We start from the raw sequence: 72,089 nt of genomic DNA on the forward strand, positions 1-72,089 counted from the left end.
CAACAGAACCGACGAAACTCCATTCCGGAGTCATCTTCATACAGTCCCGACTACGGTCAAAGTCCTAAGACTTAAGCTTCCGTTTAGGGAATAAGTGTCCCAATTTACTCCGAAACCACAACAACAACCTCCCGATAAGTCACATAAGTAGAAAAAGATACGGGGAACGCAGTAAATAGGGGATCGGGGCTAATACACTCAAAACGACCGGTCGGGATCGTTCGTACATACCTGAAGTGGTGAAAAGATGAGGATAGCGGCTGCGCATATCATGCTCGCTCTCCCAAGTCGCCTCCTCGACTGGCTGACCCCTCCACTGAACCTTCACGGAAGCAATGTTCTTTGACCTCAGGTTTCGAACCAGCCTGTCCAAAATAGCCACTGGCTCCTCAACATAAGATAGATCCTTCTCTAACTGGACTGAGCTGAAATCTAGCACATGAGACGGATCACCGTGATACTTCTGGAGCATAGAAACATGGGATACCGGATGAACTCCTGCTAGGCTGGGAGGTAAGGCAAGCTCATAAGCAACCTCCCCAACACGCCGCAACACCTCAAAGGGACCAATGAACCTTAGGCTCAACTTTCCCTTCTTCCCGAACCTTATAAAGCCCTTCATAGGTAAAACCCGGAGCAAGACCCGTTCTCCAACCATGGATGTAACATCGTGAACCTTCCGATCAGCATAACTCTTATGTTTGGATTGGGCTATGCGAAGTCGATCCTGAATCACCTTCACCTTATCCAGGGCATCCTGAACCAAGTCTGTACCCAATAATCTAGCCTCGCTCGGCTCGAACCAACCCACTAGAGACCGACACTGCCTACTATACAGAGCCTCATACGGTGCCATCTGGATGCTCGCCTGATAACTGTTGTTGTAGGCAAACTCCGCAAGTGGCAAGAACTGATCTCACGAACCTCCAAACTCCATCACACACGTACGGAGCACATCCTCTAATATGTAAATAGTGCGTTCGAACTGTCCGTCCGTCTGAGGGTGAAATGTTGTGCTCAGCTCCACTCGAGTACCCAACTCATTTGTACGGCCCTCCAGAACCATGATGTAAAATGCGTACCACGGTCAGAGATGATAGATACCGGTACGCCATGAAGCCTGATGATCTCACGGATATAAATTTGAGCCAGTTGCTCGGAAGAATAAGTAGTCATCACAGGAATGAAATGAGCTGACTTGGTCAGCCTATCCACCATCACCCTAACTGCATCAAACTTCAGCTGGGTCCGTGGAAGTCCAACCACGAAATCCAAAGTGATCCGCTCCCATTTCCACTCCGAAAACTCTAACTTCTGAAGCAATCCGCCTAGTCGTTGATGCTCATACTTTACCTGTTGGAAATTTAGACACCGAGCTACATACTCCACCATGTCATTATTTATCCTCCTCTACCAGTAATGCTGCCTCAAATCCTGGTACATCTTCGCGGCACCCGGATGAATGGAGTACCATGAGTGTGAGCCTCCTAGAGAATCAACTCATGCAAACCATCTACATTGGGCACACATAGCCTGCCCTACATCCTCAATGCACAATCATCCCCAATAGTGACCTCCTTAGCATCACCATGTCCTTAAGGACAAGAAGATGGGGTCATCATATTGACGCTCCCTGATACAATCATAAAGAAAAGACCGAGAGACCATACAGGCTAATACTAGACTTGGCTCAAAAATATCAAATCTCACAAATGGGCTGGCTAAGGCCTGAACATCCAACGCCAATGGCCTCTCTACTGGTGGTAGATATGTTAAACTCCCCAAACTCTCTGTGCGGTGACTCAAAGCATCGACCACCACATTGGCCTTTCCCGGATAGTATAAAATGGTGATATCATAGTCCTTAAGTAGCTCTAACCACCTCCGCTGATGCAAGTTAAGATCCTTTCGCTTGAACAGATGCTGCAAACTCTGATTATCGGTGTAAATCTCACAAGGGACACTGTTCAAATAGTGCCGCCAAATCTTCAAGGCATGAACAATAGCTGCTAACTCAAAGTCGTGGACATGATAGTTCTTCTCATGCACCATCAGCTGTCTGGATGCGTAGGCAATCACCCTACCATCCTGCATTAACACCGCGGTGAGACCAATCCATGACGCATCACAATATACAGTATAAGACCCCGAACCTGTAGGCAATACCAATATTGGGGCTGTAGTCAAAGTTGTCTTGGGCTTCTGAAAGCTCTCCTCACACTCCTCTGTCCACTTGAACGGAGCACCTTTCTGGGTCAGCCTGGTCATATGTGCTGCAATAGATGAGAATCCCTCTACAAAACGATGTAATACCCCGCCAATCCCTCTCTGTAGTTGATGACGGTCTAGGCCAACTCTGCACTGCTTCCACCTTCTTCGGATCCGCATTGATCCCATCACTCAATACTACATGGCCCAAGAATGCCACTGAGTCTAGCCAAAACTCACACTTTGAAAATTTTACATATAACTTCTTTTCTCTCAAGGTCTGAAGCACAGTCCTCAGGTGTTGCTCATGATCCTCCCCAGTCCGGGAGTACACCAGAATGTCATCAATAAACACAATGATGAATGAGTCAAGATAGGACCGGAACACACTGTGCATCAAGTGCATAAAGCTGTTGGGGCATTGGTCAGCCTAAATGACATCACAAGGAACTCGTAGTGACTATACTGAGTCCTGAAAGCAGTCTTCGAGATATCTGGCTCCCGAATATTCAACTGATGATAGCCGGAACGTAAATCAATCTTGGAAAACACCCTGGCACCCTGTAGCTGATCAAATAAGTCATCAATATGAGGCAATATATACATGTTCTTCACTGTAACTTTCTTCAGCTGGCGATAATCAATGCACATATGCAAAGAACCAACCTTTTTCTTCACAAACAAGACAGGAGCACCCCAAGGTGACACACTGGGCCGAATGAAGCCCTTATCAAGCAACTCCTGTAACTGCTCCTTCAACTCCTTCAACTCGGGAGGAGCCATACGATATGGAGGAATAGAGATGGGTTGAGTGTCCGACAACAAATCAATGCCAAAATCAATATCGCTGTCAGGCGGCATGCCCGGAAGATCAGCTGGAAAAACATCTGGAAAATCTCTCACTACTGGGACTGACTCAACTGTAAGGGTATCAATACTGACATCTCTCGCATAAGCTAGATACGCATCACACCCCTTCTCAACCATTTGTTGAGCTTTAAGAAATAAAATAACTCTGCTGGGAGTATACTCTAAGGTACCTCTCCACGCTAATCGTGATAATCCTGGCATAACCAGCGTCACGGTCTTAGAGTGATAATCAAGAATAGCATAATGGGGCAATAACAAATCCATGCCCAAGATAACATCAAAGTCTACCATACTAAGCAATAATAAATCGGCTCTAGTCTCAAAACCACTTAGAGGAATCAAACACGACCGATACACACGGTCTACAACAAGAGAATCTCCAACAGGAGTAGACACGTAAATAGGGGAACTCAAGGAATCCCTAGATACGCCCAAATCCAGGGCAAAATAAAAGGACGCATAGGAATATGTAGAGTCTGGATCAAATAAGACTGACGCGTCTCTATGACAGACCTGAACAATAACTGTAATGACAGAGTCGGAAGCAACTGCCTTAGTACGAGCCGAAAGAGCATAATATCTGGCATGACCTCCCCCTCTAGGGCAACCTCGACCTCCCCAAGCTCCACCTCGAGCTGGCTAAGCAGGTGGGGCGGTAGCTGGACCTGGAATCATAGCCTGAGGACCCGGTGGAGCATGCGGTGGATGAGAAATCTGTGAGGTGCACCTCTCCTAAGTCTGGGGAAATTTCTCACCATATGGCGAGTGTCGCAATACTCAAAACAAGCTCTCGGAGAGCGTGGCTGCTGTGACAAGCTCGGGCTAGGTCTGCTGGACTGACTGCTAAAAGCACCCCGTAAAGGAGGCACACTAGACACTGGCGGTGTATAATAAGGCTCCTGGGGCCTAGAAGGGGCCGGCTAGAAGAGCTGAATGAACTGGGGCGACTCACATAACCCCTACCATGGCGAACTGTAGCTGGGGCACGAGTACCATTGTAAGTGCCAGACTCTCGAGTCCTCTTGGCCTCCCTCTCCTCTCTATCCCTAGCGAGCTAGAAATACTCACAACCTGTTGGTAAGAAAAATCCATTCCAAGCTCCCTGACCATACTAATCCTGATATGGGGGTAGAGTCCCTCAATAAACCGACGAACCCTCTCTCGAACTGTGGCAACCAAGGTCGGTGCATGTCGAGCCAAATCACTAAAACGAACTGCATACTCTTACACAATCATAGCACATTGGCGCAGCTGCTCAAACTCCGCGCGCCATGCGTCCTTGAGGCTTTGAGGGACATATTCTCTCAAAAACATGTCCGAGAACTGAGTCGACGTAAGTGAAGCTGCCTTAGCTGGACTACTCAACTCAAAAGCACGCCACTACTGATAGGTTGTTCCTCTAAGCTGGAATGTAGTAAAACAAACCCCACTCGACTCCACTACACCCACAGTACGAAGAATACGGTGACAATCCTCCAAAAAATGCTAGGCATCCTTTGACGCCAATCCACTGAAGGTAGGAGGGTGGTACTTCTTGTACCTCTCAAGTCTGAGCTGCTCCGCCTCAGAAACTGCTACCCTAACCTCGGGCTGAACTGGAGCTACCAGTTGCACTGGTATGATCTTTGGATCCTGGTCTATCTAAACTCTCTGCTCTGGGTACCAGCGACGAAAGTCTATGCTCCTCCCCTGGCCTGAGATGTGGCAGGAGCAAGTGGAATCAATCCAGCCTGAGCTAAGGTGATGAACATGCTCATGAACTGGGCTAGAGTCTCCTAGAGGGATGGTGCAACAACAGGTATCTCCAGTGTCTGCCCTCCAGCTGGAGCTACTGGGGGCTCCTCTATAGCAACTCGTGCTGGTGCTCTAGCTGCACCGCGTGGACGTCCTCGGCCTCTACCCCAGCCCTGGCTTCTCGCGGCTCTAGCAGGGGCCGCGGGTGCCTTGTCATCAGATCCGCTTGTACGTGTCCTCACCATCTATGAGAGAATAGAATACAGAAGTTTAGAACTTTGAAGTCAACAATTTCGCACGACAAGGAATCAAAGAAGTGTAATTTTTCCTTACAGTTCCATAGCCTCCCGAAGATAAGTACAAACGTCTCCGTAGTGATCCACGAGACTCTAATAAAATGGCTTGTGACTCACGACACCTATAAACCTAAAGCTCTGATACCAACGTGTCACGACCCAAACTCCCTCTGTATAACATCGTGACGGCACCTAGTCCGTACGACTAGGTAAGCCTGACAAATTGCGGAAAATAACAAAACAAAAGTAAAACTTGGCAACTAATAGCAGTGGATAACTGAATAACAAGTAACAATGCCGCTCGTCATGTACAATAACCAATACTCTATAAATACACAGTCTTCCCAAAACCCGGAACATCGTAAGTCACAAGCTACAAGAGGAAACTAGTATCTTTATACATTAGAGTCTAATAAAAAAAATACATAAGGTAATTGACATAGGGGAGAATAGAAGGGACCTCTGAGGTCTGCGGATGCGGCAGATGTACCTTGAAATCTCCGTACAACAATAAGCACTCTCAGCTAATAGCGGGGCTGATAAGAAGCACCTGGATCTGCACATAAAATATGTGCAGAAGAGTAGCATGAGTACACCACAATGGTACCCAATAAGTGCCAAGCCTAACCTCGGTCGAGTAGTGACGAGGTCAGGTCAGGCCCTTTGGTAAATGATAAATAAGGCAGGAGAATATACAATATAATAAGAGACTAGAATTTAACAAAAGGGAACACAGCAAGGAAACAGTGCAACACACAGACGTAAACAACAGAGGATCTCCCGAGATACCGTCTCGTAGTCCCAAAATAAATATATAGGGAGAACTCTCGAGGTACCGCCTCGTAGTCTCAAAAGTAAAAATATATATGGAGAACTTATGAGGTACCGCCTCGTAGTCTCAAAAGTAAATGTGTAGGGAGAACTCCCGAGAACCGCCTTGTAGTCTCAAAAGTAAATATACAGGGAGAACTCCCGAGGAACTGCCTCGTAGTTTCAAAAGTAAAAAATAAATATACAGGGAGAACTCCCGAGGAATCGCCTCGTAGTCTTAAAAGTAAATGTACAGGGAGAACGAGGAACCGCCTCGTAATCTCAAAAGTAAATGTGCAGGGAGAACTCACAAGGAACCACCTCGTAGTCTCAAAAATAAACACACAGCTCAAACCGATAAATACAACAGTTAACAGCAAGATTTCTACAGTTATACTTATAAAGAATAAGGAAAAGTAGGAAAAATCAACTAGGAATGCTTCAAAAGGTTCAAACAAGCAATTAAAGCACGTAGACATGCGATATTAGACTAAACAGGATAACTACCCATATTGGAATAGGTCAATTAAGAATGAAAACAGACTAATACTCATTTAAACGGTATAACTAAAATTAAAGAAATAACAGGTTGCTACTCAGTAAAATAAATCGGGTTTTACAACAATAGCCCGTGTATGTACTCATCACCTCACGTACACAGCACTCGCATATCACAACAGTACCAAATCCTAAGGGGATTTCCCCCCACACAAGGTTAAGCAAGCCACTTACCTCGAACCAAGCTTAATCAATCGGTCACAATGCCTTTTCCACGAATATCCGACTCCGAATGGCCCAAATCTAGCCAAAATCAATTACATACCATAAATACAACTAAAAGAAACTAATATAATTAATGAAATCAAAGCTAAAGCAAGAAATTAGAAAATCGCCCCAAAAAATCTCCCCGGGCCAACGTCTCGGAATTGGGTAAAAGTCACAAAATATGAACACACATTCACTCACGAGTCTAACCATATCAAATTTATTAAAATCCAACACCAAATGGCCCTTCGAAACCCCAAAATTCACTCTCCAAATCCCTATCCTCAAACCCCCAAATTTCACCTCATAAACACACCAACTAGGTGGGAAATCAATGGCGAAACATCATTATTGAAGAAAAATGAATACAAGGAGCTTACCTCAGTAATCTCTTCAAAAACCCTCTCAAGAACCTCCAAAGTCCGATCTCAAAATGATGAAAATGGCCAAAATCTCAAAGTCTCGCTTAAGTATGTTCTGTCCAGGCATTTCCGCAACTTCGGAGCCTGGGCTCGCACCTGCGCGTCCGCTTGGGCGGAAAAATGAGCGATTTTGCGCAAACCACTTACTCCCATCTGTCTCCGCACCTGCGACCTATGATCTGCATCTGCGCTATCACAGGTGCGGGAAATTAATCACACATGCGGACTTTGCTGATCCGTTAAGCATCCGAAACTCACCCGAGGCCCCCGGGACCTCAACCAAACATACCAACCAGTCCTAAAACATCATACGAACTTAGTATAGCCCTCGAATAATATCAAACAATGCTAAAAACACGAATGTCGAAACCTATCAAACCACGTCCGATGGACCTCAAATTTTGCACACAAGTCATAATTGACATTAAGGACCTACTCCAACTTCCGAAATCGAAATCCGACCACGATATCAAAAAGTTCACTACCAGTCAAAATCTCCCAATATTCAACTTTTGCCAATTCAAGCCAAAATCATGCTCGGTCTCCCAAGTCGCCTTCTCGACTGGCTGACCCCTCCACTGAACCTTCACGAAAGCAATGTTCTTTGACCTCAGGTTTCGAACCAGCCTGTCCAAAATAGCCACTGGCTCCTCAACATAAGATAGATCCTTGTCCAACTGGACTGAGCTGAAATCCAGCACATGAGACGGATCACCGTGATACTTCCGGAGCATAGAAACATGGAACACCGAATGAACTTCTGCTAGGCTGGGAGGTAAGGCAAGCTCATAAGAAACCTCCCCAACACGCCGCAACACCTCAAAGGGACCAATGAACCTAGGGCTCAACTTGCCCTTCTTCCCGAACCTCATAAAGCCCTTCATAGGCAAAACCTGGACCAAGACCCACTCTCCAACCATGAATGCAACATCGCGAATCTTCCGATCTGCATAACTCTTCTGTCTGGACTGGGCTGTGCGAAGTCGATCCTGAATTACCTTCACCTTATCCAGGGCATCCTGAACCAAGTTTGTACCCAATAATCTAGCCTTGCCCGGCTCGAACCAACCCACTGGAGACCGACACCGCCTACCATATAGAGCCTCATACTGTGCCATCTGGATGCTCGACTGATAATTGTTGTTGTAGGCAAACTCCGCAAGTGGAAAGAACTGATCTCACGAACCTCCAAACTCCATCACACACGCACAGAGCATATCCTCTAATATCTGAATAGTGCGTTTGGACTGTCCGTCCATCTGAGGGTGAAATGTTGTGCTCAGCTCCACTCAAGTACCCAACTCATGTTGTACGGCCCTCCAGAACCATGATGTAAACTGCGTACCCCGGTCAGAGATGATAGATACCGGTACGCCATGAAGCCTGATGATCTCGCGGATATAAATACGAGCCATCTACTCGGAAGAATAAGTAGTCATCACAGGAATGAAATGAGCTGACTTGGTCAACCTATACACCATCACCCAAACTGCATCAAACTTTCGTTGGTCCGTGGAAGTCCAACCACGAAATCCATAGTGATCCGCTCCCATTTCCACTCCGGAATCTCTAACTTCTGAAGTACTCCGCCTGGCCGCTGATGCTCATACTTTACCTGTTGGCAATTTAGACACCGAGCTACATACTCCACTATGTCCTTCTTCATCCTCCTCTACTAGTAATGCTGCCTCAAGTCCCGGTACATCTTTGCGGCACCCGGATGAATGAAGTACCGCGAGTTGTGTGCCTCCTAGAAAATCAACTCATGCAAACCATCTACATTGGGCACACATAGCCTGCTCTGCATCCTCAATGCACCATCATCCCCAATAGTGACCTCCTTAGCATCACCGTGTCCTTAAGGACAAGCAGATGTGGGTCATCATACTGACGCTCCCTGATACAATCATAAAGAGAAGACCGAGAGACCACAGAGGCCAATACTCGACTCGGCTCAGAAATATCCAATCTCACAAAATGGCTGGCTAAGGCCCGAACATCCAACGCCAATGGCCTCTCTGCTGCTGGTAGATATGCTAAACTCCCCAAACTCTCTGTCCGATGACTCAAAGCATCGGCCACCACATTGGCCTTCCCCGGATGGTACAAAATGGTGATATCATAGTCCTTAAGTAACTTCAACCACCTCCGCTAACGCAAGTTAAGATCCTTTTGCTTGAACAGATGTTACAAACTCTGATGATCGGTGTAAATCTCACAAGGGACACCGTACAAATAGTGCTGCCAAATCTTTAAGGCATGAATAATAGCTGCTAACTCAAGGTCGTGGACAAGATAGTTCTTCTCATGCACCTTCAGTTGTCTGGATGCGTAGGCAATCACCCTATCTTCCTGCATCAACACCGCGTTGAGACCAATCCGTGACGCATCACAATATACAGTATAAGACCCCGAACCTATAGGCAATACCAGTACTGGGGCTGTAGTCTTGAGCTTCTAAAAGCTCTCTTCTCACTCATTTGTCCACCTGAACAGAGCACCCTTCCGGGTCAGCCTGGTCATAGGTGCTACAATAGATGAGAATCTCTCTACAAAGCGACGGTAATACCCCGCCAAACCAAGAAAACTTCGGATCTCCGTAGCTGATGACAGTCTAGGCCAACTCTGCACTGCTTCCACCTTCTTCGGATCCGCATGGAAAACACCCTGGCACCCTGTAGCTGATCAAATAAGTCATCAATACGAGGCAATGGATACATGTTCTTCACTGTAACTTTGTTCAGCTTGCAATAATCAATGCACATACACATAAAACCATCTTTTTTCTTCACAAATAAGACAGGAGTACCCCAAGGTGACACACTGGGCCGAGTGAAGCCATTATCAAGCAACTCCTGTAACTGCTCCTTCAACTCGGGAGGAGCCATATGATATGGAGGAATAGAGATAGGCTGAGTGCCCGACAAAACATCAATGCCAAAATCAATATACTGAGCAATAATAAATCGGCTCTGGTCTCAAAACCACTAAGAGCAATCAAACATGACCGATACACGCGATCCACAACAAGAGAATCTCCCACAGGAGTAGACACATAAATAGGGGAACTCAAGGAATCCCTAGATACGCCCAAATACGGGGCAAAATAAGAGGACACATACTAATATGTAGAGCCTGGATCAAATAAGACTGACGCGTCTCTATGACAGACCTGAACAAAACCTGTAGTGATAGAGTCGGAAGCAACTGCCTCAGTACGAGCCGGAAGAGCATAATATCTGGCCTGGCCTCCCCCTCTAGGGAGACCTCGACCTCCCAAACCTCCACCTCGAGCTGGCTGAGCAAGTGGGGCGGTAGCTGGTGCTGGAATCATAGCTTGATGACTCGGTGAAGCATGCGGTGGTTAAGAAGTCTATGGAGGTGCACCCCTCCTAAGTCTAGGGCAATCCCTCACCCTATGACGAGTGTCGCAACACTCAAAACAAGCTCTCGGAGAGCGTGGCTGCTGTGACAGGCTCGGGCCAGGTCTGCTGGACTGACCGCTAAAAGGACCCGATACTGACGGTGCATAATAAGGCTCCTTAAGTAGGTTCTGCCCAGGCATTTTCGCAACTGCGGAGCTTGGGCTCTCAACTACGCATCCGTTTGTTCAGAAAAATGAGTGATTCTGCGCAAACCACTTACTCCCACCTGCCTCCGCACCTGCGACCTATGATCCGCATCTACGCTATCGCAGGTGCGGGAAGAATATCGCACCTACAGACTCTGCTGATCCTCCTCACTTCCGCACCTGCGCTCCTCCTTCCACACATGCAGATCTGCACCTGCGGACACCCCACCGCAGGTGCGATTAGACCAGAAGCTTGAAAGCTTCAACAACTCACACAAGTCCAACTTCGATCCGTTAAGCATTTGAAACTCACCCGAGGCCCCCGGGACCTCAACCAAATATACCAACCAGTCCTAAAACACCATACGAACTTAATCGAGCCCTCGAATAACATCAAACAATGCTAAAAACACGAATCACCCTCCGATTCAAACTTAATGAACTTGAAACTTCAAACTTCTACAACCAATGCCGAAACCTATCAAACCACGTCCGATGGACCTCAAATTTTGCACACAAGTCATAATTGACATTACGGACCTACCCCAACTTCCAGAATCGGAATCCAACCCCGATATCAAAATTTCCACTACCGGTCAAAATCTTCAAAAATTTAACTTTCGCCAATTCAAGCCAAAATCACCTACAGACCTCCAAAACACAATCCGGACATGCCCCTAAGTCCAAAATCACCTAACGGGGCTAACAGAACAGACGAAACTCCATTCTGGAGTCTTCTTCACAAAATCTCAACTACGGTCAAATCCGTTTAGGGACTAAGTGTCCCAATTCACTCTGAAACCACAACAACAACCTCCCGGCAAGTCATATAAGCAGAAAAAGATACAGGGGAAGTAGTAAACAGGGATCGGGGCTAATACACTTAAAACGACCGACCGGGTCATTACAAGCTGTTTCATACAATCCATGCTTAAGTATAATATCAGTATTTATTGTTAGCGCGTTGGAGTCGACCCCTCGTCACTACTTCTTCGAGGTTAGACTAGATACTTACTAGGTACGCGTTAATTTACGTACTCATACTACACTTGCTGCACATTTTTATGCAGGTACATATATGTCTAGTGGCTTTGTGAGCGCAGAGACGCGATTATTGCGGGGTCTTAGGTGAGCTGCATCCCATGTTACGATCCGCAGCCAGCAGAGTCTCCTTCAGAGTTACTTATATATTTTTCCTGTCCAATTTGTATTCCGGATAAATACTGTATTTTATTTTACTTCCTACTTAATGCTCATGCACTTGTGTCACCGGATTTTGGGGATACTTATGGGTTGTTCAGTATGGTAGTTGTGGAGACATTTCCATTTACTCTGTAAATTTTATCTCCTATTATTTAATTGAGGGAAATTATGATTTCAACAATACTAAAATGAGTAATTAAGTTAATCAATTATTGTTGGTTTGCCTGACAGCGGTGTTAGGCTCCATCACGATCTTTAACGGATTTTGGGTCGTGACATGTAAAGGCAGGGTATTCTTAATGTGAGCTTCCCAACTCTTGCACACTTATCTTTTTTCCTTCTCCTCTCTCTTAAAATTGACATTTTTTTAAAACATGTATTCATCTTCAAGTCGATGTAAGGCATTTTTGATAAAAGCGTGCGAGTTGGATTAAGTCAGACAACACCACACCATCTCAAATGTCTTTGGACCAAGCACTGATTACTCGAAGTAACTTTGTTTCCTTCACCTCCTCCCCTTCTTCCTCCTCCTTCACTCGTTTCCAACTCCTTTTTCCTAGTAATCACGCAATTCATATTTTAACTTTCTCGTAAATAAATTTTAATATGATTTTGTAAAAAATAAATACATTAGGGGGTAAAAGAAAATAAAAACAGAAGAATTTGTAAGAATAACATACATTAGTCAAAGTATAAAGAACTATTTTATGCACTATAATAATTTATGCGTTGTAAATTGACATAACTAATCGTAAACTAACCTGTTACAAGGAATGCAGTCCAAATGTTAGCAAGAATCTTGAGGTACCAGACTACTAGTAATGTTTGTGGAGAGATTTGAATAGGTGCGGGCATAAGTTGGTTCACTCATGCAAGAAATCATATATTTTCCGCTTGACTTGTAAATGAAAATGAGGTTTATTCAACGTTTGTACATATGATTGAATTACTTATAGGAATAGAAAAATCTATATCTATCTATCTATCTATTTCAAGCAAAATTCTATTACGGACCTCCAAATCACAATCTGGATGTGCTCCTAAGTCCAAAATCACCCAACGGCCTATCGGAACTATCAAAACTCCGTTCCGGGTTCAAATTTACAAAAAGTCAAACTTGGCCAACTCTCCCAATTTAAAGCTTCAACAATGAAATCAATTCTTCCAATTCGATTCCGAATAACCTGAAAACCAAAACCGACGATTAACACAAGTCAAAATATATCATACGGAGCTACTCACGCCCGTAAACTACCGAGCGAAGTGCAAATGCTCAAAATGATCGGTCGGGTCATTACATCCTCCCCCACTTAAACATACGTTTGTCCTCGAACGTGCCCAGAGTTGTTCTCAAAGCCATCAAACCATCGTATAACCTTACCATGCATATACCCGGGGATGACCCCACGTCACCCTATCCCAAATAGGTCTGATAACACCGCATAACTGAAATTTCTTAATTCAACCTAGCCCACAAGCCTTAGAATCCAATTTTCAACATTCGAAATTTCTTATAGATCTGAATCCCGCAACCTACACACTGAATAAGTTTGAACAAGCTGTACCAAAAATCGTAACCATGACTCAAACACTCAAAACTCAAATACCACATAGCTCAGATGCTCGAAGCAATGATTTCTAATCACAGTAGCTGCTCAAAACCTCCCAATGTCGGCAACAACCTCATATCAAACAAAGCCTCGTTCTAAACCTTCGCACACTGCCAATGATGAAAGAAACATGTAGAACTCATCACCATTCATCAAATCCACCAGTTGTAGGGCTCCCTCTCATTCGACAAGAACCATAGCAAATTTCTAAGCCGACTTTCGATATTATCCTTCCAAATATACCCAAATCATGGAAAACTGATTCAGACGGGAGAACTGTCCCGCAAGCTCCACAAGTACCACCACAACTCAATGCTAAGAAACTATCCCACACTGTAGAACCAAAACACACGAATCTAACACAAAGGATCAGATCATAACATAACTCCGCTGTAATGCGTAACCCTATGCAAATACTGGTCCATATGAAATACCTCAAGCCACCCTGCTAAAAATCAATAACCATGCGCAACTTGACATCAAGTACTCCAAGTGCATTACCATAATCACGGAGAAGCAAATGACACAATGCCACACAAAACCCGAAAGAACATAACCAATACTCCATCAACCAAGCAATACCCAATACTCTTCTCGCTCAAATTTCGATATAAGGCCCTAATAGAACCGCACCATATGTGCATATAACCAACGAATCACAACTCCTTGTAGCAAAGAAGAGTAACTCACATATCATCTTAGAACACAAATAAGCTCAACACCAACCGAATGGCACATCCCTCAACAATAGCAGTATGGAGCCAACCAATCCGGCTCGGTGTAGAATACACATCCTAATTGGGCCTACCAATGGACCCCCAAATCAGCTCTAGTCACCCACAAATAGATAAATAACCTCCGAAAGTATACAATGACTGAATCATAACACATACTATCATCTAGCTAGCTTCGGCCACAACTTCATAGTCCACAACCATGAAATAATTTGCTCCTGAGAACTCCCAATCTCAAAATCCATAAAACACACGAATCACAATATTTGATCCCAACTCCACCGCCCAAATGTCTAACACATCTCTCATACACGATCATCCCACAAGGAATATTTCTAAAATTCTTCCATGCCACATAGCAAAATTTGAATATCAGCAGTCGATCAACCAGGAGAGTGACGCAATACCAATAAAGTATCCATAAATCAAAACACATTATCCCTTCTGAAATGTATACTCTCATCAAGGCACACCGATTAGTAATGTCAGTTACCTAGTCATCTGAAACCATCCATGCTGCCTACGAATCTATGCCCTTCCCTTCCAAACTTACTCGTGACCTTGCACATGCAAATCTCAATCCCACACTACACCGCATCTACCATGCCATCCTGTGAAGAGTACAAGAATCTCATAATCAACTCTGAGTCCCAAGCAGAATACATACCCGATCAGTCAGAAACCTTCCATTTGATCTTATCTCGGAGAAAATCCCAATACGCAACATATCCCTCACGCCGGTAGGAAATATACTCCTCGAACCGTGGTAAAAACCATTGAGAACTCTTTGAAACCCATTTGCACATAACCAAGCTATCATATCTGAATTTCTCTAACTCAACCCAGCCATGCAGGTCGCCAAAACCCAAGAGCATTGCCACGAAACACCTGTGGAGACTAACCACATCATAGGTACCTAAAGAACCGATTATATCCATTACTGTGCTGATCCAACCTACTACCACGCTGTCCTATTTCTCTAAGTCCCTTCCAAATTGCCTTCAAATTGATACTTCTCCTTGCTGGAACACCTCGATTCTTAACCAAAATTCACCACACAAGAGACCCTAGTATAAAACCACAACGCCCTAAGGCCCATAAGCTGCTAACTTCCCTCTTAAGCAACCCAAAACACCACAACCGCGACACCCACTCTAAGGAGACCTTATGTCAACCTAAAACTGTGTCATTCACCTTCTTGATGCTGAAATACATAATCCACAACGGTATAGAATTCCACAAGTCTCGACACCATCCAATGTAACTCTTAGTTTCTAGCCATATACAAATCTCGAAAATTCCAAATCGCTACATATAAATCTTGAATCCATTAGAACCATTTTCGAGAGTCATCCACTCTGCTCAAATCTCAATTGCACTGCCCAAACGGGCCAAACGACTGGTGCCCCATTGGCATGATGACACCCAAAGGAGTAACCCCACCTTAACGCGACCAAGCAAATTCCTACTCCATACACACTACATCTTTCATGACTAACCACTCAATCATTCCATAATTCCCATATACCCATAGAGTGTAATACAACTCATATCCAGAAATTCCTTTACTTGAGTTATCCTAAATCTCAACCCCTGCAGTCATAGTTGATTCACCAGTATACCTCAAACTGAACCCAATACAACACATAATCGTGCAATCAGCTTGTCGATAGCAGACTCCCCCACTTGGCTCAAAGCCATAGATCAAAACACATAACTCACAATGCCCATACTCTATTACTGCTATAATACCGCAGTGAGATTCAACCAAATCCTTCCTGAGCTCCTGTAACGCAAACCATCTAATACTTCACATTATCTGCAAATCTCACATTCACCCTTGTAATAGTCAAGCCAACCTCCATAAGAGATACAAACTCAAATTGCAACATATATCATTTACTGGTAAAAGAGAACTCTCTACAAAACATCATAAGGACCACACCACCTCAGGACACCTCGCAGGAGATATCCCACCTGCTCTGCCTCAAACTCACATCTCTTTATACCCTTCCACAGTCACGACTACTACGCAATCACTTAATTTTCTTGATTCTGAACTCATCAACAAGATATGAGAATTTACTTCACTCCATAACTAAACAACATGAGAGATCTCTCAACACACCCATAACTTGAGACCATACGCCATATCAAGACAGAAATCAATCACCCAATAGTCCTTGCTACCTCTCAAGTAAACACTTCTCGTCACAGTCGAACAATCTGAACACATCTCGCAGTCACATCTTACTCACCACATAGCCATTTCACTGCTCATCGAGCCACAAATTCCTCTCGTAGGGAAATTACCGGACATATGAGTCCAAATGTACAAGTTACCACTGAAGCTACCAAGCTTAAGTTGCGGTCTAACCATGGCCTCAAGTCCTCCAGACTGGCCCATCACCAAAACACCGAATACACATCTCGAACCTCATTCATAGAATCACAAGCCACCAGCACACAACCGATACCGAGCGCTCACATGCGCATATGAATGCGTGGAAGGAATTCAAAGAGTTATGCTTCAAGCTGAATCAATGCTGCACAATAAGGAAAGAAAGATGGGACGTATATCCTAAATGTCCTATAACCTCTCGAAGATAGGTATGGACGTCATCATACCGATCCGCAAGACTCTACTAGACACTTGCTCATGACTTGTAGAACCTATGAACCTAGAGCTTTGATACCAACTTGTCACAACCCAAAATCTGACTAGTCGTGATGGCACCTAACCCAATCCGCTAGGTAAGTCAATTAACCACTAACCAGTCCAATAACAATCTATAAAGCAATTATCTGAATCTGATACATTCCCCAAGAACTGGTAGCACAAATCATGAGCTTCTAAGAATAGAGTTTACAAAAAGGAAATGAAATAAATACATCGTATGTTTGAAAAGTACATAAATAGAGTTTTATAGATCTAAGGCTACAAAGAACAAGAGGCAACTACAACCGGGATGCAGATACATCTTCAAATCCAGCTCCCATCGAACACAACATTAACAGCATCCAACATATGCATGCAAGGTGCAGAAGTGTAGTATGAGTACAACCGACCCCATGCACTTAATAAGTAACAAACCTAACCTTAGGTTGAAAGTAGTGACGAGCTAACAAAAAGGTTGGGTCCAATACCAATATTCCACAACAGTTCATAACAGCATAGTACAAGTAACAAAAGAGTATCTCAAATAAAAGGCTCAATTTGTTCACAATTCCAGAAAAGTAGGCATTTCTTTTCAAGTATCTTAGTGAAAACCCAAATCTTTTACCGAAAGAGACAAAATACGAGTAAGTTTGAAAACTGTGATTTTTCCCAAAATCCTTTCAACAATAAGTAAGATGTTTCATTTTCTGATAGCATGAGGAAAGTACTTCTCTATGCCTACATGTCAAGATACAAGTAAAATCATAAATGTCCCCACAACTGGGTAGAAGAAGGAAATGCACCTCTATATATGTATTTCAAGTACGCATGTCAAATGCAATGCATCTCGATGATGAGCTCATGTACTCACACTCTCAGAGTACTCAATCTCACTGTATCGCATTCTCTCTCACTATGCTCAGCATACTTAATCATTTAGCGTTATACAATACCCGTTGCGGCATGCAGGGTGGTCCATATTTATAGTCGACTTCGCTCACTGGGGTGTGCAGACTCCGGAGGGGCTCCTTTTAGCCCAAGCGCTATAATCTGCACGGACAACTCACGTGCCATAATATCAATATTTGGAATCTCACGGACAACTCACATGTCGTACGGACAAATCATGTGCTATAGTATCAATATCTGGAATCGCATGGACAACTCACGTGCTATAGTGACATTTCCTCACAAACAGGCCCCTGGCCTCACTCAGTCATCAATTTCTCCAATCTCACTCATGGGCTCACAATATCATGAAACTAGCCCGACAATAATGATGTAATGTATCAATAAATAACTGAGACTGAGATATGATATGAATGCATGAATATGACTGAGTACGAAATATCAATGAAATCAGTGAGATGACAGTAAGAAACGACCACTATGGGTCCAAACAATATCAGCATAATGCCTAAACATGATATCTAGCTTGATTGACAGCTTAACTACCTTATCACATGGTGAAAACACGGATATCAAAAAAGTAGGACCACTGTACAGTGCCATGGAGATAACAAAGTCCCAATTCACATGGTGCACGCCCACACGCCCGTCACCTAACATGTCCATCACCTCAATACTAATCCCATAACACGTATTTTGGGGTTTCATACCCTCAGCACTAAGATTAGAAGAGTTACTTACCTCGAATAAGCTAATACCAATGTCGAGCAAGCCAAGCGATGCTCCAAAGATGCCACCCGCGCGTTCTGACCTCCAAACGGCTCAAAACTAACCAAAAATAACTCAAATGCATCAAACAATGCTAAAGGAACCAATCCCGATCGAAAAAGATCAATCTTGAATCAAAAGCCCAAAATCAGCCAAAAGCCCAAACCGGGCCCACACCTCGAAACCCGACAAAGTTTATAAAACCCGAAATCCCATTCACTCATGAGTCTAACCATACCAAATTTATCAAAATCCGACACCATTTGGTCATCTAAATCCCCAAAATCTACTCTCAAATTCTCAAGCCCTAAACCCCCAAATTTCACTTCAAAATCTCACTAATTAGGTGGGGAAATCAGTGGGGAAATAAGTTTTATGATCCAAAACGAGTATAAAAATCTTACCTCAATAATCACCTCTAAAATCTTCTCCAAAATCGCCTAAGTCTGAGTCCAAAGTGTTGAAATAAGACAAAAATCGCGAACCCTTACTTATAAACCTTCTGCCCAGACTTTTCGCATCTGCGGACCTATTGTCGCACCTGCGACGCCGCATCTGCGGTGAAACTGCCGCTTCTGCGGAAGTCACTTGCACCTTCAGGGCCCGCACCTGCGCTCCAGGCTCCGCACCTGCAAACGCACATCTGCGGCCCTGGCCTCGCTTTTGCGGAGTCAATCTCTCCTAGCTGCCCCCGCACTTGCGGGAAATTCTTCGCACCTGCGACCCCTGTCTTTCATGGCCTTTCCCGCATATGCGATTCATGACACGCTTCTGCGTGCTTGCACCTGCAGTTCCCACTCCGCAGGTGCGGTTACACCAGTAGCAGCAGCTCTTCAGCTGCTTCATCAACTCAAAAATCAAGTCCATTAACCACCCGAAATCTACCTGAGGCCCCCGGGACCTCAACCAAATATGCCAACAAGTCATATAACCCAATACGAACTTAGTCGAACCTTCAAATCACTCAAAACAACACCAAAATACCGATTACACCCGGATTCAAGCCTAAAGAACTTCTAAACTTCCGAATTCTACAAACGATGCCGAATCATACCAAACCACGCCCGATTAACCTCAAATTTTACACACAAGTCATATTCAACATACGGACCTACTTCAACTTTCAGAATCGGAATCCGACCCAGATATCAAATAGTCAACTCCTCGGTCAAACTTCCGAAAATTCAACTTTCGCCATTTCAAGCCTAAATCAGCTACAGACCTCACATTCGCAGTCCGGACATGCTCCTAAGTCCAAAATCACCCAATGGAACTAACGTAACCATCAAAACTCTGTTCCGAGTTCAAATTCACAAAATGTCTAACTTGGTCAACTCTCCCACTTTAAAGCTTCAACAATAAAATTCATTCTTTCAAATCGATTCCGAATAACCTGAAAATCAAAACTGACAATTCACATAAGTCATAATACATCATATAGAGCTACTCATGCCTGTAAACTACCGAGCGAAGTGCAAATGCTCAAAACGACTGATCGGGTCGTTACAAATTATCAAATCAGCAAACACGCGGAATTCACATAAAAATCCAAGTGACAATAATACCAAATTATCATATAAAATATAAACTCAACAAATAAGGAATGGGGCATGACAATTCAAGGATTTACTAAATGCCAACAATTATCCAATTTAATATATAAAAATACATAAAACTTTAAACCAATAAAATTTGCACATATAAGCCCGAGTATGTACTCGTCACCTCGCGTACACAGCTTCTAATCACACAATTTCCACATACGATTCAATGCCTAAGGGGTAATTCCCCCACTCAAGTTTAGGCAAGATACTTACCTTTTTGAAGTTATGCCGATATTCCAAAATAGCTGTCTTGGTTGAATTAATCCTCCGTACAGCTCAAATCTATTCAAATTAATTGTATAATTTCATTAAAATTCATCGGAACCAATTTCGGATAATATAACGTCGATTTAAAATTTTATTCTAAAAACTCAACCAAAGTCAACTCAAGGCTCGCCTCTTGGAACTCGACAGAATTTTTACGAAATCCAAACACCCATTCCGATACGAGTTCAACTATACCAATTTTATCAAATTCCGATAACAACTCAACCTCCAAATCTTAATTTTTCGTTCTTGAAAAGTTTTGCAAAAATCTTGATTTTTTCCGTTTAAATCCGAAATAAATGATGAATATAATCATTAATTTATGAAATATAATCACTTTTGGATATATGACACTTACCCAAGTCAAAGTCATGAAAAATTCCTCCAAAACCGAGCTCCAAAATCCCAATCGAAAATGACTAATTTTTGGTCCTTAAATGTTTCTGTCCAGTTCGCTTCTGCGGACAGAAATGTCGCATCTGCGGCCTCGATTTTGCGGGCCAAAATTCGCATTTGCAATCCTCACTAGCAATCCAATTTTTGCACCTGCGGACAGAAGCATCGCATCTGCGATGAAGGATCACTTCTGCGAGCATCATGCCCAGCTTTTGCCTCAGTCCGCTTCTGCGTCTTCAAGACATCGCACCGGCGATTATGCAGGTGCGCAAGACTGTCCGCATCTGCGACCTCCCTCCAGCTCTACCCAGGTCGCTTCTGCGGTGATTTCCTCGCTTCTGCAAGGTCGCTTCTGCGACCAGAACATCGCAGAAGCGATGCACCAGCAGTTCAGAAATTTCCAGCAACTTTCTTCAAGTCCAAATCGATCTGTTAACCACCCGGAATCCACCCGAGGCCCTCGGGACCTTAACCAAATATACCAACATGTCCTGAAATACAATACGAACTTAGTCGAGGCTTCAAACCAAGTCAAACAACACTAAAATTACGAATCGCGCCTCGAATCGAATTATGAGTTTTCAAATCTTCCAACTTCTATATTTTGCGCCGAAATGTATCAAATCAATCCGGAATGACTTCAAATTTTGCACACAAGTCATAAATGACATAATGGAGTTGTTACAATTTCCAAAATTGAAATCCGATCTCGTTATCAAAAATTCAACCTTCGGTCGAACTCTCCAACAATCTTCTATTTTCAACTTTCGCCAAAATGCGTCGAATTGTCCTACGGACTTCCAAATCCAAATCCGGACATACACATAAGTCTGAAATCCCCATACGAAGCTATTGACATCATCAAAATTCCATTTCGGGTTTGTTTGCTCAAAAGTCAACTCTCTGGTCAACTCTTTCCATTTAAGCTTCAAAAATGAGAATTGTTCTTTAAATTAAATTTTGAATCTTCCAAAAACAAAACTCGACCACACACGCGGGTCATAATATGTATTACGAAACTTCTAGAGACCTTAAGTCACTAAACGGGGCATAAAATCTTAAAACGACAAGTCGGGTCGTTACATTCTCCCCCTCTTAAAACATACATTCGTCCTCGAACGTGCCAAAAATTATTCTGAGGACATTAAATTACTGAGTGTTCCTTACACACATACTCGCAGGTGATTTTACGTCCCCGCAATTTAACATGGGTCCGACAATACTCTCTCAGCTGAGATTATTCCTTTTTACCCTCATTTATACACTTTAAAGCCAATTTCTTATACTCCAATTAATTTCAAAAAGCCTGATTTTCCATATTAACAGACTATGTTAGTCTCAACTGGTGGTAGCAATTTCGTGCCTACACACACATTATACATATGCCCATAATTATATCTCTGGTCATAATAACTATTCATAATTGGTTCCAGCATCATCAATTAATCTTATATTAACAAAATCTCATTTCAAATTTTTCACAACACTGACAACAACACGCGAGGCATGAAGACCTCATAATTATTTACCCGAATTAACGAGTCACATTTAACGCCACATGGGCACTCATCTCGTAGGCTAAAACTCAATATTTACAATACGAATATGGCTACATATGCACACAAAATACATACAAAATTATCAAATAAGCCTAACAGGCATGACTCCCAATTAATACTATAGTACAAATTTTAATTTTACAGAGAGAGAATTTAAACTCATAAATGTTCACCACTACAAGGACCTCGTCCTTATATAACTTCCACCGCCATTTGTAGCCTGGTTTAAATATTTCATACCATATAAAAATGAAAGGATCTCGTCCTCAACTCTGAATCACAAGTATTTTACACATTGTGCCAACTGAAATTTTCCATTCCCTTTCTTTATTCTTTCTAATAAATTCCGTAAACAGTTTTCACAACACATAATGAACCCCCATACCGGTATGGCATATAATTCATAAAATTGTAATCAATTATCACGAAATCACCTTTTGGACTCATAGCCCACAATAATGTACAAAACAAAAATGATAAACACGGCTAACACCATCAAGTCTCCCAACAGGGATAAACACGAAAGTGGAGTACAAATTCACAAATCCACCATATAAGGAGCATGAAAGGAGTTCCCACCTCGATAATCGAATCAAAATAAGAATAGTGCTCCTTTTAATATAAATTAATTCATACCTATAACGACATCATTTGGTGTATCGGCCTCAGCCAATTCATAGCACCTATATCAACGGGTCGGGCCTCCCCCTCTTGGGCGCCCTCTACCCGCCTGTCCTCCACCCCTAACTGGTTGTACACGTGGGGTATTAACTGGAATAAAGCATGTAGCCCGAGTGTTTTGATGAAATTCGCCTCTCCCAAGTCCGGGACAATCTCTCATGATGTGCCTGGTATCACCACACTCATAATATCCCCTCCGAGGTCGCGGCTTCTCGTACTGAGTTTGTGCCCATGTGGTGCACTAAAAGTATGAACTAGAGCAGTACGAGTACTCTGAATTGCAGACTAGGATGAACGACTGCCCGAGCTTCCGTCATAATGAGTCATAGCTGCAAAGTAGAATCCACTGAATCCTCCAAAGTTTCGAGACCTTTTGGCCTCCTTAGACTCCTTTTCCTCACTTCGAACACATTCTAACATTCTGATAGTCTCTACTACTTGCTGAAATGGAATGTCAGTCTGCAACTCTTGAGCCATACATATTTTAAAATCATAATCGAGCCCTTTAATGAATCTGCGGACTCGCTCTCTAACCGTAGTAACCAAGATAGGTGCATGGCGGGATAACTCACTGAACCTGATAGCATATTCTGACATCGTCATAGTGCCCTGGCGCAACCGTTCAAACTCTGTGCGCCACGCATCCCGGAGAGTCTAGGGAACAAACTCTTTCAAAGACATCTCCGAAAATTGAGCCCAAGTTGGTGGCATTGCACCGGCTGGTCTACCTTCTTCATAAACTTGCCACCACTGATACGTGCTCATGACAACTGAAATGTAGTAAAGGCAACTATACTCACTTCTATAATACCCATGGTGCGGAGAATATGGTGACATTTGTTTTTCCTGAAAATCCTTGGGCATCCTTGGTAGCTGTGCCACTGGAGGTAGGTGAACTATACCTCTTAAAACGTCGACTTAAAATTTTATTCTAAAAAGTCAACCAAAGTTAACGCGGGGCCCGTCTCTCGGAACCCGACATAATTTTCACAAAATCCAAACACCCATTCCGATACGAGTTCAACTATACCAATTTTATCAAATTCCGATAACAACTCGATCTCTAAATCTTAAACTTTCGTTCTTGAAAAGTTTTTCAAAAATATTGATTTCTTCCATTTAAATCCGAATTAAACCATGAATATAACCATGGATTTATGAAATATAATAATTTTCGTATATATGACACTTACTCAAGTCAAAGTCATGAAAAACTCCTCCAAAATCGCCCAAAACCCGAGCTCCAAAATCTCAATCGAAAAAGGCAAAATGACCATTTTTGGTCCTTAATGTTTCTGCCCAGTTTCGCATCTGTGGGCAGATTTGTCGCACCTGCGTGCTCGCTTCTGCGAGCACTGTTCACGCTTCTGCGCTGCCTCCACACTTTTGCGAGAAAACCAGCAAGCTACCAGCTTCGCTTCTGCGTTCTTACTTGCGCTTCTACGATCGCACAGGTGCGTAGAAATGTCCGCTTATGCGAGTTCAAGCCAGCCTTTGCCCATCTCCCTTTCCAGTAGCTCCTGCGATGAAGCTTCCGCAGAAGCGAAAGCATCAGCTGGTGCCCAAAAATTCCAACATCTTTTCTTCAAGTCCGAATTGATCCGTTAACCTTCCGAAATCTACCCGAGGCCCTCGGGACCTTAACCAAATATTCTAACATGTCCCAAAATACAATACGAACTTAGTCGAGGCTTCAAACCATGCCAAACAACGCCGAAATTACGAAACGCGCATCGAATCGAATTATGAGTTTTTCAAATCTTCCAACTTCTATATTTTGCGCCAAAACATATCAAATCAATCTGTAATGACTTCAAATTTTGCACACAAGTCATAAATGATGTAATGAAATTGTTTCAATTTTCGGAATCGAAATCCGACCTCGTTATCAAAAATTCAACCTTCGGTCGAACTTTTCAAAAATCTTCTATTTTCCAACTTTTGCCAAAATGCGTTGAATTGTCCTACGGACTTCCAAATCCAAATTCGGACACACGCCTAAGTTCAAAATCACCATACGAATCTATTGACGTCATCAAAATTTCTATTCCGGGGTCGTTTGCTCAAAAGTCAACTCTCCGGTCAACTATTTTCATTTAAGCTTCAAAATGAGAATTGTTCTTTCAAATTAAATTCTGAATCTTCCGAAAATCAAACTCGACTACACACGCGGGTTATAATACATATTACGAAACTGCTCGAGACCTTAAGTCGTTGAACGGAGCGTTAATTCTTAAAACGACAAGTTGGGTTGTTACATGTATAACTACAAAAATAATGTATAACTAAATTCAATTGAATACAATTACTATGTTAGTGTGAGAAAAAAATATTTTCAATGTTTAAACAAATATTACATTTTATTTTAACGTCAATGTATATACTTTTAATTGATAGACATTATACACACGTGCAACACACATATCCTAAAACTAGTTTATACTAATAGAAAATATTTCCGTTTTTATTAGGCTCTATACACGAAGGTAAGTATCGAAATTGAATAGTAGTACAAAAAAGAAGCTTTTACAATGTGGGTTGCTCTGATGGTAAGCACCCTCCACTTCCAACCAAGAGGTTGTGAGTTCGAGTTACCCCAAGAGCAAGGTGGGGAGTTCTTGGAGGGAAAGATGCCGATGGTCATTTGGAAATAGCTCTCTACTCTAGGGTAAGGGTAAGGTCTGCGTACACACTACCCTCCCTAGACCCCACTAGTGGGATTATATTAGATTGTTGTTTTTGTTGTTGTTACATGACTACTTAGGTGGGTTAAAAAAGTTACCTATATGTATTTATTTACAAAATTCATCCTATTTAACATTTTTTTCAAAAAAGGAAGAAAAAGTTTGAATCCCTTCAGTAAATTCACAGAATCCAGGCCCAGAAGCATCTAGACATTTCCAGTAGCGCCTCCTTTTTCCCCCTCCATTATAGATATATATATATACCAAACCAACTGCCATTTGTCTTTCTTAACGCAGTTATCTCTATCAGTCGCTTAATTTTCCCCTCTGTAAAAGACTCTAAACATGAGGTATGTTCTTCAATCTTCCTTTTCCTTTGCGTTTTACTACATGTATTTATCTTCCTTTGTGTACTGGGCTATAATCTCTGTTTCTACAGTTTTTTTTCACCCATTGCATAAGAGTCGTACATACTAGAAGGTTTTTGGGTGTTTTCAAGTTTTCACTCGAAATGCTTAAATCAAACCCTAGGATTTAGAGTTTTGTATTTGAACTTTAACGAAAAGAAATTTGTATTTGAATATTTTTATGTTGCTCCTCAACCCCCCCCCCCCCCCCCCCCGGAATCATATTTCATTTATTTCTAGTCTGTTAGAAACTAATCTACTCACATTGCTTTTTGTAATTAGTCTGTTTTTGTCATTTTTTGAATTTAAATGATATACGTGCAGCAATTTATCTATCTCTTTTTTTTTCTTTTTCTTTTTTCGTTTTGGGGATGGCCGGGATAAAGGAAGGGGAAAGGAAGGTCTCTGGTGAGCGGTGAGTACTAAATATAGATATGGTATATCTACTCTTGTTTTTGGAGACCAATTTCTGTCTTACTGATTGCAGTAAGACGAGATTATTTAGGAAATAGGAACCATAAATGCCATACGGAATTTTCTTGAGATGTAATCATGCAGGCGTCCAACTGATTGTTGTAGAGATATAATGATGACACATGCTCTGTGCGTCTCCTCCCGTGAACGTGAACGTGAAAAGTCAAATATTCTGCTTAAATAGTAGACACATGTAATAAATAAGAAAATACTATAAGATCCGAACCTACAGAGTTTTTGGGTGCTTGCAGACATTCTTGCTCAATAATGTCTCCACTAAACAAATAAGCATTGATGCTTTGGCATCTGCACTATACCCAAGCACAATGTATCTCAAATCAACTACATTTCCTGGCCATTAGTGCTTTGGAAAATGCCTTCAAAATTTATTTAGGTTCCGGTCAATGGCTTTATAATGAGGTTGCAAAGGAATACTTGCTTAGCTTTTCTCTGTTTTCTTTTTGTTCCCTATCATAGGACGTGTAGCTTTATTGTTAGTTGTGTTCTTTTATGATGTTTATCCAAGTTTTTTTTTAGTTATGAACTAAAAGTGACCAACTTATGTGTCAAAATAAATCTAATCAAGGCACTATTTTGGTATTTATGTCTTATTCCTTTAGATACAAACTTCTGGAGTAGAAGCAAACCTTTTGTTGTTCTTTTTTTAAAAATTTAAATAAGGTTAATATCTTTATATATTTTGAGAAACGGCCATCTGTGAGCGGTATACCAAAAAGTATGAAATACATTCCCAAAGGTACCTAATAATCTCATGGGTGCTCCAAAAGTTGACCAAAAACAAGAATTCATTCCTCAAATGTTCATGCTAGTCTCTATTCCTTCAAAAGCACCCTTATTTCTGTCCTTCCATAGGATCACACTGAAGATCAGGGCAGAAATATTCCGTTCTTTGTGTTTCTCTTCTCCAACTGCGTATAGTACATAATTCACTTTGTACGATATTGTCTGCTATGCTCCAAATACCACTTATCAATTGCCAACTAATAACGCAACCTCAGGAAGATGGCCTTTCTGTTGGCAGTATAAGTGGTGTAGTTGATTTTGGGTCAACTTTGTTTAGACCTTCATACAAGGGAAGTGCCAAAAGGTTGAGGATGTTAAATTTGGGGTGAGCATCAGGTTCGTTCTGCTTTACAGTTTTGGTGCCTAACTTTGTACATCTCATCTCGTTACCTTTGGATGTTGGAGACATCAGTGGTTTGACATGCAAGGGGGTGTAAGTGGAAGAAATTTTTTAGTTGATAAAGTTTCAATATCAAGCTGCAGTTTCTCTATGGACTATGGAGTGTTTCAGTTTGTATTCCACAATAATCTATCATGGTGCTCTTGTGCACCCATCACTATGCTCATCACCAGCTGTTCAAACATGAAATATGGTGGAGTCTCCACCTTCATCTCATATTGTTGGCCCTATGTCAAGTTGGGCTCTTATTGAACCGTTGCACCTCATTTATTCGTAATTGCATATGGAGAGCTTCATCTGGTGCTTGCTTGAATTTTTTATTTTTTTATTTTTTTTTAACTTCTGCATGTAATTAATATAGCAATTCGGGATCTACCGTTACGTATCATGCTCCAAGTTCTTATTCCCCGCATATAGTGGGATAATCAGACGCAGGTAAAAATGACAAAGGAGACAATTATACACGGGATAATTTGTTCACTTACCTTCCTCAAAATTCCTCTTCTTGAAATATCATTTATGAGTTCTCCGACTGATTATACAAATCTCAAGTTGCCTGGAAGTCTGGAATTTTTTGTAATTGGAGACATCCAATTGTTTGCTTTTCCTGATTTTGTCTTGAATGGTTGTTATTGTGTGACTTGGTTGAGATCCATTTGTTTTCTGCTTCTCTATCTTAGCCGACACCCTGCTGTCAAGTGGGCCCAGAGGTCCGACAAGCTGTTTATCACGGTGGAGTTGCCGGATGCCAAGAATGTGAAGCTGAAACTGGAACCAGAAGGAAAATTCTTCTTTTCTGCAATTGCAGGAGCTGATAATGTACCGTATGAAGTGGATCTCGATCTCTTTGATAAAATTAATGTTGATGTAAGTGAAGCTCCCTCAGTTCACATCTGCATGTGAGAATTAATGTAAATTTTACTGTAACAACTAAAAAAATAATGTTACTTTTACTGTAAAATGTTCATTCAGGAGAGCAAAACTAGTACTACTTCCAGAAGTATCGTGTATCTTGTGAAGAAGGCAGAAGACAAGTGGTGGAGCAGACTGATAAAGCAGGAAGGTGTACGTCCAGTATTTTTGAAAGTTGACTGGGACAAATGGGTTGATGAAGATGAAGAGGACACTAAACGTAAGTATAATGTCACTAGGAATATGCTATACTGTTGATATTAACCACTTGGTATGTATATTTGCTAACCATGATACTAATATTTCAGCTGGGACAGATATGGATTTTGGTGACATTGACTTTTCGGTAAGCAGCTCTAGAGATATTATAGCCAGCAAAGTTTATTTTCGTCTATATTTATGCCGAAGTTTTAACTTGACCCCTTTATTATTATTCTCTCAGAAACTCAACATGGGAGGAGGTCCTAGTGATTTTGATGCTGATGTGCCCGAGGGTAAGTCAGCTTTGGTTACCCAGCAACAGTCCATCCCGTATTTTCAGCTTCAAATCTTCTGCTCTCCGTTTGATTTGTCAGTTGTAAATTGTGTTCTGTTCTTGTCTTTTGTAAGTTCACATTGTTTCTGCAGGAGACGATGACAGTGACACCGAGGAAGAAGAAGTCAAGGAGGAAGAAGATAGTGCACATAATGAACCTAAGGCAGCAGTGCCTCCAAGCACAGAACCCGAAGCAAAAGCTTGATGCGTTGTAATATCTGAAAAGCGTTTTAACCGCATGAGTTTTACTGTAGTACTGTTAGTTGTGGTTAGAGCAGTTGTGTAGGAATTGATGTTAGTTTATGTTATATTTGAAGGATTAGACGTTCCATGTGATTGAATTTTGTTATCATATAGCTCTTGTTATTTGGCAACGTATGATGTGTTCAATCCTGTTGTCTGTGTGTTTTCTGAAGGATTTCGTTTCAAAAAGAAAATCATTCGAGGCTGAGATGCCCTAGTTGAATGAATCTTTGTGCACGTATGGCCTTAAGTATTTGCTTATTCCAGATGATTCGCAGGTCATTTGGCAACTTTAATCCGACTCCAAGCTGCGAGTGTTTGTACCCAAATGGTGACATAGAATACTTTTAGCAAACTCATCACATTTCAGTAGATTACTTGGGGTTCTTACGTTTTCAATTTCTACTAGTTAGCACGGTGTATCCTTTTTTTGTCTTATTTCGTTTTCTTCTCTTTTAAAATAGTACGAAAAAGCTTGTTTTGGTTACAAGTTGGACTATACCTCCAAGGTTTATGCTGTTACGCTTGTTTCTTTTTCTTTAAAAAGATCTTATGAGGATGTGAAAAGAGAAATAGAGTGTTCTGCTCACAATTGGACGCATAAGAAAATACAATTTCAACAATATTTTATGACAGGTACGCATAGAATGAAGCTGCAGTCTGTATTTCTATTATGTTGCATCCAGTAATAGGGGATCTTTTTGTTAGTACCTCAGCTGATGCACTGGAGAACTTTAACATTACGTTAACCTATATGAAGAGAAGTCCTCTTCACACAGCGAACAATACTACTGCACCAGAATGAGGCCTATCTTTACAATTTTAACGTTTCATAAGCTATTCTGGAAAACTAGTAACTTTCCCATACAAGAAACTGTAGCATTTTGTAGGCAAGGACAACGAAATCTGTTGTCGGTCTATTATGATGAGGGCAAAAGTGGTTCAGAAGTACTGCATTAGGAATAATTTTTATCCCATCCTATCTTATATACTTCCCAGGACAAATAAAGTTGGTGCCTATGGCAGTCGGCAGAGAGAGATCTCAATATGAAGTAGTTAGTTCAAGATCAACTGGCACTGAAACTCACACTTGGCTTGGACATGACTGGGGAGAACTGTTGGAGGCTAAGCCTCTTTTAAGTCTTCTGCCTGCAAATGGGAAAAAAGTGGGAAGGGGTGAGAGAACGAAGAAGTACAAAACCATTAGCCAAAGGGTTCTAATAATCACCAAGAAATACAAGTAGACAGAGATCCATAAGAAAGTTTATAGGTCATCCAATTAGTGAGATCAAAGATCTCCACCAAGAAAAGTTGATCTATAGCAGATGCCAAAAATCCTTGTACAATGACATTTTAATTTATAGGGTTTTGTGGTAATAGTCCTTTGTCAAAAATGCTCTCAGGCACAGGTTCCTAGGTATCCAATCTTCAAATCTGTACTTAGTCTTTCCGACGACTTTTGCCACCGGAAAAACTGAGTTTTTTCCCAATCACAGATGATTGAGTAAAAACTAGTTTATAAATTATAATAGCATTATGGAGAACAGAATCTATTTCAGGGCGGGGGACAAAACATACGACATCACAGAGAATCAAACAGCACCAGAAGCTTGGTTTGAATGGGTGGAGAGAAGAAACCAGCTGCTTAGAAGAATGACCTTAAGTGGGAAGGCACTTTCATGGGTTAGTGAAGTACTGCAGAAAGCGTCAAGGAGAAGGGGAAACACGTACAACAGATGGAACATCAGAGACAATATCATCACCTTTTATTGCACACAAAAATACAACGTATATGGCAGATTTATCAGCCTTATAGCAGTGCATGGAACTAACCGATCAGTCATTATTATCCCAGAAAAGGCCTTTAATGTGGGATGGGGAGAGCTAGCTATTAAAATAAAGAATTTCATGAATAGAAGAGCAGTTATTACAGATCCACAGATGCCTTTATTACAAAACACCTATGCTCATACAACTCGTGAATGCAAATGGTCCAAAATGAATGGGGCCCAGATAATCAATCAAACTGAGGAGGGCATTATTAAAATACAGGGGACAAAAATCTCGGATGATAAACTCTTGAGCAGGTGTTTGGTTGGCAGATTCTCCAAGGAGCTTGACGAAATTCCCACTAGAAACGAAGTCCGAAAATGGATCAGCAACAAGTGGAGCAATGCTATTGGGGTATACGAGTTGAATGGATGTCAGTTCTTGTTCGAGTTTCCAACCAGACGAATGGCGGAAGAAGTATTAGAAGGCACGTGGAGATGGGGGAAAGCAATATTGAATCTGAAATGGTGGACTCCAACGACGGCTTGTGTTCCAGCAGAAATTAAACCTGCTTGGGTTTGGGTCAGAATATTCGGCCTTTCTCTATATCTCTGGTCTGCTGACATCATGAAAGCCATTGGTGATAAATGCGGAGGTTGGATTGAGACAGAAGAGGAAACATAACTTAAAAACCACCTCCGTTGGGCTCGTATCAAAGTCAAAGGGCCACCAGCAATTATTCCGGAGGAAGTAGAGGTGGAGAACGACAGTTTAATCTTCCAATTGCCGCTGTGGAGCGAACATCCGGTGGCAGTTAAAACCCAGCGAATATCGATGAATGATGTTAATAGCACAAAGACCTTAAAAAGTCACTCTAGGTCTGCGGTAGCTGGGACTGACAAGGCAGAGCACATGGAAGCCAATAAGTTTCATATAATTCAAAAAAAAGGACAGCTGTATCACACCATCTTTTGAAGTGGGGCAAACTTCTGGTCTTGGAGGAAATAAGGAAAAGGAAAGCACACTATTGGGCCTCCCTCAAGGGGCCCAAATTTTAAAAGAAGTTGATAGCCCAATAGGTCTTGATATTATTCCTCTTGCTTCTGTGGAAGACCCAAAATGTTTTGATAACATTTTATATGCATCAGATGAAGGCCCATATCCAGTTGGACCAAGACCCGATCCAATAGGTCTTGAAATTGAAGCGAACTCATCGCTCTTATCAATATGTTCGATGACTTCAAAGTTAACACCTGCTGAATACATATCTAAGAGGGAAAGCTCATCAAGACCTGTCCAAATTCAGAGCTCTATGCATGAGACACAACACGATGATTATGTTACTAACTAGGAAGAGGAATTATGTTTGGAGAATCAACCGGTACAAGTACAAAATAAATACCAACCTCTACTGTACGATGGCACACAATGTTGGGAGGAAGAAGAGGTCATACCTTTAGACATAAAAAATCAGATGGCTGAAGAAGATGCACCCTTATGGGTACATAAGAACGTTATCAAGATGAGCAAACAATAAGGGGTTGATTTCCACGGCTGCGAATGGGAGGCTCTTTCTTTATTCTTGAAAATTGACAAAAGAAGACTGCAGAACAGAGTAGAGGAGACACTTGCAATCTGTGATACACCAAAGCCAAAAATCAATAGAGAAGTTAACAACCTGAAAATTAGGATGAAGTTCAAGGAGAGTGGATCGAGGAGCGGGGGGAAAAACATCATCACTGTTATCCAATGAAGGTCAAAATTATATCGTGGAATGTTAGGGGATTGAATAAGAGGAGAAAAAGAAGGGTTGTGAAAGCACTTGTTCATAAATGGAATGTTGATGTCTATTGCTTACAAGAGACAAAGCTGGAAGGGGACATGACAAGGGAAGTTAAACAATTATGGGGGAGAAGATGGGTTGATTGGGCTTGTCTAGAGTCTAACGGGAGAAGTGGGAGGATTTTACTACTGTGAGACAAGAGGGTTTGGGAAGGGCCAGTAGAAGGTTACGGGACACAGAGCATATCTTGCAAACTATGCTCTGTTTCTCAAAACTTTACATGGTTTATCACAGGGGTGTACGGATCAAATAGCAGAAAAGAAAGGCAGGATCTTTGGTGGGAATTAGCAGCTTACAGGGGGGTATGCGAGGGTCCATGGGTGGTTTGTGGCGATTTTAACACCACCAGATACACACAAGAAAGAAGAAGTAGGGGGAGATACAATAGTGCTATGCAGGAGTTCTCAGACATGATAGGGGAACTAGAACTGATTGATCTTCCACCGGCAGGAGGTATTTATACATGGTACAAAGGAAATAATCATATTGCAGCGTCAAGAATAGATAGATTTTTGATAACGACTGAATAGGATGAAGAATTTAGCAACATCAAGCAGTCCTTATTGCCTAGGCTAGACTCTGATCATCTACCTGTCGTGCTGCAATGTGGAGAATGGGAGTAGAAAAAATCTTACTTCAAATTCAAAAACTGGTGGCCGGAAGTAGAAGGTTTCTCTGAGATGGTTAATGGATGGTGGAGCTCATTTGACGTCACAGATGCACCAGACTACATTTTAGCAGTTAAGCTAAAAATGTTGAAAGGGAAACTAAAAGAGTAGAATCTTAACAACTATGACAGTTTGGAGAACCGAAAAATAGAAAATTTGAATGAAGTTCAAAGCCTAGACAGGTTACAGGAGCAGAGGAACTTGACTGAAGATGAACTTGTTCTCAAGACAAGCTTAGAGATGGAATTTGAGGAGATGTCAGTTTGAGGAGACTGCTCGGAGGAAAAGGTCCAGAATACTATGGCTAAAAGAGGGAGATAAGAACACAAGATTCTTCCACAGAATGGCAAATTCACATAAGAGAGCCAACAACTTGGACAAACTCGAGATCAATGGAGAGCAGGTTTCTGACCCAGAGGTTATCAAAGATGAAATTCTGCAGTATTATACCAACCTCTACACTGAAACTAAGACATGGAGACCAGATTTCAACTATCTTGACTGCCCAAAATTGACTGATGAGGAGGCTATATGTCTACAAAAACCTTTTGAGGAAGAGGAAGTTCTGGCTGCTATTAGAATTTGTGCCTCTGACAAGGCACCAGGGCCTGATGGCTACTCTATGGGATTCTTTCAAAAATGCTGGGCAGTAGTGAAGGAAGACATCATGAAAACTATTGAGAATTTTCATTCAAAGGAATTCTTTGAAAAAAGCATTAATGCAACCTACATTGCATGAATTCCAAAGAAGAAAGGAGCCAAGGAGTTGAGGGACTTCAAACCTATCAGCCTAATTGGGAGTGTGTACAAAATTATTTCTAAGATGTTAACAGAAAGGCTCAAGTGTGTAATGTACAAGCTAGTGGATAAACAACAGATGGCATTTATCAAGGGAAGACAGATTGTAGATGCAGCTCTAATAGTAAATGAATGTGTGAATTCTAGACAGAAGGGGAAAAAACCCGGAATCCTATGTAAACTTGATTTAGAGAAAGCTTTTGATCATGTCAATTGAAACTTTCTAATCAAAATAATGAAGGACATGGGATTCGAGAGCAAATGGCTGAAATGGATATTGTTCTGCATTAGCTTTGTCAGGTTTTCTATTTTGATTAATGGCTCACCTGAAGGTTTCTTTCCCTCGCAGAGAGGCCTTAGGCAAGGCGACCCTCTCTCCCTTTTTTTGTTTATCTTAGTCATGGAAGGTCTAAATTGTATGATAAAAAGGGCAAAGGTAAATGGTCGGATTAAGGGATTCAAGGTATCCAACAAACCTGACTCTGTGATGGATATTTGCCATTTGCCACACGCAAATGACTCTTTGATTTTGTGTGACGCTGAGGTTGATCAACTGAGGCACATCAGACTGATTTTAATTGTGTTTGAAGCAACTTCTGGGCTCCATGTCAATTGGACGAAAAGTCAGCTCTTCGTCATTAATGTGGTGTCTCATATGCACATATTAGCTGGAACTCTGGCTTGTGAAATTGGCAGCCTACCAACTACCTACCTGGGTATGACTTTGGGGGCTAAAAATAAAGCATTGGAAATATGGGATGGGGTAATTGAAAGAAGTGAAAAGAGAATGGTAAAGTGGAAAACTCAATATCTTTCGCTTGGTGGCAGAGTGGTGCTAGTAAACAGTGTGTTAGACTCTATACCAACATATGTGATGTCTCTGTTCCCTTTACCAACTAAGGTGGAAAAGAGAATGGATACTATCGGAAGAAAATTTATCTGGCAAGGTAACAAGGAAACAAAAGCTTTTCACCTAGTGAAGTGGAAGAATGTCATCTCAAGCAAAGTTAATGGTGGCTTGGGTATCAGAAATCTGAGACTACATAATAGAAGCTTACTATTTAAGTGGCTCTGGAGATACAACCATGAGCAGCAGGCTTTATGGAGAAAAGTAATAGAAGCAAAATATGGTCAAGACTCCCAATGGTGTACTAAGAGAGTTACTTCCTCTTATGGGGTTAGTAACTGGAAGGCAATTAGGAATCTGTGGCCTATTTTCCTCCAGAACACTGAAGTCAAGCTAGGAAATGGTAGGAAGGCTGCTTTTTGGAATGACAACTGGACAGGACATGGTCCTCTAAAAGACCAATATCCTGATCTAAATTTGTTAGCTTCAAATCCTCATGCCAAGGTGGAAGAAATAAGGGGACAACAGGGATGTAATTTGAACTTTCGAAGACTGCTGAATGATTGGGAAGTGGATAGAGTTGCTACACTGATAAACTAAATTGACCAACTGCAAGGCCTCTCAAATTGCGAGGACTCTTTGGTATGGAAGGGGTCAAGCACCAGATATTTCTCGGTGAATTCTGCTTACAAAAGCCTAATAGGCAATGTTCATTCTGACAGGAGTTGGCCTTGGAAACAAATTTGGAAGGTACATGCACCCACAAAGGTGCTATGATTTGTATGGTTGGTGGCTAGAAAAGCTTGCTTGACTGATGAAAAACTTAAGAGAAGGGGATATCAACTGACCTCCAGATGCTATCTCTGTGGAAAGAAAGCAGAAGACAACTCCCACCTTTTTCTTCATTGCATTGTTACCTCTCAACTGTGGCACATGTTTCTAAGTATTGTCAGAATGAACTGGGTCATGCCAAAAGATACATCCGACCTCTTGAGATGCTGGGCTGGTGTGACGGGTGGGGTCAGACAGAAGAAATGGTGGCAGAAGATCCCAGCCTGCATTTGGTGGTCAGTCTAGAACGAGAGGAACTCCGGATGTTTTGAGGATGTTAGCAACTTCATTCAGAAAATCAAAATGAACTGTTTAGTACTTTTTCTTTTTTGGTGTAAAGAATGCCCTTTAAATGATAGTGACTCCATACTTGATATCATAGAATCCTTGTAAGTTTTTGTAGCGGGGGATTCTTTTACTTTTTTGGGGATGTATTCTGTCACTTTTAGCAGCACAAACTTTGTGCTGTTTTATATTTATAAAATGTTATCATTCTCAAAAAAGGAGATGCCAAAAATTTAGCCATTTCCATTCTAATCCAACAGAATAAAGTTATTAAGTGCAGTATACTAAAACATAGATGACATCTATTAGTAAAGTTCCCAAGCGCACTGAGATCCCTTCTTCCATCACTATAATGAAGATGTATCCCAACAAGTGCTCTTCGATCATTTATTGTAATTATGACCACAATGATGGATCAAGGACATCAAATTCAAAAACAGCAACTGTCATATGGCCAGCCACCTATTTTGCAGATAAGGAACTAGGAAAACTGAATATTAGCTAAACATACAAATATCTGAATATAGCAATGAGAATGTACAGATAGAGGCAGGTAGTTCTGGCTAACATACCCAGTGGTTCAGATATCTCCGTTGCAACTTCTTTTAGCTCCTCAACACCTAGCTACAGGCTTGGATTAGACATTGGAGCTATGAAAAATCTCCAATTTCAAAGCATATAGGAGTATCTGTTTGGGCTCAAACAACTACTCAAGACTGGCAAGGGGCATATTGATTGATATACATAATTTACCATAAAATACTGACCCCCAACCTAAAGGCACTACACTTCTCAGGTAATGGAGAGAAGCCTGAATGTACCCCACCTCATGGGGTTAGAGTTGCATTGTCAATTATGTATTTCAATCAAAGTCCTTTCCTGGAAGCATTGACCTATTAGATACAATATGCCAATGGTTCAAGTAAAAAGAAAGATGTCCTTTCCTGGAAGCATTTTGACTTCGATTGAAATACATAATTTACAATGCAACTCTGACCCCATGGGGTAGGGTACATCACTTCTCAGGTAGACGAAATGGAGAGAAGCCTGCCAAATTTTGGCAAAGGATAACTCAATATTTTCTCGGCTCTTTTTTGTTCCCCAACATGCAAGAAGAATATTATTTGATACCTAAAGCAATTTAATCCAAGCCAACCCGTTTCCTAAATTGCCTCACATGCTCAATCCTCTGAATTTGTACGTCATTTGTAGCATCAGATACTTTCATCCTTCGGTAAAGACCCTTGTGATACTTCAAGAACTCACGTCTATACATCCACTTGTCCAAATACATACCATTCTCCTTCATAAAATCAATAACCTCCATCACCCTATGAAAATAACCACCTCGAAGAAAATTCAACAACAAGAACTCGTGTAAATCCCTGGTATTCAGCTTATTACGACTTTCCATGTTCCTTTTAATATCTCCCCATAAGATTGTAATTTCACGATACATCCCTAAAGAAGAATACCCATTAAGTAGATTCATGAAAGTTGACTCTGTAGGATGGATCTTCATTGCCTGCATTTTTCGGTATGCCCTTATGGCATCTTCGACCATGTGAGCCTTCATAAAGAAGTAGATAGAAGAATTTAATTCGTGCATCATAAAAGAAGCCTCGTTTTCTTCTCCCCTCATTTCTTCAACAATATGGTAAGCCAACTCCCCTTTTGCCATAGAGCCTAATTCTTTCAACTTAGCGATGCTTTTATCTTCCAGTTGACACAATGCAGGAGTTAACAACGGATCAGATGCATTTATGACAACACCTGATTTTCTTAATTGCTTTAGTAGTGCCTCTGCCTCCCTTAGCTTATTTTTATTGCGATATGCAGTCAACAGAGACATGTATGAACTAGTGCCTAGCTGACTTCCTTCAGAATCCAAATCATCCAAAATATCATGAGCAGTTTCAAGCCACTCCATGCAAATGCAAGCAGCAACCACATCAGAGCACATTCTGCTGGATTCAAATGAGCCTTTCCTCTGGATATTGCAGAGAAGCTTTGACAGCTCATTAATTCTCCCACCCCTCTTGTACCATACAATAAGCCGGGCCAACGCTTTGTTGCTAAGGACAAGTTTCCCATTCTTATACATAACCAGCACCTGATTATGTCCCACATTGAAAACAGACTCCCTTGATAATGAATGAGGAAAAATTCGTAGTTTCAATCCCATCCTTAGATGATCAGAGCCGATAGAGACAAGGCACGGTTTAGGTGGTGGTGTCTCATCTCCATGCATGTTATGAGACTCTTGAAGTTTATAAATATCCAGTACAAGATCAGAAGCAGCATTTATATCATTAAACTTGAAATGCAAACTCAGAAGACTTTCATAGAATTGCCGATAGTGGGGGACCAATGTTGTTGAAACCTGATCTATATGCTCCTTAAATTTCTTCAATTCATCTCGCATACCATTCATCTCTTGAATCAAACAAATAATTGAAATAGTATGAGCATCGGCTGCCACTCCAACTTGAGCCATTAACTCAATAATCTGATGGCCTTTAATGGATGATCTAAATCTTGCACAAGCATCAAGAACAAGATTAAAAACAAGTGTATCATGCTTATTAATCTTGGCGTAAGCTGACTTCTTTGTGGTTAATTGTTGAGAGCTACCATAAATCTCGATCAAAATATTCGATGACAGAATCATTCCACTCTCAGTCTTCACCATGTGAAATATTATCATCCCTAGCATGTCAATTGGTGGGAGAATTCTTTTATCCAACATCAGCCTGAGAATTGATGATGCTTGAACGGGCATTTGAGCTCTAGCCAACGATAGGCAGAGCTTGGTCATTAACTCTGAACGTAGTAACTCCCTTTTCTCTTTCAGAATAGAATCTACCATATTGTATGCCTTTCGGAGCCACCTAGAATCAGATGAGTACGACAACTCAGTGAGCAGCCTACCTACAAGAGAGGGGTCAGGAAAACCATAAAGACGTTTGAAATCCTTGTAGGTTTCCCAAGCCTCCTCCAAGTTGTGATTCTTCAATGCGCTTTCAAGCTTTCCCAGCAAAACAATGTTAGATGACACACCCCAAGATAACGTCTCTGGCTCTCTACTTGAACAGAACTGTCGAGGAAACAGCTCACTTCCAGGTTTAGCGTTTTCATATGAAATCGAGGACTCTGTTCTCGGGAAGACAGTACACCTTCTGTTGCAGGTCCCTCTACTGGCCTTTGAAGCCACATCAACAATGGAAGAGTAGCTTTTCCTGAAGATGGAGCAAACTGCGATAGCTTTTCTCAAGGGGCATGCCATGAAGGAACACCATCCAGAAAATCACGAATAAAAGAATTATAGCACTGTATCCTGGAAATATGCCAATCAAAATAGAGCACTCTATACCACAATCTGCCAAGATAAACCCAGAGATACCATAAAATGAATAAGGAATAGAGTGTGATAGCCTCAAAACCTAAATTCGCCACTAAAATATACAACAGAAACCAGAAACTACTCCAATTCCACAATTCTATCCAAAAAATAAATAAAGAATCTTGTTCAAACTAGCATTGATCACAGGTAGCGCAACGATTTTAACATTAAACTCATCCTGTTGACCTTACAAACATTTGAAATATGTGACAAAAAAAAACATAATCCGCATAGAAATGTGCAAAGATCTATGTTTTCAAATACTGCAATTCATTCGTAATGTAAATTAAGATTTTGGCTTAGTAATAATCTAGTTTTCTAACTTACTGCTAGTACAACAGCAACTAAACCTCAGTCAGTAACAAGTTGCGGACAGCTATATAAATACTCACTAATTTCTAACATACTACTATGCAACCAAACAAAATCGAAGTTTCCTTACATACTAACCTTTAACTCAAAAACTGTACTGATGGAGGAAGTTGGATTTTATGGATATTATTATGATAAGTTTCTTTGACAAATTAACCTCAATTATATGAACTGAGTAGAATTTAAAAGGTATTTAATATTAATTGATTTGAGATGATTGGAAATTGAAATAGGCTGTTCATAAGAATAAAGGAACACATTTGCAAACTCAAAACATTATAACAAGTGCTGAAAATGCTTTTTTCCCTCCTTTTTTTTGTTGATAAGTCCAAGTGCTGACAATGCTGTAGGCGAGGTTTTCAGAAAATTGACTGATATAGCAGCAAATAATAATGAAAAACTTACAGAAAACAATTACACAGTGCATTGCAGAACAGTTCACAACTATTATTTCAGCTTAAAAATGATTGCGAAAAGGGATTAGGATTTAAATCTACAGAAAATAGAGAGGGATAAACTAACAACTCAAGTTCGCCGGAGAATGTTCGAACGCAGGTGCCCGGAGAAACAGCGGTTATTCGAAATGGGTTTCGGGTCTCCATTTATTGTGTTTTTCTACTTTGCTGGCCAAAATTTGGGCGGATTGCACAAATAGCCCTTTTTAGGACCAATAGTCAAGAAATAGCTGAAATTTACAAAGTTTTTATAGTTTATCCGCCTCAAAATTAAATTTCAAACCATTATATCCGCCTCAAAATTAAATTTTAAACCATTATAGTATTAGAAATTTCAACGCAAAATCCGTTGGTCTTTGACAAAGACTAACTTCAAACTCGAATCTGAAGTTTTAAGGTTGACAGAAATCAATATGTTTTAAATAGAAGTGCTAAAAGTGGCTCCTAATGCCATTTCTATACAAAAGTTGGGCCTCCGTTTGAAACTTTCGAGAGATTGACAGGAATGGCCTCACGAGGGGCTCGTATCAGCCGAATGTCCCTAAAATTGGTGATATTTAAAAAATGAACCCTGACCCAACTCTTCGGGAGTTTTTCTATTGGATTAAATTGTTCATCGAAGTCTACCTGATTAATACACTTTTGCTCTTCAAAATTTCTCTACCGGATTAACAGAGTTGATGTTATTATTACTCTACCTATTTGTTTAGTTGTTCATCGAAGTCTACCTTATTGTCATACTTTTGCTTTTCAGAGATTTCTCTACGGGGTTAATAGAGTTGATACTATATTTACTCTGCTTTACTTGATTGACATACTTTTTCTAGGTTGTTTTAACAAAGTCTTCTTCGAATTTGCAACTTTAATTTTGATTAAACCACCCTAAATCTGCTCCAAATGATCTCAAATTTAAAACAAAACTTCCAAATACCAATATAAATATCTCCAATCACCATTTTAATTAAATAATACCAAATCAAAAAGACTCACTTTATCTTCTTCAACACTTTTTAAGGTCCAACAATAGAATTTTAAGATCTTTACAATAAATCATCAAATTTATGTTTGAACTAAAAATTTAGTACAAAGTATTAACATTCAAATGATTTTAACAATAATAGATCGTTAACTTCAATTTTTTACCACCAAAACAAGAATTTCAAGCTTTTAAAATTGAAGAACTATGGTGTACAAGTCAAAAGCAGGGACATTTTGCTAAGTTCAATCAAAACGGGGATATTCTGCCAAATTAGTCCCTTTGGGGGGACGCCGTGCAAATTTTTGGAAACTTTCATACAATTAGTCCGAGATGATTTGTCATTCCTTTTTTCTTTTAATTTTTAGTTGGAAAAGTAACGCGTATGACATAACCTCATAGTTCTACATTCTACAAAGAGCACCACCTTTTTATATAAAATATTGTTTAAATTTTAAAATTTATTTCCTAATTAATTAAAGGAAAGAGGAGACAAACTCGAAGATAAATTATTTGCTTATGATGGACGAAGCAAGCTGAAGTATCTTGAACTCGATTAGAATGAGAGGCCATTCTAGAATTTAGATTAGTCATTTAAGAAATTAAATTTTATCTATAATTCAACAGGACGTGCGAATTTTCTTATAAACTCATAGTATGATGAGGTTCAAGATGCTCCGGCATGCCTTGACGAAGTTTTTAGGAGGTAAAAACAGGATGTACAAAAGATAACGATAACAAAACAAATGTCAAAATGAAAGATATAAAAAATCATATCCCAAGTCACCAATCTGTCCCCTTTCTGAAAATCACGTTTTTTTTTCGATTTATTTCTTGAAATCTAAAAGGAATTAAGGAACATATAGAAATTTATATTAGCATACCAACTAGTTAATAATGCTAACTTAGTTGGTATGCTAATATAAATTTTTTGTTTCCACTGAGTTATCTTATTGGTTAAGGTCATATGAATTTAAAGAAATTATGGATCTTTTGAAACAATTTCATAAGAAAAAAGTACAAAATGTTTTCTAGGACGCTTGTACCAAGTTGCAAATAGAACACGAGCAAAACGAATTGGTGATTTAAGGTGAAGGGCAATAGAAGTACAATCCCTATTACACGGTAGGCTAAATGCAGGTTACAAGTTAATGTTACAACAAGATAATATTACAAGACAAACACCATTGGCACCCTCATTTATTTCGTCTCCCAAAATTCACTTCCTATCTAGGCTTTCTAACTCCTGCATCCAGCTTTTTACGCCGCTCTTCATATGATGCTGACAAATGTTCTAACGTTAGTGGATATCAAATGTACGACTATCATACGTGTACATTGAAAAAAAATTGTATGTATTAAGCTGTGTATACATGCAGCTGGATTATGAAGCACACGAAAAAGGAAGGTACAAGGATTATTTTTGACAGAAACTTATGATCCATGGAATTGACATGTCAAAAGAAAACTGAACGGACTTCATGCAGATGAACAGTGAAGAGCAGCACATAGGTAACGTAGAAAACTTGTTCTAATTTTTTCTTTCCTATTTTGGCTTTTATAAAACAATCTTTTCTCTATGTAAATATCTCCCCGAAGGATAAAAGAGTAGAAGAGGGTACCGATGTTTGTATAGTTTCCACACCTGTAATACTCCACCCCATTACATAGTACTTTAGTTGTCTATTCTCAACGGCTTTCTGTGTCACATCAGCAATGGATAAACCAGCATGATGATACAAAGATTCTTGTCAAAACTGCCTCTTTCACTTCACATTTGTTAAAATGAGAAGAAAACAAAGTTTGAGCAAATACCCCTAGGAAATGGTACAGATGACATCAGTGTACAGACTCTTTCCTTTTTCCTTAAATAAAAAAGAGGTTTCTTTTTTCATGGTTTTTAACGAATTAGAGTCCTTTTTCTCAAGGAGTGGCAAGAGTTAGAGAAGGCTTGATATCCCTTCGACTAGCATTGTATGCTATCAGTGAAACAAGAAAGTATTTTTGAACACCAGGGATAGTGAGAGAAGGCTTGATATCCCTTCGACTAGCATTGTATGCTATCAGTGAAACAAGAAAGTATTTGTGAACACCAGGGATAGTGAGATACTATTCAACATTTCTGCTTAAATAACCCCGGACGAAAGTTAACTAAATCGCCCTCGCAACTGTTAATCAAGAAGTCAACAATGCGAGTTTAAGACACTAAACTAGGACAAAGTTTGCTCATAGGCACAAATAATTAGTTCAACATTGTTCATTTTCAAGAACATGCTAATATTGATGTTTATAGCAGTCAAAACTCCCAAATTTAAACAGGTTCTATCAAATGACTGGAAAGACCAGAGGAAGAAGAACTCACGCTCAGTTGGTCGAGACAGTAGAGGAGTGTAGGAAGCTTCTTTCTTCTTAGTACGCTCACTTGATATATTGTCATCTAAAATGGAAAAACTCAATCAACTTATGTTAATCATAACAAGAATCAGCTTATTTTACTTACCAAGTAAAAAGGAAGTTCTATTAGCTTAGCTATGTGCTGCAAGTTATTGTCTATAATAGTACAGGTACAACATGACCTACCAATTTCAACAGAAGTGCTTATGATAGCTTCATGAAAAATTGCGGCTTGAAGTTTATAACTTCGGCATTCCCGCTCCAAATGTTCATTCAAAGCCTGCTTTGCATCTGCAGAAAAGGTCCGCAAGAATGTTTTAGGTTATCCAATTTGTGCACGAAATTTGTCTATCCAAAAGAACACATATGATATACATCCACGAACAATTATAAAATATTGATGTCTAAATTTTCCCCAAACAGCCCCTTCGCTCAGTCACAGAGAAAGGAGAGGAAGGATACATAAAAGGAAATCATAGTTACAAAAGCACTCTTTTGAATAATACATTTAATCACAAAAAGCACTCCTGTGAAGAGAGGCCACATGCTATGCCACTCACAAAAAGAAAAGGAAAGGATATATATGGGATACACTACAGCTCCTTATGGAACAAGTCCAGAAAACCAAAACTTGACGAAAACCTTTCAACAATACATTTTTATTGTTTGGTACTACAACTTCGAAATAATAGACTCACAATCAAGTTGGCCATATCATCAATAGTGGTTCTACAGTGAATTTTGTTTTTGAAAAAAAACAAATGCAATAGTGCCAAAAACTTCTCAATGAGATTCGAGTGCTGCTTATAGCAATTTCTTGTGTTAATACCAGGGCATATTTGGAACAAATGGCTAAAGTTGATAATTCACACAGCCATACTGACAAGATCCAGGAAAAGAGAAGGAACCATAAGAAACAACAACATGAGAACATGATTTGTCATATCTACCAACAACAAATACTACTATGCATCAGTCCAAAACAAGTTGGAGTCGGCTTCCCATATCTAACATCAACTAAAATAAAAACAGGGGATATTTAGTTTTCAAGGATCTTAAAAATTCTTAGAAAGAAAAAATGTAAATGAAACAAGACTAAAAGATTCTGAATATAGAACACCATTCAAGTACCTGATGAACAAATAAATTTGAGACCTTCAAATTCACACGATTGAAGAACTAGAGGTATCTCTGGAGCCATTAGAAACTGAGGTTTGCGTGGTGTTCTTTCAATATCCAGAAGTGCATCTATTACCTACAATCAAAATCGTACTTGACAATTGCTTATGACAAGATAACTCAATTAAAAATTCTTCCCATAGGGTCCTTTAACTCACGTAGTCAACCCTGAAAGCAATAACCAATTGGACATTGAGGAAAAATTGAGTAACAAGCAACAACAACTACGCCTCAAAGTCACGATTAAACAAGTTATTTATTTTCTTTAAGAATGAGTCATCAAAGAGATTTGCACAAAGCAGAAAGCAACGATCGACTCAGAAAAATCTGAACAGGTCTACGAGAAGAAGCATACAAGAATTAGCGGGATGACAATCACATGGTGGCGAGGCCAGAAAAAAAAGCATTCTATCTAGAAAGTTGAGCAGACACTGATGACCAGTGATCTAGTATTACATAAAATTATGACTCTAGAACTCCATAAGCTGCTTCTATTTTCATCACAAGGTTGATAAAACTTTAGTTATGGTTCTAAAAGAAAAGAGACGGAAAAACTTAAATTCTGCAGAAAACAAATCATATTCAATTAAAAAAGGTTTCATTAGCAGGTTTCTAAGCTAATCATTATGAGACATAGATTACGTACATTAGAGGTCACTATGAGATATAGATTACGTACATTAGGGGACTCAAGACCCTGGCCAATCAGAAATAGTACAGCAACCATGCACCGGATTTGATGCCAAAGGAAAGCACTACCTTTGATTTTCATAATCATGAGTTGATCAGCTTTGTAACTGCAATAAAAGAAATAATAAAGGCTTGCGAAGCATTTCAATACGTATAACGTGAAAAAACCTTTTGTAATTCATTGCTGAGTGATGATAATTATATACTTGGGATTTTCCCCTCTGATTTTCCTATCCGTTTTATTTTTTCCCTCGTCTCCTTTCCTTTCTGCTATCTTTTGAGAAACAGGATTCATTCAATAGAATTCTATCTGAAAGTACATATACCCAAAAACTCAAAAGCACTTGCAGAGAAAAGACAAAAGAAAGCAGATTTCAGTTAGATTCAAGATCTACGGATATTCATAAAATGTTACTAAAGGTTACCGAAAAAAAGACAAGGAAAAATAAAATAGACACCTATCCAACAATAAAAACCCAATTGCATATTTACAAGTATTTGCAATCATTTTTACATTACTGTATGACAGGTGCAAATGCCATCAGGGGAAAACAATGTCTATGCTTTCTCAATCTCCACATTGCATCCCATCCTAAAATATAGCCTAATAATCCGTAATATCAACTTTCATGGACAGATATAGTATTCCCTAACAACATCATTTATCTACCTAATCTAGCAACTTTTGTTACATTTTGAAACAAGAGCACCGCAGATCCAAAGGAGATAATTACAGAATTTACCACCAGAGAAAAAATAAGTTTAAACATCTAAAAACTCCAAGAAGATCAGACTGGTCTACTTAATAATCCTCCCCTCTAAAAGTAAAGGCTAAGTAGACTAAGGGACATAAAGTAGAAATAGCTGAGTGTCAAGCTAATAGTAGAAAACCTTTCACTAAAGGGGAGAATTTCAAATGATATTATGTGCCTCCGGTAGTTGTGCACATTGCCCGCGTCCATTTTGCAAAAATTTCTGAAATCATGTTCCCCTAAAAATTTCTCAGCAGCAGTTTCCATTGCCTGTGGAGCAATTCAAGAGTGTAATGTTGAAAATCTATGGAGTAAATCAGCATAACCAGGTCAATTTTGATTTCAGAAGGAAAGGTACACACTGTTATATTCAAATTCCCATGCCAAAAGAAGTACTTGTACACCCTGCTCAAACAACTGAACCTGCAATTATTGAAAGGCAAAATCGCTGTTAAACTATAATGAAGAACTGAACAAACTATGGTATAGCTTCTCAACCTAGAGGATAGGAAGATGTCAAGTTGACTTCTAAGGGATCCAGGACATACTTTTTCAGGTTTAGCCATGAGTGCACCTAATATACCTGGAGACCCCTATCAATTTCATAAATTGTGCCAATGATAAGTTACCAAATAAAACTTAGTGTTGATACTTTGATACAAGAATAATTCCTCATAAGATTCCGTAAGAAGGTGAAAGAGCTTCCCCTGTAACTAAAACAAATAACTAATCACAGGCTGTATTCAAAGCCTTCTCTACTACTTGAATGCGAAATATTTATGTCCTATGTATTATCAAAAGCATGATACCATAAGCTCCGATATACCTACTGAAAGAAAACATGACACTTTGGAAAGAGCTAGGTAATTTTAAATGCTTTTAACCAGCAAACTATCACTATCTTACAGAAATCTGAGAGCAAAGGTTATACGAAGCAGTAGAAACCTTGCACTGAAACCAACTGGAATAGGAGACCAGCCCATAATGCAAATGTCATTTGGCAGAACTTGATTTAGTACCCTCACATAGTCCATTTCTCCTGGGTGAAGAAAATATATAATGGTGTCAAAAGGTTAGTAATAACTAAAGACCAAAGCACCAAAATGATTGTGAGGGAAGTCAGCAACTATAAGAACTAAGATTTGCTTAAAAAGGTGAATTGGTTACACGTAGAATTAGTTGAAAATATCCGTCTAGGGGTGAAATACACAAGGCCATTTATAAAAATTCCATCCAAGTACTCCAACATGATCATTCTCTAAAAATGGCAACTTAACAGGTAACAGCCATAAAACTACACTAGCAGAACTTGCATAAAAAGAAAGAGTGGGCAATGTTGCAGGAAGGGAGTAGAATTGATGTGTGCCAAATCTCATTACAGTAAGTACATGTCAGATCACTAATCAGAAAGGCTAAACATAGTAGTACATGGTAAGGAGATATCAGCAGACCACAAGATTCTTCAACAGAAATTTCCCCAGAATACTTATTGTCTCCTCTTGACTCCCTATGTTTTGACCTTAAGAAGAGAGAAATCACCTGCAACAAGTATTTCTCATGTTTTAAAAGACATAAAAAGAGATATATCCATAAAACTTTTCTCAAAGGCACATAAAAAGAAAAGGATGTGCAAGCAAGGAAATGAACTGGAAGGGGAAAAAATGGTTCAATGAAATTTGATGGAAAGCAGCTGCCACTAGGAATCAAAAGTGCAATAACAACACAGAGTTTATAACCCACCAAAAAAATAGAATTAGAAAATGATACATGTCTGGTTATAGATATTTACTTGAATGAATTGCATATGAACTTTTTATCTGCTTGCAGGGAGCTCTTCTTTGAAATTGTTAAAGAAAAACACTTTCGCATCAAATGCACATTATATCTAAACTACTAGTAAATCAAACATTCAACAAATTAATTGCTCAATTCAACTCACTTGACCAACAGAGGAAACTCCCTTGTCCGTTCTACCACATCTTGAGTACTGCAATTCCCTCTTGTCTCCAGATATCAGTCTTGTCCTCTCTAGAGCTTTGAAAAGTTCACCCTGCATGAAGAAAACCATCAGAATATGCAAAGAAAAATACTCTACTGAGATGCTAAAGTGCAGACAATAAAGTCAGCCAAGTGCTACCAGAGGAGGCCTCAAAAACAGCTTGTGCTAAGATTGAACAGTTCATTGTGCAATATATGCAAGGAAAAAAAAGTGTGCTCACAGAAAAGCACCAGATTATATTCTTTCCTTAGTTTCTCTCAATCTAAAGGACGGGAAACATGGACTATGATTAAAACAAGAGAGGAGTAAGATAAAGAACATTTAGAACGCATAGTTACATGTTCATTGCATTAAATGCTGGCCTGATTCTTAAAAGAACATCATCTCATAAGAGAACATAGTACCTCAACAGTGGGATCCATTTGAGCCTCCGAAGCAAAACCATAAAACCTGTAATGCAGCATGAGAACACGGTTACAGTATTAAACAAGACACAAGTACTTGCTAAAATTTGGGCAAAGTGAAAAAAAAAAATCCACAATCCTACTAAAAGAGAATGGTAGAAACGCAATGTAACATGCACCTTCTGGTTAGTTAATACGTCAATTATACTTAAACTGAATAGGGTTAAAAAAGTGACAGATCCACCTGCAACCATTAGATTCCAGAATGAAATAAGGAGCTCCATCCTCATATTTCACGTGACCACTAGACCATCTATGCAAAGTTATTAACAGGGACACTTTAGAGTTAGGACCAGGAGGCAGTTTTAGCAATCAATACTTAAAGTGGTTTTATATATAACCCCTTTTCCAGGTAACATAGATGGCCTTCATCTTTGTTTCTAGATGAAATATGTAGAAAAAATTACTATCACAAAACTGAGGTAATACTAGATAAAACATTGGAAGTGTATTCCATGAATTAATCCACCTCATTCAACATCTTTCCTGACAAATTAGAACAACACAATTCTTTCTTTTTCTTCCGAAACACTTTTATCTCATCTTGGCATTATTTTAGTAAAGAAGATTGAAACTCCTTAATAAAATTATATACCTAAAATTTACAAATGTCTTCTAATACGTGGCTCACCTTTGGCTAAAGTGATATGTCAAATTACAAAATATGATCAAACAAGATGATGTTTGGTTAATGGATGAGATATCTTTTGTGATATCCTTATTGTTGGGAACTAAGATGGAAAAAGCCTTTGAATAAACCCAAGAATTACAATAAGTACTATTTTTGGTGTTTAAATTTAAACTATTCAGTTGTGGAACCCTACTTAATAAACAGATTAGATGCTTCCTAAAGAGTGTTGTGCTATGAAATATTGGCTTGTTTGAGGCTTTGTTAAGACTGAAGTAAACTCTCCGGTGCGAGAAGTCTTTTAGAGTTCAATGCAAAATAGGCTTAATAAGAAATCAAGGATCCTTGCCCCTTTTTTCCAGTATTCTTCTTTCAAACTCATTTAGCTTTTCTTCAACTGTTTCCAATGTTTCCACTTCATTTATACACCTAATTTTATGTATCTATATTACAATTTGATATCTTCTGAAGAAGACAGTATTGCGCTTCAGAAATCAATTAAACTATTAGTAGCATAATAATACCTTGGACCAAAATACATGACTTTCAAAGCGACATATCTTTTTGGGAACTGATGCATAACCATTGCGCCACAGCCTATAAACAAAAAAAGGAATATTTCAGCAAAACCATTTCCATATTACGACATTTCAGCATATTCTATTCGAATTACAGTATCAAACTTGCAAAGATAGCTAACACAGTAAACTCTATTTTTAAACAAGAAAGTTATAGTTCATTCAGTACATAAAAAAGAACAACCTTAGCAACACGAATCAACTCTTTTAACTAATTTTAACACTTAAATTACCATCGCGAAAACTTTCACATTGCACGTAAAACTACAGCAACACATTCCAGTCACTAAACTTTTATTTATACAAACCTAAATCTCTGAGCTTATCTTTCTTCTTTCCATGACCATCCAAAACTCCGTTCTTCACAAGGCTGCCGTTACTTTTCTCTTTTGTCTACATAGAAATAACAGCACATCAAAATTCACATTAAAATTTTATAAATGTGGTTGAATTATGAGGAAGAAGAAGCAATAACCTCTTGACAACTGCAATGCGAGAGCCGGGCAGATAATTTAACATTTTCGGATTCCAATTCCTGTGTTTCCAATTGAAGATTTTAAACACATTAAATAGTGATTTTGGAACATTAAGAGTTATTTGAAATAATTTATTTTGCAATTAGCAACAAAAGGTTACCTTAATCCTGCTTCGAAGAGTCTCGAGTTCCGACTGTAGGGATGCTACGAGGTCCATCTCCGGCACCGGATATTTTGTGGAGCTCCAAATTTCAGAGACGGAGCTCCGACGAGTTATTTTATAAGTATAGTACTCCTATAAAAAATGTTTAGCTGGATTTCTATGTTAGTGTAATCATTATTTTAGTTTTTGTTTTTCTTTCAAAAGAAGGAATAATAAAACAAACGGAATGAAATTAAGAGTTTAAGAATAATGATGAAATTTAGGGTTTAAACAAGTACTATTAGGATTTAAGTTATATTGAAATTTTATCTTGTTTAAACTCTTTTGTAAGAATTAATTTCCCCAAATTATTCATTCGACTTTAACGTACAAGTGTTTAAGGTAAAAAGTTTATTTTGGAATGAGTTTACCTAGCAATTTTCAAAAAACTTCCTTAAAAGGTGCAACCAATAAGGTAGTTTATTAATAAATAATTACGTTTCAATAAACTAATTAGAGTATCCCTACATGAATTACTATTAGAATAAGATGAATATCATGATTTTGTTTGCTTTTGCAAAGATGGCATTAATAATCCAAAGCTAGACAAATACTAACAAATTCTTTTTATTAAAGAAGTATTGAAATTAGACGAAATCACTTCCTATATTTCTTTGATTATGTCACGAGATTTTCTTTAATTACTTATATGTTTTCTCTCTCAACTTATTTATTTAATCATTTATGTTTGACTATAGCCCTATAGGTGATGGTCTAATATTAAACTAAAATGTATTTTTCAAGCGTCGTAAGTGTGTAGGCTTATGTACAAAACAATACACATATGTTACACAATACACATATGTTCAAAACTTATTCTCATCGGTTGTCTATGCCAAATTAACGAATGGAAAGATATGTCTTTTATACACATATTTATTACTTAATTTTAGTTAAACGATATATTTTGTCACTTTTAATTTTTATTTATTCAGATTAAATTATTTGATTATGGGTAAATATCCGATTTACCATAGACGTACGGATAGATCTTGCCAGATAACCTTTTACTGATGCCGTAAGTACTTAATAAGTTCAATATATTTAATGCTACTGGCCACAAAACAAGAAATGTGGATTCACTCATTGTCCAACTTTTCTTTGTAGTGAAACAAAAAGAAAAGAAGAAAAAAGAACATGTACACACGTACAGATGTCAAAGCTTTCAGTTACAATGACAGTTATTAGACCATCAACTTGTCCAAACTTGCCGCTTCAAAAGGCGCAACCTAAGTACTCTCTGTCTCTTCCTAATCAATTAATTCTTTTACAGATCTCCGCTGTTATCTAACTAATCACAACAATTGTAACCAAAAGTTTAAGATTAAAAACTTAAGCCAAAAACACTCTCTATGTAGTGAGCGCATCACTTCAAGAATTTGAGACTGCTTTTGGCTATTGCTTACTTATCCATTTAGTTATAGGGTCTTTAATTAGTTTGCGACATTGCAAATCTTACAGCAGCTTGGAGTTGGAAGTAAAGAAGAGAGAGAGAGAGAGAGAGAGACATATATATGCAGTTATTTCCTATATCCTACTTCTTACAGTATTATTAATATGGAATTTACTGATGGGAAATTATCAAATGAGCATAAAGAACAACTGCGATCTGCTTCAGAAAGTGCAGATCCATTGTCAGTATCTCCATTACAGATATCTCCATTAAAAGTATCTCCAAAATCACCGCGCTCCCCGAAGTCTCCTAGATCTCCCGGTGATCGTCAGAGCAAGCCTGTCACAGAGAGGGGAAGTCCACTCAAAAATAGAAGAAACTCTCATTCTCCCCGAGATGGTCGTCCAAAGAAAGGTAACTTAAGTAATTTCTCAATTGCACATGAAACGGGATAGTTTTTCTTTGACAAGATTATTCAGACCGTTGCATTTAAGCAATATAATGGTACAAAAATAACTAACTTTAAGTAAGAATTATAATGCTCATGATCCTTGTATTTAAAACCATGTAATTTCAAATTTCAATCCGTCAATGGATAATCATATTATATTATCATGCATAAACATGATTTTACTCATGTCATTCTCTTGTATGCTACTATATCTGTTTGCTTCTTCTTTTTCATTATAACATTGAAACTACACCAACAAAAGTTGTGGTGGAGTGATAAGTACTCCTTCATCCTTAACCAGAAGTTTCGGATTCAAGTCCTGGGTATGGAGTCCCCTTTGTTAGGAAGCGCTTTATCCTCCAACATGGGACTTCCCGGCATAATCCATAGTTAGTGGGGTCCCAATACTGGTACCAGACATCGGGTGAGAAACCAAAAACAAAAAACATTGAAACTGCATTTAGTAAAGATTTTAATTTTGTATATTAAAGAACCTCTAGTGTTAGATAATCCTTAAGTATGGAGTATTGAAATATTATATCCCAAACAACATTTATGATATTGAGGATTCATATAGCCGGCCCCAACTAGCTTGGTATTGAGTTGTATTAGTAGTAGCAGTTGTTGTCAAATTGACTCTTCTCATTATATTTATGATTATACAGGAGGTTGTGGAGGAAAAGGCACTTGGGGTGGATTAATGGATACCGATGATGTCCATGCTATTGACCCCAATGATCCAAACTACACTAGTAGTGAGGTATGTAATTTTTGCTATCATATTTGAAGATAGGCTTCCTATGCCTCAGAGCAAACTCTGTCTTTTTTTTTTCTCTTGATACTAGAAATTTTCATAAATAACACATCATTAACTAACTGCTGTTACCTCACCGAGTCGAGGGTCTACCTGAAACAACATCTCTATCTTCTTAAGGTAGGGGTAAGGTATTCGTACACTCTATCCTCTCCAGACCCCACGTGTGAGATTACACTGAGTTTGTTGTTGTTCTTATTGCAACACATCATTAACTAACTAAAACTTTTTGTTAACTTGTTTTTAGGATATTGAGAGAACAAGTAGTAAAGATATGATTGCAACATTTGAGGACTACAAAAAGAAGGCTATAATATTAGTGGAAGAATATTTTCAGAATGATGATATAACTTCCACAGCCAACGAATTAAGAGAACTTGGGACGTCTTCTTATGACTTCTACTTTGTTAAAAAATTAGTATCCATGGCAATGGATAGACATGACAAGGAAAAAGAAATGGCAGCTGTTTTATTATCCGCTCTTTATGCTGAAGTTATTAAACCCCAACAAGTTTACAAAGGTTTTAGTAAACTCTTGGAATCTGCAGATGATTTCATTGTAGACATACCTGATGCAATCGATATTCTTGCGTTGTTCATTGCAAGAGCAGTAGTTGATGATATACTTCCTCCTGCATTTTTAGCAAAAGCAAATTCTTCTCTACCTAAAGATTCAAAGGGAATTGAGGTTATCAAAAGAGCTGAAAAAAGTTACTTATCAGCTCCTTTACATGCTGAGATTATCGAGCGTCGTTGGGGTGGAAGTAAGAATAAAACAGTTGAAGATGTTAAGGACAAGATCAACAATTTACTTATAGAGTATGTGGTAAGTGGGGAGAAAAAAGAGGCTTTTAGATGTATTAAGGATTTGAATATGCGATTTTTTCACCATGAAATTGTTAAGAGGGCTATTATTATGGTAATGGAAAAGCAACAAGCCGAAAATCGCCTTTTGGATCTACTAAAGAAAGCTGCAGAAGAAGGTTTGATAAATTCAAGCCAATTATCAAAGGGAATTAATAGGATTATTGACAATATTGATGACTTGTCACTTGATATACCAAATGCAAGGGTGATTTTGCAGTCTATAATTTCTAAGGCAGCATCTGAGGGTTGGTTATGTATTTCATCTCTAAAGTCATTATCAAAGGAAATTGAAAAACAAGAAATTGATGAAAAGCTAGTGAAAGAATTCAAACTAAAAGCACAATCAATGATCAAAGAGTATTTTCTGTCAGGTGAAATTGTAGAAGTTAGTAGGTTTTTAGAATCGGAGAACAGTTCGTGTTTGGCCGAGCTAAATGCCATATTTGTTAAGAAGTTAATCACTTTGGCTATGGACAGGAAAAACAGAGAGAAAGAAATGGCTTCTGTTTTATTATCATCTGTTTGTTTTCCAGCAGATGATGTAGTAAATGGCTTTGTAATGTTAATAGACTCTGCAGAAGATACAGCTTTGGACATTCCAATAGTTGTTGAGGACTTAGCCATGTTCTTGGCTAGGGCAGAAGTAGATGAAGTTTTAACTCCACAACACATGGAAGAAATTGGTAGTCAATTTTTTGAGCCGAATTCTATAGGGAACAAAGTTGTACTAATGGCAAAATCTTTATTAAAAGGTAGATTATCGGGTGAGAGAATATTAAGGTGTTGGGGTGGTGGTGGAAGTAGTTCAAATGGATGGGCAATAGAAGATGTTAAGGATAAAATAAGAAAACTATTAGAGGAGTTTGAATCTGGAGGAGATGCAAAGGAAGCGTATCGATGCATAAAGGAATTAGGGATGCCATTTTTTCATCATGAAGTTGTTAAAAAATCATTAGTGATTATTATTGAGAAGAAAAATGAGAGGTTATGGGGTTTTCTTAAGGAATGTTTTAGTATGGGACTTATAACTATGTATCAGATGACAAAGGGATTTGCTAGAGTTGCAGAATCTCTTGATGATTTGGCTCTAGATGTACCAGATGCTGAAAAACAATTTAAAGATTATGTTGAAAGAGCAAAAGTTGAAGGATGGTTAGACTCCACAGTTAGTTTCAACAGGCTTGGACATTCAATGGAAAATGGCTTTTGCTGATTGATTTCAAGGTACATTCTGTTATTTCAGTTACTTGAGCAAGCTTCACTATCTGTGTATTTTGAGGGGCATTACATGGAGGTCACGGGTTCGAGCCGTGGAAACAGCCTCTTGCAGAAATGCAAGATAAGACTACGTACGATAGACCCTTGTGGTCCGGCCCTTCCCCGGAACCCGCGCATAGCTGGAACTTAGTGTACCGGGCTGCCATTTTTTATAAGGTGATCTTAAATTAGATCCTTTTTTCTTTCTTTCTCTTGCGGAATATAATAAAATAAATATCTTTTTATATTGAATTTATTAGAACATAACCATATTTACAACTTGAAAAAGTACAAGGTGAATGTATCTTACCTAAAAACTCTTGTAGGTGTAATATTTTAGCTAGGTGCATAGGAATGCATTTAAAAGGGCAACCTGGTGTACTAAGCTTCCGCTATGCGTAGGGTCCATAGAACATAATCAAGTTTGCGCAACTTAGAATAGTACTACAAGGTGAATGTAAATGTTGCATGAAACTGTAGTTTGTGCATAACTGCATATGAATGCGCGCACATGATGTGGTAAATACTTCTCTCGTCTCTAATGTGGTTCATCTCAGTATTTTTATGTATATATGTTCAGTTTCTCTTCCGTTCTTGATCACACGAAAAAGATCAGAGATCTGTTTAGAAGGATCAGGGCTTGATTTGACTTTGTATTTTCTGAGTCAAAAGCAAGAAATTAAAAGTGAATCATTAAGCATCAAGTATTCATAGAACAAGAAGAATATGGTTTAATATTCTATATATATCTTTAAAATGGATAATGTGAGACTAGTCAAGTTCAACCATCTATTAAAGTTCAAGTGATTCATATTTTTCTTTTTCACTAATTCAAACTTTAAGTTTCGTTTTTTCTCTTCTCTTTTCAGGAACCATATTTTTTTGACAACTTCAACCAAAGTGTTTTCTTCTAGCAAATTGGATTTCTATACATGGCCAGTAGAGATTATAAAAAGAGGTGACAATCATGAATATGTTCTAAAATTCGAAGAAGCTGGGATTGAAGCCCTAAACAAGTGCTCAGCAGAAGAGATCAACTTACATAATCTTTATATGTCTAAGTTAATTGCTTGATGTTGTGAATTTATTACAAGCATGTGAACCATATCAAATGGTTAAGAAACTAGGCTTGATATAACTGCATTCTTTCTTTCTAGTTATAACATATACCTTCCAACAATAGGGTTATGAGAACCGCTAATAAATTGTTTTGTAGTGTGATTGACTTGTTACATGTACTAATGAATATTTTTAATATAATATTTTTCCATTTTCAAATTTTCATTCCATTATGTAGAGACAAAGATCATGATTAATTTTTCTTATATTCCAATTAGACCGAGGCACCATTATAAAAGAAAAAGTTTTCGAGTCGTGGAAGAAGCTACTAATGTTTGTATTAGAGTAGTCTATCTATATTACATTCCTTGGGTGGAGCCCTTACCCGGACCATGCGTGTATGCAGGATGCCTTGCGCAGGACTGCCCTTATCTCTATGCGTGCGAGCGAGTGAGGGGTAATGAAGATTTTACATGCGAATAATAAAATAACTGAATAGAAGTGGAATAAGAAAATAAAACAAAGAAAAATCCTTCTTCATACCAGCTAGTACATTATTTTATATGAATGCTTATTTTTGAAGAATAACAATGAACATCTTTTGTCTTAACACCATAGTTTAAAACTACCCTCTTTTGACCTTAATATAATTACTTAAACTCGGCCTGGAGTTGGAAATAGGAGTTGGAGGAGATTTAATAGGATCTGGACCTTTAGGAACACGCCTCTTGATATCAAACTCATACAATTTCTCTATGTTTGAAGGATGCCTTTTCGAAAATGGAGTCAAAGGAGATTCAATCGGATCTGGACCACTAGGAACAAGCCACTTGATCTCATTGTCAATGGAAGTACAAAAGGATGATGGAAAAAATAACATAAGGCTGATAATTGCAAGCAATTTTGCTTTGTCAAGCTCCATTTTCTTTTGCCAACTTTATCTTTTCAATGGGAATGGATGTATATATCATTTTTACACTTCTTATATAGGAGTTCTATAGGCCTTATTTGCAAGTTCCATTTAAAACTTCAAGGCATGTAAGACTGCCAAAATCTGTGGAAATGGAATTAAATAATTTAGTTACCTTTAGTAAGATCAACCTTCTAAAGAAAATTTTGGCCTGACATTTAATGGATTATTCATAGGACTTTTATAAGCTTTATTTTCAAACTCAGTCAATACATCTATGGTAAGAGACAACAACAATAACAACTCAGTATAATCTCACTAGTGGGGTCTGGGAAGGGTAGTGTGTATGCAAACCTTACCCCTACCCTGAGTAGAGAGGCTGTTTCCGATAGACCCCCGGCTCCCTCCTTCCAAGAACTCCTCATCTTGCTCTTGGGGTGACTCGAACTCACATCTATGGTAAGAGAACTGAATGCTAATAATCAGGTTACTTTAATATCTTGAAGTTAAATCATATTATTACTAGTTTCTCTTTGTATTTTTTTAAGGCAGTTAGATTGATTGAAACCACATACTCATATGGAAAGGAGATAAAAGAAAAACACTACCACGATATTCATCGACCAAGTTTGATCATGCGGGTAACAACAACAACTTCAGTTTAATTAGGTAAGGAACACTAGCTTGACTAAAGTGCATACTCATATGGAAAGGAGGTAAATGGATTTGTAGTGTTAATAGTCTCAGCAGAGGATATGACTTTGGACATTCCAATTGTTGTTGAGGACATGGCCATGTTTTTCGCTAGAGCGGAATTAGATGAAGTTTTAACTCCACAACACATGGAAGAAATTGGGAGTCATTTTTTCAGAGTCGAATTCAATAAGGAACAAAGTTGTACTAATGGCAAATTCGTTGTCTTTTATGATCCAAATCTCACCATAGGACGTGATGACGCCGCTGCTAGATAAACCAACAACTAATCACCACAACGAATAGTTCATTACATATCTTAAAACATTTTGAGACAAAAAACATTCTAAACCATACATGAGATATCAGGCATTTAACAAAAAAAAAACTTGTACTACGATCCAATTACAAGCCAAATGCTAAATCAACCAATATCAAAAATAAGATCAAGCAGTCCACAATCCCAAAATTCAATATCACAAGTGTAGGAACATCTACTGTAATATACAATAGTACTATAACAATTGTCTGGAATAAAAATATAGATAAAATACAGTAAATAAATTGGAAAGAGACTTCATGTGCTGCAGATCGGAGCTTAGAAAGAAGCTCACTACAAAGTCTCCTCAGCAGTTATGCATACGTGCCTGTATAACCACCAGGTGGACCTGTCTCAGGACCTGCACAATTTATGCAGAAGTGTAGTATGAGTACGTAAATTAATACGTACCCAGTAAGTATCTAGTCTGATTTCTAAGAAGTAGTAGCGATGAGTCGACACTGACACTTACTAATGGTCCAAAAAAAATCAGATATACATGAGAAATTAAATCAGGTATGAGGCATGCCAAGTAGCAACAAAGCAAATAAATATATACAATATGTTATTTAATAAAAGAACCAAATACAAAACCGTCAAGTACCAATTACTGTCTGAATATAGTATATGGAACTAATGTCGGGTGCAATTGTCAAATCCGAGTCAAGGTGCTCATGTACGTATTGACTTCCTAATGAAAATACTTCACATAATCCTGTCGAGGCAAATGGCCCAATCCAATAAGTGTGGTGCTAATGCGATCAGTTCGATCCCATAAGAACAACACTGAGGTATTTTCATAAGTGTATTGTTGAGACGATAGCCCGATCCCGTCAGAGTAATGATACTTCTGAACACATAAGTACAACCAATGAGTAAATTCGCAAGAGAAAGTATAATTCTACGGCTAATCTAGTACCACGCCAAGTTTTTAGAATGGCAAAGCTCGGTAGACTACGCAAGTCTATTCTCAGGCTAAGTCATGAATTAAAGCATTCAAACAGGCAAGATTAACTCAAGTAGTATATCTAAAGCATAGTATAACTCTAAGTCTACCAGGACATGTCAAAATCTAGTATACGCACATACACTCATTATCTCGTACGTACGTAGCTTCCATAACACGTAGAAAATAGCAGATAGAACACTTACGAGAATGAGTCCCCTCTTATAAAATTAGGCAAGAGACTTACCTCGTTTCGAAATCCGATATTGGCTAGTACGCAGCTCTAACACCTCAAACCGATGTTGAACAACCCGAAACTAGTCAAAAACATGCTAATTAGTCAAAACATACTCAAAACCCCATAACGTATCAATTAGAAATAATTTTTAACCCCGTACAAAAGTCAAAAAATTCAACCCCGGGACGGCTGAACCGTGCTCAAATGCACACCTCAAAATAAGGTATGAAATAGTTGATTGCAATTATAGTAATCCAACGAAGAGTCAGGATCGAGTCCACTGGGAGCTAGATGGGAGTTAGGAGTATATATTCTAATGCGTGAAATTGAATTATCTTAATTTGCGCTTCCACATAAAAATGTTTTGTTTCTATTTCTATTTTAACACTAAAGTTTTCAAAATAGAGAAATAAGACTAAGATAATTATTTTTGATATTTTTTCAAATAGGTAAAGGCCTAGGGATGTGACCATTACCTAGGTGTTTGCCTAATGGGATAAAAATCTTAATGCTTGTTTTGTTGATCGGGGTGTATTATAGCTATCAACTCTCAATTTCACATTCAATACCTCTCGGTCAGAGAATAGTTTTGCCCAATTTGGCTTTCTCAAGACCAAATGGGTATCACACAATACAATTGATAAAAGCTCAAGTTGGGTTATTACTATCTCTAGGTTGAACCCTTTAATTGGGTTAATCAATCTCTCGATTGACCCAATTCCTTGTTAGCCAAGTTTTTCTAGACTAAATCTCTCTTTCTCAAGTAGAAACTAAGTCAAATAGGCATGGACTAATGTATTCAACCATTAATTCCACAAATTAAAGTATGAACTAGGCTAAATAATAAACACTCAATCATAAACAAGCACTAATTTAATTACCCATAAGGTGAACACACTAGGGTTGGGTCACAACCCTAGTAAAAATCTAGCTACTCATGCTTGAAATTGAAGAAAGAGAAGAAGAAATACTAATTAAACTCATAATGTAAAGTTAAAATGACAAAATCTACAGTAAAATACACCAAAATATAGAAAACTTCCAAAAGAGGCAAAGAAAAATGGCTACAAATCTTGCTGAAGTCAAAACTTAACCTAATTTTATGAAACTCGTCTATTTATACAAGGCTGGAAATTTCGGACAAAAATGCCCTTCTGGAGGTTCTGTGGCCACAAAATTTCATGTGCGGTCAGCAGAATTCTTCGTCTTGCAGGAGCTAGGATTCTGCGACCGCACAATTCTGAACTGCGGCCGCGAGATAACATTTCTGCGGTCCGCAGATTTAGAACTATGACCGTAACCTAGTCTTCTTTGGTCCGCACTTTTATGTCTGCGGCCGCAAGGCACTTCCCCTACGGTCGCACAATTCTTGTGCGGTCCGCAATTCTGAGGGACTCGGAACTTGGAAATTTTGCACACCCTCTGAAGTTGGTCTCAAGCTCTTCTTTTGCGGCCGCACAATTCATGTGCGGTCCGCAATTTTCTAGAAAGTCTAATGAGTTTTCCTTCGTTAATTGCGGCCGCAGGTGGAATTCTGCGGACCGCAATTTCTTCTGCGGACTGAACTTTGTATGCTTCTGTGCCCTTTTATTGCCTTGTGCTCGGACTACTCCTCTTTGAGCCGAATTTCATCTCGGGAGTCCAACTTCCAATATTCCTGCAATTTTACACATTTCATTAGTTTCGGGAACGCAATTCCCTGCTTTTAGACTAAAACAAAAGCTAAAAGGCGCTAATAAGTAGTCAAAATCCCTACTTATCAACTCTCTCCAACTTAAGTCTTTGCTTGTCCTCAAGCAAACAAAATAGTTCCCACATCCACAAGTTGAGGGTCATTTCAGCCATTCAAAGGTGAGCCATTCACACATCAGTTGGGACCAAAAATTACCCATATTACTTATGTATTATCAACAAGGCGACAAGTTGAACATTTATACACATATAGTTCTAATGTGACACTTGAGCATCAAGAATTGACTTTATTCATCAAAGAAGCTCGCTCTCTCATGTAGGTCATTATGGATTCTAAACTCATCCTCCTCTACTCTCTGTTTGCATAGCTCACTGAAGAATTTTCGCACTCAATCCAAAGGCTTATGAAAGGTTCACTCATCTCTCTCAAGAGAATGTCGCAAGTACGACATCAAGTACCATAGGCTTGCCCCTCATGTAGATTGCCACTAATGTAAGCTTACTCGGCTTGAAATTAGGTAGGACTTCTTTCGGGATGTAATGAAGGCTTTTGGGTTAGGGATGAATACAATATGGTTGAGTAGTTATACCTTTCCTTAAGCACTCCATCTTTTTATTCTTGGCTCATACCTTGCCAATTCTTTGAGACATTTTCTTTTCCTTAGGGGCCTAGAAAGACTTAACATCACTCTTTCTTGATCATTACACTCATATTTCTCCATGTGTGAGCTCATTGCCTTTCTTTGAATCCCTTCAACTCTTCTACTTATTCATTTTTGTTGCAATTTTCTTTTTGTTCTTTCCTTTTCTTTGCCTTTTCTTCTCATCATTTCTTTTTCTCTTTTTGTACCTTGATACCCTTTTTCAATTTCCTCGTCTCTCCCCCAAACTTATGTTTTTATCCATTTGTTTCACATGAGTGTTAAGTAAAGTCCGCGTGCCAAGAGAGAGTCACAATAAAATGGGTAAAGACTTGTAACGTGGTTATCAAATGAGAAAGGTTAAAGGCCCGAAGAGGTTGACTAGGGATGACATCATTGGTAGGCAATAGAGAACTCAAATAGGCCAAGTAAAGCCTACAATCACTTCTCAAGCTAAGCAAAACTTAGGATTTCGTCTTGAAACACATTCGGGGAAAGTTCTAGACCTTTCACACGGGTACTTGGACTAACAACAAAGCATCTCACCCCTTACGCAACTTGTAACGACCCGACTTATCGTTTTAAGAATTTAAGCCCCGTTCAGTGACTTAAGGTCTCGAGCAGCTTCTTAATATGTATTATGACCCGCGGGTGTGGTCGAGTTTGATTTTCGGAAGATTCAGAATTAAATTAAAAGAACAATTCTTATTTAGAAGCTTAAATGGAAAGAGTTGACCGGAGAGTTGACTTTTGAGCAAATGATCCCGGGATGGAATTTTGATGATGTCAATAGCTTCGTATGGTGATTTCAGACTTGGGCGTATATCCGGATTTGGATTTGGAAGTCTGTAGGACAATTCGACATATTTTGGTGAAAGTTGGAAAATAGAAGATTTTTGGAAAGACCGACCGAAGGTTGAATATTTGATAACGAGGTCGGATTTTGATTCTAGAAATAGGAATAACTTCATTACGTCATTTATGACTTGTGTGCATTTGAAGTCATTCCGGATTGATTTGATACGTTTCAGCATAAAATATAGAAGTTGGAAGATTTGAAAGCTCATAATTCGATTCGATGCGCAATTCGTAATTTCGGCATTGTTTGACTTGGTTTGAAGCCTCGACTAAGTTCGTATTGTATTTTGGGACATGTTGGTATGTATGGTTAAAGTCCCGAGGGCCTCGGGTGAATTCTGGATGGTTAACGGATTGATTTTGGACTTGAAGGAACTGCTGGAAATCTGCTGCTGGTGTTTTCGTTTTTACGGAAGCCTCGTCGCAGAAGCGAGCTCGCAGAAGCGACATTGGGAAGCCTGGGCAGAGGTCGCAGGTGCAATGCATGTTCCGCACCTACGGGACTGCAGAAGCGGCACTCTGTCCGCAGGTGTGACCTTTGGCTGGACAGTGCACCTTCGCAGAAGCGAGCTCGCAAATACGACCAATTTATCCATAGAAGCGGAAATGGACAGAAACATTAAGGACCAAAATTGGTCATTTTGCCATTTTCGATTAAGATTTTGGAGCTCGGTTTTGGAGGGGTTCTGTCATGACCCAAAACCTAACCCGTCGTGATGGCGCCTATCGTGATACTAGGCAAGCCGACCTTCCTAAAACACTTTCAAAATTTAACAGAAATAAATTAAGATATTTTAAATAACCGGAGTTTTTCATAAAAATGGGGGGTAAACCCAAATAAAACATAAGTGCGTAAAAATAGCCCGACATCGGGGTGTTACTAAGTCATGAGCATCTAATAGCCAATCTAGAAACAGAGTCTACTACAGTTTATGCCAAATGCCAATACAAGAGAGAAAAGATAATAAGAAAGGAGAAACATGGACTGCGGACGCCGACAGTTACCTCGTAAGTCTTCGATAATCAGCCCGCGCACGAACTCAGCGACCGCCAGGACCGTACACACCTGGATCTGCACATGAAGTGCAGGGTGTAGCATGAGTACAACCAACTCAGCAAGTAACAGAATTAAATAAGGAACCGAGAAGCAGTGACGAACTATAATAATACAGATCATTTCAAAAGTTTTCAGTAAAGAGTGACCATGCTTTCAAATCCGGTGGTATAAGTCAAATCAATTCGAGCCCAAGTAAAACAGATATGAATCTTCCAGAAATTTCACAACAACATCAGATAGCAACTAAGTGCAACAATAAATAAAAGCAAGTACAGCCTCTCAAGGCAGCAGTCACTCAACTCATCTCATCAGCTCATACTCTCGGCTCTCAGCCCTCAATACACACTCTCAATAGGTACCTGCGCTCACTGGGGGGTGTACAGACTCCGGAGGGGCTCCTTCCAGCCCAAGCACTATATCGCCGCGACGTGTAGCCCGACCCAATCATATAAGTAGCTATCAGGCTCGTTGCGGCGTGCAACCCGATCCATATACCCTCACATAGTTCACAGCTCGGCACTCAGGCCCTATCTCAGTCACTAACCTCTCCAGCCCCTCGGGCTCACAGAATATCATAATAATCGACCCAAACAGAGAATACAACAAGTATCAACAAGAAACGAGAGGGAACAGAGATATAACACACAAGTAAGACTGTGACTGAGTACAAGACAACAATTAGCAGTCAATTCAACTAGTATACGACCGTTGCGGGTCCCAACAGTGATATCATAAGGCCTAAGCATGGTTTCTAACATGAAAGGCATTCAATTGCTCAAAGGCAAGGAAAAAACAAGTAATAACAATGGCTATTCGACTTTACAGTCTCACGAGGCGGACCAAGTCACAATCCCTCATGGTTCACGCTCACACGCCCGTCACCTAACATGTGCGTCACCTCCAAACACTCACATCATACCAATCCTCAGGGTTTCACACCCTCAAAACTAGATTTAACACTGTTACTTACCTCAAACGCGCAAAAATCCTACTCCGCAATGCCTTTGCTCCTTGAATCAATCTCCAAACGCTCCAAATCTAGCCATAAGCAGTACAAGATAATCAATATTGGTTAAACGGATCAATTCCACAAGAAAACTACTAAAATGTAGCCCAAAATCCGAAATCGGTTCAACCCCGGGCCCACGTCTCGAAACCCGACAAAAGTCACAAAACCTGAAAGCCCATTCACTCACGAGTTTAACCATACCAAATTTATAAAAATCCAAACTCAATTGCCCCTCCCAACCCCAAAGTTCACTCTCTAATTCCCAAGCCCTAAACCCCAAAATTTCCAACTCAAATCCATAATTAGGTAATGAAGGAAGCCATAGATTCACGAAATTTAGACTAATCCGGTTTAGAATTACTTACCTAACGTTTTCCTTGAAAATCCTCGAAAACTCGCCTCTCTCCCGAGCTTCTCAAGTCCAAAAATCGAAAATGAAAGTCCAACCCTCGAGCTGGTGTTTTTCTGCCCAGAAATATCGCAGCTGTGGTCATCTTGTCGCTTCTGCGATGCTGCACCTGCGAAAATTCTATCGCAGTTACGGATTTCACTTAAAAATCTTGACCTCGCTCCTGCGGCTTAAGACTGCATCTACGCCTATCGCATGTGCGGGAATCCATCGCACCTGCGGCCATCCTCCGCACCTATGCCCAGCTGCCCTCATCTGCGACCCTCGCAGGTGCGGGAAAATCTTTGCACTTGCGACTCCTGCCCAACTCCTTCTTGGACGCATCTACGGCTCCTTCTTCGCTTATGCAGACTCGCACCTGTGATTCCCACTCCGCAGGTGCGGTTACACCAGTAGCAGCAGCTTCAGTTGCATTTCCTTAACTCCCATCAAGCCGTTAACCATCCGAAATCACCCCGAGGCCTCCGGGATCTCAACCGATCATACCAACAAGTCATGAAACCCCATGCGAACTTAGTCGAATCTTTGAATCACTCAAGACAACAACAAAATACCAATTACACCCGGATTCAAGCCTAAAGAATGTCTAAACTTTCAACTTTCACAAACGACACCGAACCTACCAAACCACGTCCGATTGACCTCAAATTTTACACACAAGTCAAAAATGACACCATTAACCTATTCCAACTTCCGGAAATCCAATCCGACCCCGATATCAAAATTTCCACTGCCGACCAAAATCGCCAAAATTCTAACTTTCGCCAATTCAAGACTAATTCTACAACGGACCTCCAAATCACATTCCGGATGCATTCCTAAGTCCAAAATCACCTAACGAAGCTAACAGAACCATAAAAATTCAAATCCGAGGTCGTTTTCCCACAAGTCGACATCTGGTCGATTTTTCCAACTTAAGCTTCCAATTAAGAGATTAAGTGTCTCAATTCACTCCAAAACAACCCCGGACCCGAACCAACCAACCCGGTAAGACATAATACAACTGTAAAGCACAAAAGAAGCAGAATTGGGGGAAACGAGGCTATAACTCTCGAAACGACCGGCCGGGTCGTTACAGGTTCTTCACGACTTTGACTTGGGTAAGTGTTCTATATCCTAAAGTGATTATATTTCATGAATCTATGATTATATTCATCGTTTAATTCGGCTTTAAATGGAGGGAATCAAGATTTTTGAAAATCTTCCAAAACCAAAAATTTAAGATTAGGAGATCGAGTTGTTATCGGAATTGGATAAAATTGGTATGGTTGAACTTGTATCGGAATGGGGGTTCGGATTTGGTGAAAATTATATCAGGTTCTGAGAGGCGAGCCCTGCATTGACTTTTGTTGGCTTTCTAGAATAAATTTTTAAGTCGATGTTTTATTATCCGGAATTATTTCCGATGAATTGTAATGAAGTTATACAATTAATTTTGATAGATTTGATCGGTCCGGAGGTCAATTCAAGTAATAAGACGATTTTGGAATATCGGCATAACTCCAAAAAAGGTAAGTATCTTGCCTAACCTTGAGTGGGGGAAATTTCCCTTAGGCATTGAGTCTTATGTGTAATTTGTGTAATTGAAAGCCATGTACGCGAGGTGACGAGTACGTGCTTGGTTTATATGTGCAATTTACATTGGTTAAGATCCTTAGACGCCCTTATGTATTAAATTGGAAATTATTGGCACTTATTAAATCCTTTAATTGTCTTGCCTAAATTCTTATTTTGTCGGATTTGTTTTTATATGATAATTTGGTGTTATTGCCACCTTGATTTTTATGTGAAATATTATTTTGTTGAGTTGTTCACTCCCGGATATATTTGTTAAGATTTTTGTGCACATTATGGTCGAGCCATGGGCTCCTTATTGTGGAAAATAATGTATTGTTGAATTTGATGGCGAGTTGTAATATTTGAGCACTTGATGTGAAATCTGTGATAAATTATAATATTTGAGTACTTGATGTACAAATCTATGATATGTTGTAATATTTGAGCACTTGAGGTGCAATTTATGAGATGTGATATTGACACGTTATATTGTTGTAAAGTTTTGTTCGGGTGTTTGCACGAGGTTTCTGCTCTCTCTCTCTCTCTCTCTCTCTCTCTCTCTCTCTCTCTCTCTCTCTCTCTCTCTCTCTCTCTCTCTCTCTCTATATATATATATATATATATATATATATATATATATATATATATATATATATATATATATATATATATATATATGTGTGTGTGTGTGTGTGTGTGTGTGTGTGTGTGTGTGTGTGTGTGTGTGTGTGTGTGTGTGTGTGTGTGTGTGTGTGTGTGTGTGTGTGCGTGTGGCGAGACAAGGCGAGCATTTACTTTATTATTGCACACGTGGCGAGACAAGGTGGGCTATGTCGGGAATTGAATTGTGATGACTTGTGATAGCCTGGGGGCATTGTTGTTGTTGTTGCATATTTACTTTGGAACTACGAGGCGGTACCTCGGGAGATCCCCCTGTCTTGTATATTTACTTTGGAACTACGAGGCTATTACACCCCATGTTTTCGTACGTAAAAGTACGCCATAAGTAAATTGATGAAAGCTCGAAAATGAGATATTACATCCCGCATTTTTCGTACGTTAAAGTTTCGTCGTAAGTTAATCGACGTAAGTTCGGGAATAAGATTATTTTGAGATTATAAGCATTATGCTATTTCAAACAAGTGATAAGTAAATTCGTGAAGGTAAGAGGATAAACAAATCAAAGAAAATGAGTTTTGTCGAAGTTTGACATTTTGAGATAAAATACGGTCCAAGCTATAATACACGGTATTTATGGACTAGTGTCATACAACGTACCACATGACTATGATAGTAAGGTGTATGGGGTATATTAAAAGTCAGTAGTATTTTAAGTAATCTTGGATAATTCTCATTATGTGGGTAATTAGTTAATTATTGGGTAATGGGATATTACCTAATTAATTAAGGGTATATTGGATAAGGATTTAATTTCATTAGGTTGCAGCCTCCCCTTCAAACTAAGTGACTAAGCCTTTAGACCATTGAATTAAGAAGACATTTGGACAATATCCTAATCATTACATACTAACACGTAATAAGTGGACTTTGTGTTAGTCACACTACACTTTGTCTTGAATATCAAAAAATTCAATTTGGAAGAGATTTAGAATTTCATAGGAGACTTCATATTACAACAGCAACGGGAGTTCTTGGTTAGTAAAGGAACTCATACAAAATTATACTATGTAATCGTAACGGGATTTTGTGATTCTAAGAGAGCACGGTACAATCTTTCCTAAGAATATCATACGGATTTTTCCCTACTCCAGGTATGTTAAGGCTATCCCATCTTTCCTTTTGGCATGATACAAATGATACAAATAAAACGAGCAAAATACGCAACTTTCATAAATGACTCTATTCATAGAAGTACTAGGGGTGTCTATATTCTTGATTCCCCACGTGAATTATTATTATATCTTTTATTCATGGGTCTCAGAAAAATACGTATTTGATAAAGTTTATCTGAAAGGCATAATGGTCTTATGACATTCCGAGAGATTTTATTAACGTACTTCGCATGAATTGCATTCATTTACATTGACCCATGATCAGATGTCATTATATACGCATATATTATATGTATATGGGATATGAAAAAAAGGTTATGGCATTATATACGCACCACCACCTGATCAGCTAGTATACATTGATGATTTACCCACAGTGGCCGAAATGATATGATGGGATGCCCTTAGAGTCTTAATGATGTTATGAATACATATACCTATGCATGGTATGACATTTATACGCATATGCATGACGTTATAAAAATGAAATAATTCACAGAGCTATGCAAACGTACATATCAAGTCTTTTACTCCATGTTTCTCTCATGTCTATTTTTTACTGATTTTTATTTCCTTACATACTCGATACATTATTTGTACTGACGTCCCTTTTGCATGGGGATACTGCGTTTCATGCCCGCAGGTCTTGATAGATAGGTCGAGAGTCCTCCAAGTAGGCGATCAGCTCAGCGGAAGATGTTTGTGCACTTCATTTGCTCCGGAGTTTCTTGTTTGGTCAGTATGATTTAGATGTGTATTGTTTGGTATGGCGGGGCTCTGTCTCGACCTTTATGACAATTATGTATTCTTAGAGGCTTGTAGACAGATGTCATGTACGGATACTGGTATGGCTTTGTCAGCCTATATTTTGAGTTTACAAATGATCATGTTGGCCTTAGTATGTCACGTATGTAAGTTTCTATATCATGTTGGGTCATTCTATGTTTATTCTGGTTAGCCCATGATGGTCCGTTTGGCCCATTTGCCAATGATAGTACTATATGAAAGATACGGTACGTTGGTACTCGGTTGAGTAAGGCACCAGATGCCTGACACGGCCCATCGGTTTGGGTCGTGACAAAAGTGGTATCAGAGCAGTTCTGTCCTAGGGAGTCTACAAGGCATGTCTAGTAGAGTCTTGTTTATGGGTGTGTCGTGCACCACACTTATAAGCAGGAGGCTACATAGAATTTAGGACTGTCACTCTTTCTTCTTACTCTAGATCGTGTGGTAGAGCTTAGTTGTAAGAACTCCATTTCCTAAACTCTATCTTGTTCATAATACGACGATGCCTACATCCAGAAAGATGGTTGGTAAGAGATATAACTGTGGAAGAATTGAGTCAGAGGAGCTCGATTTTTGCATCATGCTTATGATGGATAAATATGAGATATTCAGCAGATCATGTGTGTACTAAGATGTGTAAGCTTCTGGAAAAGGAGACCTAAGGCATGAATACCTATCCACCCATATGGTAAAAAGCAACAAGAGATTCAGAAGGTAGATACAAGCTTCAACAAGTAAAAGAAGCAAGATGAAAAAGGGTACGGGGTACCCAGCTAGTGAAGATTATCATTATTTACCATTCAGATAGGGAGATATAAGCATTTTGAGTTACCTTCAACAGTAGTAGAGGTATGTACAATCGGCCACACCCATCTCATTTATGCCCTATGGGGGCTAACAGAATTAGTATAAGAGAAGGCAAGATGTCAGGATCTAGCTGGGGTTAGGGTAACCCAAAATAGTGGATGGATTGTTAGCGTTAGCTGACATTTTCGAAGGATATTGCAAATGCGCCAATAGATCTCCTTGTGAGACACCCAGATGGTGTACTCTAAAATGGTACAGCTAGATATGAGTACTACAAAGATGGACATTGGAAGTCTGAAAAGGATAAATATTATCTTAGTGTGACTCCCGTCCCTAGTAGAGAAAGAATGTTAGGCGATTCAAAGTGCCAATGGATGGAGTAAGGGGAGCTAAAAGCAAAAAAAATGTCTTGTTGAAGTTTTCAGAATAAAGTAATAGACATAGATGCTAGCGGAAAACAAGAAGATGGTCAATGAAGCATTATGAATAAGATATGATACATGGATAATAATGGTAGAAAACAAAAAATGATGACAGTATTACAGAGTCTATAATCAAATGAAGGAAAAGACGAGAGGTGACAAGCCTTGAGATAAATAGAGAATATAGGCCATAAAGTCATGTCCTCATTTTGAAAAATAAGTTCGTGACTCTAACGTGATTACCAAAAGGAAAGGTTAGACCCTAGAGTAATAGAAATCAGTATGGACTGGTGAACAAGGTAAACTAAACATGAAGTAGGGATTGAGTGATTTGATAATGGTCGACATCATGAGAATTTTGGATTTTGTTCCGGCGATAATAGAATGGACAACCTAAGAAGATTCATGAGAAATTCAGAGAATGGTAATTCAGGAAGATGCCTCCTTAAAGCAAACAATGGTTAAGCTTAAGAGACTGTATGTTCCAGTTACACTAAGTGTCACCCTTTTGAGTAAGGAATTTTATTATCCTTGGTACATAAGGATTAGCGCAAGGTGAGTAAGGGTCGTCGATGATGTGGAAAGATGCCAAAGATGAAGAGGTAAAACATCTATAGGTAGATCGTCGTAGCTCCAACTCTTAGTACTCCCCTAAAGGGGGGAATATAAAGTGATGTGGCATTAAGTCAGAATTAAGTGGTTTTAGTAACTATGGAATGGTAAAGGAAGAATGCGATAAAAAATGTGAAAGGAATGAGATTGTACTTATCCTGCAGATATGCTACGATCCCAGAATATTATGAAAACACGATGTCAAGGAAAGGAAGTAAGGGTTCCTACCCAAGATGTTATTGATAAATAATGAGCCAGTGCAAGACGTAAGTTAAGACAAAGGGAATAACCCAAGAGGGATTGCGCGGAATACAAATATGAAAATGGACCAACGAGCAGTTAGTAGTTGACTCATGAAGAGTCT

General features: G+C 39.2%; 4 protein-coding genes across 9 annotated transcripts; 2 read left to right on the forward strand and 2 right to left on the reverse strand.

Moving 5' to 3' along the window:
* Positions 1-25,940: 25,940 nt before the first annotated feature.
* On the forward strand, positions 25,941-29,656 carry LOC107793601 (co-chaperone protein p23-1). 5 transcript variants are annotated; one of them, XM_016615986.2, is made up of 6 exons: positions 25,941-26,100; positions 28,516-28,702; positions 28,808-28,967; positions 29,056-29,093; positions 29,190-29,241; positions 29,357-29,656. In XM_016615986.2, the coding sequence occupies exons 1-6, from the start codon at positions 26,096-26,098 to the stop codon at positions 29,485-29,487; spliced, it is 573 nt and encodes a 190-aa protein (XP_016471472.1). In that variant the 5' UTR covers positions 25,941-26,095; the 3' UTR covers positions 29,488-29,656. The 5 variants fall into 5 exon arrangements, with proteins under 5 accessions (XP_016471472.1, XP_016471473.1, XP_075082499.1 ...); XM_016615987.2 differs by having other exon boundaries at positions 29,375-29,656; XM_075226398.1 differs by lacking the exon at positions 25,941-26,100 and adding an exon at positions 26,374-26,572.
* A 751-nt stretch (positions 29,657-30,407) lies between these two features.
* Positions 30,408-41,162, reverse strand: LOC107793602 (pentatricopeptide repeat-containing protein At4g17616). Of its 2 annotated transcripts, XM_075226394.1 has the most exons (4): positions 40,865-41,162; positions 37,565-39,946; positions 37,140-37,393; positions 30,408-30,674 (listed from the first exon to the last, which is right to left on the reverse strand). In XM_075226394.1, the coding sequence occupies exon 2, from the start codon at positions 39,851-39,853 to the stop codon at positions 37,709-37,711; it is 2,145 nt and encodes a 714-aa protein (XP_075082495.1). In that variant the 5' UTR covers positions 39,854-39,946; positions 40,865-41,162; the 3' UTR covers positions 30,408-30,674; positions 37,140-37,393; positions 37,565-37,708. The 2 variants fall into 2 exon arrangements, with proteins under 2 accessions (XP_075082495.1, XP_016471474.1); XM_016615988.2 differs by having other exon boundaries at positions 37,140-39,946.
* Positions 41,163-42,832: 1,670 nt separating this feature from the next.
* On the reverse strand, positions 42,833-51,251 carry LOC107793603 (uncharacterized). The gene is made up of 15 exons (XM_075226399.1): positions 51,094-51,251; positions 50,933-50,992; positions 50,766-50,850; positions 50,404-50,476; positions 49,192-49,237; positions 48,728-48,838; positions 48,240-48,327; positions 47,734-47,827; positions 47,151-47,211; positions 46,928-47,058; positions 46,026-46,143; positions 45,299-45,422; positions 44,354-44,458; positions 44,136-44,210; positions 42,833-43,055 (listed from the first exon to the last, which is right to left on the reverse strand). Exons 1-15 carry the CDS (start codon positions 51,148-51,150, stop codon positions 43,000-43,002), a joined length of 1,284 nt encoding a protein of 427 aa, XP_075082500.1. The 5' UTR covers positions 51,151-51,251; the 3' UTR covers positions 42,833-42,999.
* A 1,177-nt stretch (positions 51,252-52,428) lies between these two features.
* Positions 52,429-57,195, forward strand: LOC107793595 (MA3 DOMAIN-CONTAINING TRANSLATION REGULATORY FACTOR 2-like). Its single transcript, XM_016615973.2, has 4 exons — positions 52,429-52,942; positions 53,645-53,739; positions 54,041-55,884; positions 56,787-57,195. Exons 1-3 carry the CDS (start codon positions 52,693-52,695, stop codon positions 55,871-55,873), a joined length of 2,178 nt encoding a protein of 725 aa, XP_016471459.1. The 5' UTR covers positions 52,429-52,692; the 3' UTR covers positions 55,874-55,884; positions 56,787-57,195.
* The last annotated feature ends 14,894 nt before the right edge of the window (positions 57,196-72,089 follow it).

This window comes from Nicotiana tabacum, chromosome 12 (genome assembly GCF_000715075.1).
Source record: "Nicotiana tabacum cultivar K326 chromosome 12, ASM71507v2, whole genome shotgun sequence".
Taxonomy (NCBI): domain Eukaryota; kingdom Viridiplantae; phylum Streptophyta; class Magnoliopsida; order Solanales; family Solanaceae; genus Nicotiana; species Nicotiana tabacum.

Coding starts and splice junctions, on each gene's coding strand:
- LOC107793601 (XM_075226396.1), top strand. CDS start 27,603: ATGCTCCAAATACCACTTATCAATTGCCAACTAATAACGCAACCTCAG. Junction 29,094..29,189: donor TTGGTGACATTGACTTTTCG/GTAAGCAGCTCT, acceptor TTATTCTCTCAG/AAACTCAACATGGGAGGAGG. Junction 29,242..29,356: donor TGATGCTGATGTGCCCGAGG/GTAAGTCAGCTT, acceptor GTCTTTTGTAAG/TTCACATTGTTTCTGCAGGA.
- LOC107793602 (XM_075226394.1), bottom strand. CDS start 39,853: ATGGCATGCCCCTTGAGAAAAGCTATCGCAGTTTGCTCCATCTTCAGG.
- LOC107793595 (XM_016615973.2), top strand. CDS start 52,693: ATGGAATTTACTGATGGGAAATTATCAAATGAGCATAAAGAACAACTG. Junction 52,943..53,644: donor AGATGGTCGTCCAAAGAAAG/GTAACTTAAGTA, acceptor ATGATTATACAG/GAGGTTGTGGAGGAAAAGGC. Junction 53,740..54,040: donor CAAACTACACTAGTAGTGAG/GTATGTAATTTT, acceptor ACTTGTTTTTAG/GATATTGAGAGAACAAGTAG.
- LOC107793603 (XM_075226399.1), bottom strand. CDS start 51,150: ATGGACCTCGTAGCATCCCTACAGTCGGAACTCGAGACTCTTCGAAGC. Junction 46,144..46,927: donor ATTCTCCCCTTTAGTGAAAG/GTTTTCTACTAT, acceptor CTTTTATTGCAG/TTACAAAGCTGATCAACTCA. Junction 43,056..44,135: donor ACTGTCTCGACCAACTGAGC/GTGAGTTCTTCT, acceptor AACATTTGTCAG/CATCATATGAAGAGCGGCGT.